The sequence below is a fragment of the Ovis canadensis genome, chromosome 24 (genome assembly GCF_042477335.2).
Source record: "Ovis canadensis isolate MfBH-ARS-UI-01 breed Bighorn chromosome 24, ARS-UI_OviCan_v2, whole genome shotgun sequence".
NCBI classification, from domain to species: Eukaryota; Metazoa; Chordata; class Mammalia; order Artiodactyla; family Bovidae; genus Ovis; species Ovis canadensis.
In genome coordinates, this window is record NC_091268.1 from 57,354,011 (window position 1) to 57,423,908 (window position 69,898).

The following is a 69,898-nucleotide window of genomic DNA, read 5'->3' on the forward strand; positions in this document are numbered from 1 at the left end:
TCAGTGAAAAACGCTTCTGTCACAGAGGCAGAGACCGTGAACGCAGGAACGAAGTTTATCGTCAGAGATGTAGCACAGCAGCAAGTGGGGAGCACACAGAGAGACTCTCTGTTCAGCCAAGACAGAAGCAAGGCAGCGCTGCACACCCGGGAAGGAAGGGTGTGGTGCCCTCCTCGTGAAGAGCTCAGCAAAGCGTTTATGCAGGGCGGTTCTTCCAGGTCTGTGTCTTCCTTCAGGCCAATTGTCTTGTTTCTTTTTCCACATCTGACCTAACCTGGGACCCTCCCCCAGATGTGCACGCACCCCTCGGCCACGATGGGTCTCGAAGTGAAGGCTTCTGGGAGAAGTGGCTCCTTGTGGCCTGGCGTTATTCCTTGACCTTTGACCCACGAGGAGCCTTTCTGCACATGTGCAGTGTCTCCCTTGTCCAGAAGGTGGGGAGGGAGGCCCCCAGCTCTGCACTCACATGGGTTTCGACCCCCTTTCCTTGCCGTGACTGCCGCCTGTACGTGTCTGCAGGCGACAGACGCTGGCTGCTCACCCTGTTTCTGCTGTTACTTCCGTTTCGCAGGGCAAACAGGAGGCTGGTGTTAGTGCCTTAACTGGAGCCCCCATCTCTCGTCTTAGGAAACGTTAACAGTTGTGAGTATTCAGCCTGCAGCCCACTTCTTCCTGCCCCATGGAAGGTAGGCGAGAGGCCAGCTGCAAGTGTCTGACCAGAGCCCATCTGTCTCCCGACTCACCCCGACTGGTGTGAGGGGTGCCACTTTGGGCTTGATCTGCCTTTCTCTTAAAACTGGTGACGCTGAGCATCCTGCAAGGCGATCAGACACATCCATCCTCAAGGAGATCAGTCCTGGGTGCTCACTGGAAGGACTGATGCTGAAGCTGAAACTCCAATACTTTGGCCACCTGATGTGAAGAGCTGACTCATTTGAAAAGACTCTGATACTGGGAGGGATTGAGGGCAGGAGGAGAAGGGGACGGCAGAAGGTGAGATGGCTGGATGGCATCACCGACTCAGTGGACATGAGTTTGAGCAAGCTGTGGGAGTTGGTGATGGACGGGGAAGCCAGGCGTGCTGCAGTCCATGGGGTCGCAAAGAGTCAGACACGACTGAGCGACTGAACTGAGCTCAGCATCTTTTCATGCATTTTATGGCCCTGTGTCTGCCTTATTGAGAGAAATGTCCATTGAGGTCTTTGGTTCAATTTTTAAAATTAAATTATTTATGTGTGTGTCTTTTATATTGAGCTGCATGAGCTATTCCTACATTTTGGAGTGAAATCCCATTTGGAAGCTTGTCTTTTTCTTTCTGTCAGGATTTTCTTTGCTGTGCAAGTGCTGTCAAGGCTAATTAGGTCCCATTTGTTTATTTTTGTTTTATTTTTCATCAGTGTAAGTGGTGGATGAAAAACAACTTGCTGGGATTTATGTCAAAGCATGTTCTGCCTGTATTTCCCTCAAGAGTCATATAGTATCTGGCTTTTTGTTCAGATCTGTTTGGAATTTATTTTTGTGTATGGTGTTAGGGAGTATTTTAATTTCATTGTCCTTTTCATTGTTTAAGGAAGCTGCACACTGTTCTCCAGAGTGGCTGTTCTCAATTTGCGTTGCCAGCATCAGGGTTGGAGGGTTCCCTTTCCTCCGCAGATTCTCCAGCACTTAGCACTTCTAGAGGTTTCCCCAATGGCCACTCTGAGCAGTGTGTGGTGATACATTGGTGTAGTTTAGATAGCAGCTCTCTGTATTTACCGATACAATTTTTTTGTGTCATTTTTTGAATGGATTTGAGTAGAACATGCTTCTTGACCATCTCCCCCGTTTTGAATCCTTTTTTGATGACCACACCTGGGACATTTCTTGAAGGCAAGAGTTTTTTTACTGATAGCCCCACAGGCCTTGTGAATGTTAAATAGTCCATGGAATTCTCCAGGCCAGAATACTGGAGTGGGTAGCTTTTCTCTTCTCCAGGGGATCTTCCCAACCCAGGGATGGAACCCAGGTCTCCTGCATCGCAGGTGGATTCTTTACCAGCTGAGCCACAAGGGAAGCCCTAAGTGCCCATCAGCACAGCTTCTAAGTTGTTACAGAAAGTGGCCACAAGGCTACAGCTTTCTCCGTGCCCTACTTTTTTTGTTTTACTTTTCATTTTTACTATGTATTGTGGTAGCGTGGATTTCCAGTGTTGGCTTTGTTTTAGGCGTCTGGGAGCTACTTCCGATCTGCATGGACGTGCCTCTCTTCTTGCTCTGGGCTCTGTGTCCCATGTAGGTTATTACAGTGAGTTGGATACGATTCCCTGTGCAGCTCAGCATTCCTGTTCTGACTATCTGTTGGATTTATGTTAGTGTATATGTGTTAATGCAGGAGTCTTAACTCATCACTCTCCCTAACCTTCTTGATGAGCATAAGATACTTTGGGTTTGAAGTTTGTGAGTCTGCTTTGTATAGTTTATTTGTATAGATTGATAGAGTCCACTGTAAGTGATATCTTATGCCATATTTTCCTCTCTGATTTACTTCACTGCATATGACAATGTCTTGGTCCATCTGTTCCTCTGCCAATGGCATTATTTTATTTTTGTTTATGACTGAGGAATAGTCCAGCGTCTTGGATCCCACTTAGCTTTCCGTTTTTAGTCTCTGTGCATGCTGGTCGGCTGTCTGTCTCTAGTAAATAGCACTGCTCTGAAAGTAGGGATGCCTAAGTCATTTCAAGTTTTTATTTTCTTCAGTTTTGACCTAGGAGTGGGGCTTGTGGGGTCACGTGGTACCTGCGTGCTGGATTTTTGGGGACCCTCCATGCTGTCTCCCAGTGGCCTCACCCACTCACACCCCCACCAAGGGTGTGGGAGGACCCCCTTGTCTCCGACCTCGGCAGCACTTGGTCTTTGCGGCTCTTTCTGACGGTGGCCATCCTGGCCGTGGCGAGGTGAGCCCTCAGTGCTGCTCTGATTTGTGCTGAGTTGATAATTTTCCATGTGGAGGGTGTTTCCATGTGTTTTTTGATCTTATATAGTGTGAGTACAGTTTCCCTGCTGAAACTGGCTTTTTGAACGTCGGCCCTGTTTTGAATTCTGTTTTTAATGGTTCATCCCATGAGATTACCTGTGGTCAGGTGTTTTTTCCAGCTGCAGGCCTTGTGAATATTCAGAGGCCATCAGCCCAGGTTTCAAAGTTGTTGTTATATGAGAAGTGGCCACAAGGCGGCAGCATTTCTTCCTGCCCAACTCCGGTTACCTGGGCAACCGGAGCCTGTGAGAAAGCCTTTCTCCTGGCCTGTCACTTAGAGCAGAACGTTCCAGAAGAAACACCTAAGCCTTCTTGTGTTTCATGACATCTTCCTCTTTATCTTTTATCCCCTGGACATAGCCCAATTCCTGCAACAACGCTCTGCGGAAGCTGGTGTCAGCCGCGGGCAGGGCGACCCGTAAGGAAGGAGGCTGGAGGTGTGACTTCGCCCCCAGGGACGTGGCGCCCAGGGGACTCGCTCAGACCCGGCACACTGCAGCCCTGGGCCCCAGGCCTGCTCAGGGCAGCCGGGTGTCGCCTCAGCACTGGCAACCACGCGCGGCGGGAATGGAGGCAGCATTTCTTCTCCACTTTTTCAAGATATGATTTAAAATTTTCGTTTTTTATTGAAGGATAATTGCAATATTGAGCTGGTTTCTGCCACACATCAACGTGGATCCGTCAAAGGTACACATTGTCCCCTCCCTCCTGAGCCTCCCTCCCACCTCCCACCCCACCCCACCCCTCCAGGTTGTCACAGAGCCCTGGGTTGAGTTCCCTGAGTCACACAGCAAATTCCCACTGTCTGTCTGTTTTACACACGTTCGGGTATATGCTTCTATGCTACTCTCTCCATCAGTCCCACCCTCTCCTTCCTACCCCCCATGCCCATAAATCTGTCCTCTATGCTTTCATCCCCATTCAGTTCAGTTCAGTCGCTCAGTCGTGTCCGACTCTTTGCGACCCCATGAACCGCAGCACGCCAGGCCGCCCTGTCCATCACCAACTCCCGGAGTTCACTCAGACTCGCGTCCATCGAGTCCGTGATGCCATCCAGCCATCTCATCCTCGGTCGTCTGCCGGGGGCCAGCGTGAGGAACTCCACCCATGGCAAAGGTCATGAGGAAGGAGGCTTGGCGTACGCAAAGGTGTGATCAAGCCTCAGGAAACCCCCTGTTCCCGAGCATCCAACCCCCAAACCAGAGTCTGTTTCATGCTCTCACCTACACCTCTGACTTTACAGGGGGCTCTCCCCCATCACCATTTCTCTTGGAGAAGGAGTTAACTTGCAGCTCCAGTTAATAAAAATTCCTGGGCGTGACAAGAGTGTTTCAACTTAGAAATTCCTCTGGAGGTTCTCTAGCCTCCCTGATCAGGTTCGTTCGGCCACGTGTGATTGTTTACAGCCTCCCAACCTTGAGAGGCACGAGATGTTTTAAAACTTTCTAAATACAGACTCTTTTGAGAAGTTAGAAAATTATTAGTATAGTGTAGTGGGTTGATTAGAAATTATATTGGTGAAGGGTTTTTTCATTTGTCCTGCCAATAATCACTGCTAATTCCCTGCCCTGGGTGCAACAAGGGTGTCTCAGGTCAAACCTCTCTGCTGACAGACTAGCTTGTGTGACAACCTCTCAACCATAAACAGCAGAGAGAGTTTGGAGTATTAGCATAGGGCTTTTCTCATTGTTGAGTCAGTGATTGCCGCCAGGCCTCCATATCCTTAGGCACCTGGGAATATATTAATCAATGTATTTGGAATATAGAAAAGGAAATATGGTAGTTTTTGATGTTAGCAATACTAGACTTTTTGAGTTAATGAATTTTCTCTTTTGTTATAGATCACTGTGCTTTGTTATAAATCACTGTGTCCTTGCCATATAAAAATGTAACTTTATCACTATCTTAAGACTAAATAGATCTTAAGGGGAATACTGGTGAAGGGTTTTCATTTGTTGAGCCAATATTTGCTGCTAAATCTCCATATTCCTTGCCCTTATAATGAATATAACTAGCATATAGGAAAAATAAATATTAACCTTTAAGATTAATCAAGTTAAGCCTTAGGCTAAATAAATTCCTTTCCTAGTTGTAACTCACTACACCCTCACCCTAAAGGAATGCAACTTTATTTGGAGGGTGGCACCTGATTTAAGAAAAAATCACCCCTGGAAAAATAAGTTTTCTGGTTAACTGACCAGTATCAGAAAGGGCCATAAAATGTCAGCAGGCCTTATGGCCAGAAGATGATGTAAAACCCATAAGACCTTGTATAATTTTATATGGAGCACCGGATTGTGACAAGGGTCAGGTCTGCTGACCCCTGCGTGACTCTGTATTCATCCCTATGTATAACGAAAAGGTATATAAACAAACCTGAAAAATAAAGAAATCGGGTCACTTTCTGGAAAGACTGGTTCCCCCGTGTCGTTTCTTTCTTGTTCTCCTTCTTCCTGGCTGAATTCCCATCTGGAGCATGGATGCTATTCCACGTAAACCAAGTTATTCAGCCTCTTTTTCTCCACTAATTTTCCTACTACATTATCCGTTTCTAACCTCTCTCTATATCTGTAATTAAGTTTTTTCCTAGGATGCCGATTCCGTCCCCACCTTCAAATCACCCTGGATCCACCAGGGCTGGACCCCAGCAGTCGTCGCCTTCTCCTCCTGCCCCCAATCCCTCCCAACATCAGAGTCTTTTCCAATGAGTCAACTCTTCGCATGAGGTGGCCAAAGTATTGGAGCTTCAGCTTTAGTATCATTCCTTCCAAAGAAATCCCAGGGTTGATCTCCTGCAGAATGGACTGGTTGGATCTCCTTGCAGTCCAAGGGACTCGCAAGAGTCTTCTCCAATACCACAGTTCAAAAGCATCAATTCTTCAGTGCTCAGCCTTCTTCACAGTCCAACTCTCACATCCATACATGACCACAGGAAAAACCATAGCCTTGACTAGACGGACCTCAGTCGGTAATGTGGCTTGGAGAGTTTTGAGCATTACTTCACTAGCATGTGAGATGAGTGCAATTGTGTGGTAGTTTGAGCATTCTTTGGCATTGCCTTTTTGTGGAATTGGAATGAAAACTGACCTTTTCCTGTCCTGTGGCCACTGCTGAGTTTTCCAAATTTGCTGGCATATTGAGTGCAGCACTTTCACAGCATCATCTTTCAGGATTTGAAATAGCTCAACTGGAATTCCATCACCTCCACTAGCTTTGTTCATAGTGATGCTTTCTAGGGCCCACTTGACTTCACATTCCAGGATGTCTGGCTCTAGATGAGTGATCACACCATCGTGATTATCTGGGTCATGAAGATCCTTTTTTTTACAGTTCTTCTGTGTATTCTTGCCACCTCTTCTTAATATCTTCTGCTTCTGTAGGTCCAGACCATTTCTGTCCTTTATTGAGCCCATCTTTGCATGAAATGTTCCCTTGGTATCTCTAATTTTCTTGACGAGATCTCTAGTCTTTCCCATTCTGTTCTTTCCCTCTATTTCTTTGCATTGATTGCTGAGGAAGGCTTTCTTATCTCTCCTTGCTCTTCTTTGGAACTCTGCATTCAAATGGGTATATCTTTCCTTTTCCCCTTTGCTTTTCGCTTCCCTTCTTTTTGCAGCTATTTGTAAGGCCTCCCCAGACAGCCATTTTGCTTTTTTGCATTTCTTTTCCATGGGGATGGTCTTGATCCCTGTCTCCTGTACAATGTCACGAACCTCATTGCATAGTTCATCAGGCACTCTATCTATCAGATCTAGTCCCTTAAATCAATCTCTCACTTCCACTGTATAATCATAAAGGATTTGATTTAGGTCATACCTGAATGGTCTAGCGGTTTTCCCTACTTTCTTCAATTTAAGTCTGAATTTGGTAATAAGGAGTTCACGATCTGAGCCACAGTCAGCTCCTGGTCTTGTTTTTGTTGACTGTATAGAGCTTCTCCATCTTTGGCTGCTGAGAATATAATCAATCTGATTTCGGTGTTGACCATCTGGTGACGTCCATGTGTCGAGTCTTCTCTTGTGTTGTTGGAAGAGGGTGTTTGCTATGACCAGTGCATTCTCTTGGCAGAACTCTATTAGTCCTTGCCCTGCTTCATTCCACATTCCAAGGCCAAATTTGCCTGTTACTCCAGGCGTTTCTTGACTTCCTACTTTTGCATTCCAGTCTGCAAGTAGGGTGATCGGAACTGTCTTTCTAGATCCCATGTGTATGCATTAATACACGATGTTTACGTTTCTCTTTCTGACGTAACTCACTCTGCCTAACATGTCTATTGCCATCCGCATCGTTCGCGCTGACTCAGATGCGTCCCCGTTGTGGCTGAGTAATACTCCATTGTGTGCGTGTTCCACAACCTCCTTATCCATTCATCTGCCAGTGGACATCCAGGAGCTTCCGCGTCTCAGCTGTTGCAGATAGTGCCGCAGTGAACACTGGGATACACGTGTCTTTTTCAATTGTGGTTTTCTCAGGGTGAATGCCCAGTAGTGGGATTGCTGGGTCATATGGTAGTTTTATTCCTAGCTTTTAAAGGCGTCTCCATACTGTCTCCTATAGTGGCCGTCTCAGTTCACATTCCCACCAACAGTGCAAGAGTGTCCCCTTTTCTCCACACCCTCTCCACCATTTATTGTTTGTAGACGCTTTGTTGATGGCTATTCTGACTGGTGAGAGGTGATCTCTCATTGCAGTTTTGATTTCATTTCTCTAATAATGGGCAGTGTTGAGCATCTTTTCATAGGTTTCCTAGCCATCTGTAGGTCTTCTTTGGAGAAACGTCTCTTTAGGTCTTCTACCCACTTTTTGATTGGGTTATTTTTCTGACCCTGAGTTGCATAAGCTGTTTGTATACTTTGGGAAGTAATCCTTTGTCAGTTATTTCATTTGCTATTATTTTCTCCCATTCTGAGGGCTGTCTTTTCTCCTTGTTTATAGTCTCCTTTGCTCTGCAAAAGTTTTTAAGTTTAATTAGGTCCCACTTGTTTATTTTTTTTATTTTCATTACTCTAGGAGGTGGGTCATAGAGGCTCTTGCTGTGATTTATGTCAGAGTGTTCTGCCTATGTTTTCCTCTAAGAGTTGTATAGTTTCTGGTCTTACAATTAGATCTTTAATCCATTCTGAGCTTATCTTTGTGTATGGTGTTAGGAAGTGTTCTAATTTCATTCTTTTACGTGTAGCTGTCCAGTTTTCCCATCATCACTTATTGAAGAGACTGTCTTTGCCTCGTTGTATATTCTTGCCTCCTTTGTCGAGGATAAGGTGCCATAGGTGTGTGGGCTAATCTCTAGGCTTTTGAGTTCGTTCCATTGGTCTATATTTCTGTTTGTGTGTCAGTCTGGAGGATTGATTCCTCCAGCTCCATTCTTCTTTCTCAAGATTGCTTGGCTATTTGGGGTCTATTGTGTTTTCATATTAATTGTGAAAATGTTTTTTCTAGTTCTGTGAAAAATGCCCTTGGTAATTTGATAGGGATTGCACTGAATCTGTAGATTGCATTTGACAGCATACTAATTTTCACACTATTGATTCTTCCAACCCAGGAACATGGAATATCTCCCCGTCTGTTTATGTTGTCTTTGATTTCTAATATCAGCGTCTAATAGTTTCTGTACACAGCATTGTTAAAAAATATAACTTGAATTGTAGTATATATACAATTTGAGGGCATCCCTGGCGGCTCATTAGTAAAGAGCCCGTCTGCAAAGCCAGGCGATGTGGGTTTGAACCCAGGGTAGGAGGACTCCCTGAAGAAGGGAATGACCACCCACTTCAGTATTCTTTCCTGGGAAATCCCATGGACAGACGAACCTGCTGGCCTGCATTCCATTGCAAGAGTCAGAAACAGCTTGGTGAGTAAACCACCACGACGTGCAGGAGACTTACAATGTTGTGGGGCTTCCCCCCCCAATATATGGCAACTGTGGGGCTTCCCAGGTGGTGCTAATGGTAAAGACCCCACCTGCCAATGTAGGAAATATAAATGCATGTTCGATCCCTGGGTTGGGAAGATACCCTGGAGGAGGGAATGCAGCCCGCTCCAGTGAACGTGTCTGGAGAATCCCGTGGACAGAGAAGCCTGGCACGCTACAGTCCACAGGGTCCAAAACCATCGGACATGCCTGAAGTGGCTCAGCGCGCTCCCGCACCGTCTCCAGGGCGGCTCCTCCCAACTGGCGCCCCAGCTTCAGTGCAGGGGTGTGCTCATTTCTCCCCACCTCTCCAGCCTTGGTTCTTGGTAGAGTGTTTGACAATGGCCATTCTGACCGGTGTGAGGTGATACCTCATTGTAGTATTGATTTGGATTTCTCTAATATTTATAAATGTTGACATCGTTTCCTGTGATTTTTTTTTAAAAAGAGTCTGAGTGAAACATCTTGCAAGTGACTCTTGAACGTCTGCCCTGTGTTTTGATAAACACTCCTAAAACACTCCTTGAAGGCGGGTGTTCTTCACTCAACCCCACGGGCCTTCTGAATATTGTGTCCATCAGCACAGCTCTTGACATTGTTGTTATGGAGAACAGCCACAGGGCGGCAGCATTTTTCATGCCCATTTCTTTTTTTCTTTTTCTTTCTGTGCAATTTCATTTTGATCTTATTGGAATAGAGTTGATTTTCAATGTTGTGTTTGCATAAGGTGAACAGGAACTTGATTCAGTCATGCATAAACACATATCTATTCTTTTTCAGGCTCTTCTTCCCACATAACGAAGATCCTAAAAAGTACTGAGAAGCGAGAGTCGGAGGAGAACAAAAATGCAGCAAGAGGCGGTGCAAACAAATGTAAAATCCAAGAAATGTAATCCCGTAGAAGCAGGGCTTTACAAGTTTAAAGCCCGGAAACTGGATTCCGGAATTCTTTACAGTGTGCACGTTTTCCCTAAGAAACTGCCTGAGAAGCCACCCACCGGGTCTATTTGCTTTGATTCTGAAATGGAGAAAAGGATCAAACAGCGAAAAGCAGAGAGGGTACTGGAGGATAAACACTTTGCATTTATGCGAAGCCTTACCCTTCTGGCATCTTGCTCGGCGCTCCTGAGAAGAAAGAAACTCCACTCACCGACGCCAGGACTCCGGCCTCTGTTGGGAAGAAGAGAACCCAACACCCACCCGAGAAGATGAGGGCAAGCAGCGGCCAGTAGCGACAAAGGGCCCAACAACGGGCCCATGTTGGAGCACCTCTGAAGCCCAAAATCCCGGTGAGGAGAGTGGTGGGAATGCGCCCTTTCTCTTTCGATTCAAAAAAGACCCTTACAGAAGGAGGAGGAAATAAAACAGCCGCAGAAAGGGGAGCTGCCCGGCTTCTAGGCACGCCCTTCACCTCCTTTCACACCATTAACCTGCGGGAGAAGATGAAGGACAGCCTCAGGCTGAGCCTTCTGCGTGTTGCCTGGCAGAACAGGTGCCTGAAGGCACACACCTGGGTTCTCTCCGTGCCCGCAGACACGGGCTCCTCTGGGGTGATGGGCAGAGCAGCTCTGTGTCCCGCCGGCGTCTGCAGCTGGGTCTGGCGGCGGAGTCGACTGGAGAACCCGGGTGGTACCCACCAGTGAAGGGCCCTCACTCAAGGTAGTTTGTGCAGCTTCCCTCCTCCTCCTCTGTTTCATAAGTGTCAGAATATATCATTGATTTACTCTGTAATTTATTCACTTAAAGTGTAATTTTTACTGCTTTTATCCTTCATTTTTTATATTTAACCCCAAAGACACCTGATTTAGTTCACAGTTTATGTCTGATTCTTTTCTCTTCTCTGGCAAGATGAACTTGGAGTTAAGGAGCCCTTTGCTGAGAGGGGAGCCTCGTTACCCTCCTGACGAGGCGGACTTGACCGATGTGTCCCTCGCGGAGGCTGGCTGTCCGCTTCGGGCGGGGCTGCTGTTCAGCACCTCCTTCCCTTGTTGGTGCTGACGATGAAGGGACGCTGAGCAGAACATGTTGTAAGTCCCCCTGTGACCCGGGCTGGGATCAATATGTTTGCTTTCAGTTCAGTTCAGTCGCTCAGTCGTGTCCGACTCTTTGCGACCCCATGAATCGCAGCACGCCAGACCTCCCTGTCCATCACCAACGCCCGGAGTTCACTCAGACTCACGTCCATCGAGTCCGTGATGCCATCCAGCCATCTCATCCTCTGTCGTCCCCTTCTCCTCCTGCCCCCAATCCCTCCCAACATCAGAGTGTTTTCCAATGAGTCAACTCTTCGCATCAGGTGGCCAAAGTACTGGAGCTTCAGCTTTAGCATCATTCCTTCCAAAGAAATCCCAGGGCTGATCTCCTTCAGAAGGGACTGGTTGGATCTCCGTGCAGTCCAAGGGACTCGCAAGAGTCTTCTCCAACACCATAGTTCAAAAGCATCAATTCTTCGGCGCTCAGCCTTCTTCACAGTCCAACTCTCACATCCATACATGACCACAGGAAAAACCATAGCCTTGACTAGATGGACCTTAGTCGGCAAAGTAATGTCTCTGCTTTTCAATATGCTTTCTAGGTTGGTCATAACTCTTCTTCCAAGGAGTAAGCGTCTTTTAATTTCATGGCTGCAATCACCATCTGCAGTGATTTTGGAGCCCCCCAAAATAAAGTCTGACACTGTTTCCACTGTTTCCCCATCTATTTGCCATGAAGTGATGGGACCGGATGCCATGATCTTTGTTTTCTGAATGTTGAGCTTGAAGCCAACTTTTTCACTCTCCTCCTTCACTTTCATCAAGAGGCTTTTTAGCTCCTCTTCACTTTCTGCCATAAGGGTGGTGTCATCTGCATATCTGAGGTGATTGATATTTCTCCCGGCAATCCTGATTCCAGCTTGTGTTTCTTCCAGTCCAGCGTTTCTCATGATGTACTCTGCATATAAGTTAAATAAGCAGGGTGACAATATACAGCCTTGACGCACTCCTTTTCCTATTTGGAACCAGTCTGTTGTTCCATGTCCAGTTCTAACAGTTGCTTCCTAAAAAAAAAAAAAAGACAGTTCCATACTCTGCCCGGCGGTGACTCAGCGCGCGCACCTCCTCGGCGCCGCGGTGCTCTCTTTGCTCCGCCCCTTCGCGGCCGCCTCCCTTCGCAGGCTGCGAGCGCCTTTCAGACAGCGCAGCGTTCCCTCGCTCTGGCTTCCTTTGCGCGTCTCTGCAGGTCCTGGTGTGCAGCACGTTTTCATGGACTTTGATTTTAGCTAGTGCGTGTGGAATTGACTGGGGAAGTTTTCTTCTTCGCAGTCTGCCCAGTTTTTATTCACTTTCAGTTATGAAACATGAACATTTTTAAAGTGCCGGTATCATTTAGAGCCCAGCAGTCCTTGTGAATCTGAAGTGTTCTTAAGTGTGGCAGTGAAATGAGAAAGTTTTCTTCTTCTCCTTTGCCGTTTGAGTCCTTCTCTCCTTTAACTGCTCCTGATCTACAGTCTGCAACAGAAGGCCGACCTGTTACGTAAGCTCTATCCTGCACCTGTGTGTGTGTGTGTGTGTGTGTGTGTGTGTGTGTTAGTAGCTCAGTCACGTCTGACTCTTCGTGATCCCACGGACTGAAGCTCGCCAGGCTCCTCTGTCTATGACCTTCTCCAGGTGAGAATACCGGAGTGGGTTGCCATGCTTTATCTCGGGATATCCCGCGCCTATTGCCGCTTAACTCTGCGTGAGCCATACTTCGCATCTGTTATCTTTTAATTTCGTGCCAGCCACACCCTTCAGTTAGGTGATGCTCTACGGTACTCTCTGCAGACCTTCCCTTGTCATCTGTTTGCTCCTCTTTTTGCGTTACGTAAGGAAAGCCGCAGTGCAGTCTGCAAAAGGCAACGGCTCCTGGGGCTGCCTGCCGGACCCAAGCTCCGGGGCTCCCTGACGCCAGCCTGTTGACTGTTTTGAAGCAAAGTGAAAAGAAAGAATACAAGATCCTTGCGTGTTTGCTCTCCATCCAGCCTCTGACTATGAGCCCCACCTGTGCGATCCCCTTGATGCCCCATCGGGGGAGACACAGCTCTCGAGGCACAAGCCCAGCGTGTTCTCTCCTCTGCCAGCTTGGGGATTAAAGCCATCTTTCTAGTTCCTCCAGAAAACATTTGTTTCCAGAAAGGTATAAGGTTCCCGTATTTTCGTTCCTTTTTGCATCGTTTCAAAACAGTCACTAGGTCCTTCTGGAAAGAAGGAAAGTGAATTAGCAACGCAGACTGTAGACCAGGAGCAGCTAAAGTAGTCAGTTAGTTAAGTCGCTCAGTTGTGTCCAACTCTTTGTGACCCCATGGACTGTAGCCCACCAGGCTCCTCCGTCCATGGGATTTCTCCAGGCAAGACTACTGGATTGGGTGGCCATTTCCTTCTCCAGGGGATCTTCCTCACCCAGGGATTGAACCCCAGTCTCCCACATCACAGGCAGACTCGCTAACCTCTGAGCCGCCAGGGAAGCTAAAGTAGAGAAGAACTCGAAAGACCAAGGAGAAAAACTGTTTCTTATTTAACTGCGACATAAGCAACAGCTTTAAAGGTTCTGTTGCGGGAAATGGCCACAAGGAGACAGGATTTCTTCGGGCCCTACTCCAGTTACCGCAGTAACCAGAGCCTTGGGGCAGTGCCTGGTCCTGGTTTCTTCTGCACGCGCCGGAGCCTGTGGCTCATTAATCCCTGTTTTTTGTCTCTTTAAACTTCATTTTTACTTCTTTTGGAGGATAGCTGACTTACAATGCTGTGTTTGTAGGTGGAGAGGTTCTTCATCAGTTATTGCCATACATATACTGATTCATCTTTGTATTTTTCACATACACGTTATTATAGAGTGTGTAGTACACCACTCCTCACTGCTTCCCTGGTGGCTCAGAGGTTAAAACGTTTACCTGGAATGCGGGAGACATTCGATCCCTGGGTTCGGAAGATCCCCCTGGAGAAGGAAAATGGCCACCCACTCCAGTCCTCTCGCCTGGAGAATCCCATGGAGGGAGGAGCCTGGTAGGCTACAGTCCATGGGGTCGCTTCACTTCACTTCACTCAGTACACCACCCTTTCTAAAGCAGGTCTGTGTCGATTCTATATTCTATATGTATTTGTGAGGATAAATGAATCCCAACCTCCTAATTTATCCCTTCCACCCGCAACTCCCCTTCAGTAACCATGCTTGTTTCTTAAGACTGTGTGCGTATTTTGCTTTTATAAAGTAGCTCATCGGTGTCCGTTTCTCCTTCTGAAGTACTTCGCTTACCATGATTGCTCCAGGTTATCCCTGAAAATGGCGTTATTTCTTTTCATGGCTGACTCACGTTCCATGCTATGCATGAGTGGCGTCCTAATTCATTCGCCTGTCCATGTACGTGTCGGTTGCTTCCAGGTCTCAGCTGTTTAAATGCCGCCACAGTGCAGGCCTGTGTGCATTGTTGCTGTTGTCCAATCGCTACCTGGGCAAAGGATTGCAGGGCAAATGGATCCAGGGTTGCCCACCTCCCAGACCCTGTACCTGGGGTCACACATCCACAGTCTCCAGGGTGACACAGGGTGATCCATTGCAGGGCAATGGATCAGGCAAAAAGCCAGCGAGCATCAGGTGAGGCTGCTGCTGTGATCTCCTTTCAGCAGACTGTCCAACTCAGCAGAGACCAGAGCTGCCCCTCGTCTTCCAGCCCAGAGCCCAGTGTGTTTCTGCAGCACCTCTGAGGGACAACAAAAGCCCGAGGCTGCCATCACCAAGGTGGTGTGTTCAACACCATCATAACAGCTGTGGAAACAGCATCACACAGAACCGAAGGGAACAGAGGAGGACTTCTCTGGGATTCGTGCGGGGGAAGGAGACTGACCTGACATATCTCTTTACCCAGACGGGAGGTTACAGGAACTCCTCGCCTCCACCGCAGGGGCCCAGCCAGCAGAGACCTGGTGCCCTAACCAACAGTCTCGCCACCCCAGTTGCAGGGTCTGGGAGTGCATTCACCCTGGAGACTATGGATGTGTGACCCCAGGTGCAGGGTCTGAGAGGTGTGTCGCCCTGGAGACTGTGGACGTGTGACCCCAGGTGCAGGGTCTGGGAGTGCATTCACCCTGGAGACTATGGATGTGTGACCCCAGGTGCAGGGTCTGAGAGGTGTGTCGCCCTGGAGACTGTGGACGTGTGACCCCAGGTGCAGGGTCTGGGAGGTGTGTCACCCTGGAGACTGTGGACTGGGAGGTGTGTTGCCCTGGAGACTGTGGACATGTGACCCCAGGTGCAGGGTCTGGGCGGTGTGTCACCCTGGAGACTGGATGTGTGACCCCAGGTACAGGGTCTGGGAGGTGTGTCACCCTGGAGACTGGATGTGTGACCCCAGGTACAGGGTCTGAGAGGTGAGTAACCCTGGAGACTGTGGCCATGTGACCCCAGGTGCAGGGTCTGGGAGGTGTATCACCCTGGAGACTGGATGTGTGACCCCAGGTACAGGGTCTGAGAGGTGAGTAACCCTGGAGACTGTGGCCATGTGACCCCAGGTGCAGGGTCTGGGAGGTGTGTCACCCTGGAGACTGGATGTGTGACCCCAGGTACAGGGTCTGGGAGGTGGGTAACCCTGGAGACTGTGGACGTGTGACCCCAGGTGCAGGGTCTGGGAGGTGTGTCACCCTGGAGACTGGATGTGTGACCCCAGGTACAGGGTCTGGGAGGTGGGTAACCCTGGAGACTGTGGACGTGTGACCCCAGGTGCAGGGTCTGAGAGGTGTGTCATCCTGGAGACTGTGGACTGGGAGGTGTGTCGCCCTGGAGACTGTGGACGTGTGACCCCAGGTGCAGGGTCTGGGAGGTGTGTCATCCTGGAGACTGTGGACTGGGAGGTGTGTCGCCCTGGAGACTGTGGCCATGTGACCCCAGCTGCAGGGTCTGGGGATTGTGTGGGTCTCACCACACGCACATGGGTCGGGATCCTGTACGCAGAGACCTCATATGTGCTCTTTACCTCAGTGTGTCTGGTCTGCTCTGAGATTTCCAGCCTCGGAACTGCGGGTGTTGCCTGGCTCACCTGCGGCCCTTTCTCTTCTCTTCATATTGCTGCGTTCACGTGAGGCCCGGCACCTTTGAGTGAGTTGCTGCTCTCTGTTCCGCTGGGTGAAAGAAAGCCTTTGGTGGCGCCGCATTAATATCATAGCATGTCGTGTGTCTAATTCATAGGAGTGCTGTCTGGTTTCCTCTAGACTGAGTTCACCTAACTAATTTGCAATTTAGTGCTATTTTATATTAGGGGTAGAGTTGATTTCTGATGTTTTGTTTGTTTTAGGTGTACTGAAACACCTAAAGCAATGAGTCAGCTGAACTTGATTCAGTTCTACCTGGATGTATATCTATTCTTTTTCTGCTTGTTTCCTTGTATAGGTTGTTACAGTTTGTTCAGTAGAGTCCCAGGTCCTTTTTTGTTATCAACTGGGTGCATGTTAGTGTGCATATTTTCATCCCAAGCTACTTTATCTTCCCTCCCAACTTCCTCTCGGCCGTGATTTGACTTTCTCAGTCTGTGGCTCTGTCTCCATTTCGTGCGTTAGTTCATCGGTATGAACGCATGGCCCCTCCGTGCATGGTGTCTCGGGGTGTCTGTCCTGCCCGCTCTGAGCAGCGTCTGCAGTGTGATCATTTCTTGGTGCATCCAAGCAGCTGCCAGTGTCGCTCTTTCTTTCCGCTTTGTGGCATTTCGGTGGAGAGATGTACACGTAGTCTTCAGTTTTCTGTCAAGGGCATTTTGGCGGATTCTGTGTCTTGCCGATTGTAAGTGGTGCTGCCCTGCAAATCAAGGAGCACGTGTCAGTTTGAGTGGCGATTTTCTCTGCACCTAAGCTGAGCAGTGGGGCTGCAGGACCACACAACAGCTCTACGCTTAGTGTTTCAAGGACCCTCCGTGCTGTTTTCCATCGTGGCTTCACCACTGACATCCCGCCAAGACTGTGGGAGGGTTTTATTCTCTGTCCCTTCTCTGAAGTAATTACTCTCTGTAGGTCTTCTTGATGGCGGCCACTGTGGTCAGTGTGAGGTGAAACCTCATCGTTTTTTTGGCGTTGATCTAATAATTACTGATGTGGACTGTTGTTCCGTGTGCTTTTATTTTTATTTTACATCTTGTGAGAACAATTTACCTCTTCAATCTGGCTTCTTCAGAGTTGGCCCTGTTTGGAATTTTTTTTTTTTTGACGATTTACCCCTGGACATTCTTGAGGGCGGGTGTCACTGACAGCCCTCTTGGACTTGTGGGGTTATGAGCCCTTTCTATACACCTGTTTTAAGGTGTATATATTGATCTGAACCAGCTAATCCCTGTCCCTCCGCCTTTCTTTTTTGGTAACCATGAGTTTCTTTTCTAAGTCTGTGAGGCTGTTTCTCTTTTGTAAAGAAGCTTATTTGTGTCCATGTTTAGATTCCACAGGAAGTGACACCCTAGATTTGTCTTTTCCTCTCACTTGCTGCACTCAGTACGATTATCCCTAGTTTCTTCCCGGCAGCCGGAACTGGCATCAGTTCACTCTCCGTTGGGTCTGCACTGGGGGCATGGGCCCCACTCTCCGTCCTCATCCACCTGGCCTTGGGCACGTAAGTCGCTTGGCTGTTGCACCTGGTGCCGCCATGACCACTGGGTGTGGGTGTCTCTTTAAATGTTTGTTTTCTCTGGGTCTGTGCCTAGGGTTAGGATTGCTGGGCCACTGGGCACTTCTGTGTTTAGTTTTTTAAGAACCGCCCGTAATATTCTCCCTAGAAGGGGTACTGACTTACATTCCCACCAACAGTGTAGGAGGGCTGCCTTTTCCGCACACCCTCTGGAGACTTGACTGTTGTAGGGTTTTCAGCGTGGCCGTTCTGGTCAAAGTGAGGTGCTGCCTCGCTGCACACTTCATCTGCCTGTCTCTAAGAACTAGTGATGCTGAGCATCGTTCCAAGCGCTTCATGGCATCTCTGTGGCTTCTCTAGAGACACGTGCATTTCATCTTCGGCCAACTTGTTACTGGGCTGTTTGCTTTTCTGACATTGAGCTGTGCTAGTGGTTTGTGTGCGTTGAGCAGAAGCTCCCTGTGCGTATCTTTGTTTGCAAGATTTTTTCCCATTCTGAGCCTTGTCTTTTTCTTTCACTGATGGCTTCCTTTCAGTGTTTATTAGGTCCCATTTGTTTATTTTTGTTTTATTTTTATGATTCTCCAAGGTGGATCAAAGAAGAGCTTGCTACCTTTTATGTCAAGAGTTTCGTAGTGCCTGCCCTTTTATTCAGCCCTTTGATCTGCTTGGCTTTATTTCTGTGCATGGTGTTAGGCAGCATTCTAGTTTCATTGCTAGGGAGCCTGCCGCGTGTCCACCACACGGCTGCCCCCACTTTCTGTTCGCGCGGCAGCGTAGGAGGCGCCTTCCCCCTGCACCCTCTCCAGCAGTTCCTGTTTGTAGAGTTTCCGTGGATGGATGGTCAGAATCCATCCTTTCTGACTGGTGTGAGGTGATACTTCCTTGAAGTTTTGCTTTGCATTTCTCTCACCTTTAGCGATGTTGACATCTTTACATGTGATTTTTTAAACAGTGTGAGTTAAACTGGCTTCTTGAACGCCTGCTGTTTTTAATATCTTTCTGTTGCCCTCCTCTCGGGCATTTCCTGAGGGCAGGTGTTTTTCACTCACAGCCCGCAGGCCTAGTGAGCACAGGGTTCCAAGTTGTTGCTGTGGGGATCGGCCACAAGGCGGCAGCCTGGGTTCACGCCCCTGTCCTGGTTGCTGGGGCGGGCGAGTCCTGTTCCTGGACTGCGGGTTTCGGCGGAACACGCCCGAAGAAACGCCGAAGGCTTGCGGCCCACGGCGTCTTCGTTCCTCGCCGCGACGGCCTGGACACGCGCCCGCTGCTGCAGGCCGCTCTGGGGGGCGCTGTCGCCGCAGGTGGGGCGGGCCTAAGGGGGGCGCCGCGGGCGGGCGCCCCAGCACCCGGAGGCGCGGCGCCCGGGGCCTCCCGCAGCTCTCCCGGCCGGGCCTCCACATCCTTCGGGCGCAGCAGGTGTAGCTTCAGCGCAGGAGGACCCGCCTGGGTCTGGAGGTTGTGGGCCGGGGCAGAGGGGAGCAGGCGCCCAGGCCCGCGGGGCCGGCCTCATCGGCTGGCACCAGCTCCCCGCCGCCCGCAGCCCCGACGGCCCGCCGGCGGGACCCAGGCCGCTCAGGCTTCCGGCGCGTGGCGGCGGCCAGGTCGCCGAGGCCTGAAGGAGCAGGATTCGTCTCTGCCCTTAGCGTTTCGCGTTGGTGTGGATGCGACTCCCAGCGCTGTAGAGCGTGTTTGCTTCTTTGTGTCGCGTGTACAGCAGCATGACTCACGCGTGCACAGCCGTGTACACGGTCTTTTCTGGGTTCTCTTCGCGTCCAGCTTATGATGCAGTGTTGGGCACGGGTCCTTGTCCTGCAGTGGGTTCTTGTTGATTATTTCATAAAGACACGCGTGTGTGTTCATCTCTACCCTCTCATTTCCTTTGCCCACCACCGCTCCCTTTTGGTAACCATAAGGCGCTTTGCTATGTTGTGAGGCTGTTTTTTGGTAAAGGTATGCACTGTTAGATCCATCTCCAAGAGATGTCATGTGCTCGTCTTCCTCTGCCTCACTAGGGCTCTCTGTACGCTCGACTCTCCTTTCTCCCTTGTTGCTGGGCGTGGCGTGATGCCACCCTCTTTCTGGCTGAGTGATGCTGCTCTGCAGGTGTGCCCACCTGTTCACCCTTCACCTGTCCTCACCCGCTGAGGCTTCTCCCATGTCTTGGCGCTTGTACATGGTGCTGCCATGAACATTGGCGTGCACCTGTCTTTTAAAACTATGGTTTTCTCTGGATCTGAGCCCAGCAATGGGATTGCTGGGCCCTAAGGTACTTCTCTGTTTAGTTTTTCACGACCTTTTGTCCTGTTCTCCTTCGTGGATTGAATGACTTTCACTCCCACCAACAGGGAGGAGGGTTCTTTCCCTCCATCCCCTCTCCAGCACTTATTGTCGTGGAGTTTCTGTGCTGACTGTTCTGGCGTGTGTGTGGTGGGGCCGCTTCTGACTCACAGTTCTCTAACACTTACAGATGCTGAGCACCTTCTCACGTGCTCTGTGTCCATCTTTAGGTCTTATTTGGAGAAAGGTCCACTTAAATCTTGGGCCCCTGTTTGACTCGGTTGTTTCTTTGGTATTGAGGAGCCTAAGCTGTTTGCGTGTTCTGGAGAGAAACCCCTCATGGGCATCTCTGCTTGTGCAGATCGGCCTCGTTGTGGGGTTTGGCTTTTTGTTATGTTTATTGTTGCCTCCGCTGTGCCAGCGCTTTTAAGGTGAGTTGCTGCTGCTGCCGAGTCGCTTCAGTTGTGTCTGACTCTGTGCAACCCCATAGACGGCAGCCCATCAGGCTCCTCCGTCCCTGGGATTCTCCAGGCAAGAAAACTGGAGTGGGTTGCCATTTCCTGCTCCAATGCATGAAAGTGAAAAGTGAAAGTGAAGTCGCTCAGTTGTGTCCGACTCTTAGCGACCCCATGGACTGCAGCCCACCAGGCTCCTCCGTCCATGGGATTTTCCAGGCAAGAATACTGGAGTGGGGTGCCATTGCCTTCTCCATTAAAGGGAGTTAGGTCCCATTTATTTTTATTTTTTTTCCATTTATTTATTTTTGTTTTATTTTCATGATTCTAAGAGGTAGGTCAAATAAAGCCTTGCTGCATTTTGTGTCGAAGTGTGTTCTGCTTTTCCCCTTAAGAGGTCCATATTATCTGTCCTTTTATTTAGGTCTTTAATCTTTTGGAGTTTATTTTTGTGTGCTCTGTTAGGCAGTATTCTGATTTCATTCTCTTGACCATTTCTTAACCTGCACACTTTTCACTAACAGTGTGGGAGGGCTCCCTTCTCCCAACACTTCCTCCAGAGTTTATTGTCTGCCAGCGTTTGGACAATGGTTTTTGTGAGCCACGTGAGGAACACCTCATTGTAGTTTTGATTTGCATGTGTCTAACAGTTAATGATTCAGATGCTTATACCTTTCCTTTTCTCCTTTGCTTTTTGCCTCTCTTCTTCTCACAGCTATTTGTAAGGCCTCCCCAGACAGCCATTTTGCTTTTTTGCATTTCTTTTCCATGGGGATGGTCTTGATCCCTGTCTCCTGTACAATGTCACGAACCTCATCGCATAGTTCATCAGGCACTCTATCTATCAGATCTAGACCCTTAAATCTATTTCTCACTTCCACTGTATAATCATAAGGGATTTGATTTAGGTCATACCTGAATGGTCTAGCGGTTTTCCCTACTTTCTTCAATTTAAGTCTGAATTTGGTAATAAGGAGTTCACGATCTGAGCCACAGTCAGCTCCTGGTCTTGATTTTGCTGACTGTATAGAGCTTCTCCATCTTTGGCTGCAAAGAATATAATCAGTCTGATTTTGGTGTTGACCATCTGGTGATATCCATGCGTAGAGTCTTCTCTTGTGTTGTTAGAAGAGGGTGTTTGCTATTACCAGTGCATTTTTGTGTCAAAACTCTGTTAGTCTTTGCCCTGCTTCATTCCGCATTCCAAGGCCAAATTTGCCTGTTACTCCAGGTGTTTCTTGACTGCCTACTTTTGCATTCCATTCCCTTATAATGAAAAGGACATCTTTTTTGGGTGTTAGTTCTAAAAGGTCTTGTAGGTCTTCATAAAACCGTTCAACTTCAGTTTCTTCAGAGTTCCAAAGAATAGCAAGAAGAGATAAGAAAGCCTTCTTCAGCGACCAATGCAAAGAAATAGAGGAAAAGAACAGAATGGGAAAGACTAGAGATCTCGTCAAGAAAATTAGAGATACCAAGGGAACATTTCATGCAAAGATGGGCTCAATAAAGGACAGAAATGGTCTGGACCTAACAGAAGCAGAAGATATTAAAAAGAGGTGGCAAGAATACATGGAAGAACTGTACTAAAAAGATCTTCATGACCCAGATAATCATGATGGTGTGATCACTCATCTAGAGCCAGACATCCTGGAATGTGAAGTCTAGTGGGCCTTAGAAAGCATCACTACGAACAAAGCTAGTGGAGGTGATGGCATTCCAGTTGAGCTATTTCAAATCCTGAAAGATGATGCTGTGAAAGTGCTGCACTCAATATGCCAGCAAATTTGGGAAACTCAGCAGTGGCCACAGGACTGGAAAAGGTCAGTTTTCATTCCAATCCCAAAGAAAGGCAATGCCAAAGAATGCTCAAACTACCACACAACTGCACTCGTCTCACATGCTAGTAAAGTGATGCTCAAAATTCTCCAAGCCAGGCTTCAGTAATACATGAACCGTGAACTCCCTGATGTTCAAGCTGGTTTTAGAAAAGGCAGAGGAACCAGAGATCAAATTGCCAAAATCCTCTGGATCATGGAAAAAGCGAGAGAGTTCCAGAAAAACATCTATTTCTGCCTTATTGACTATGCCAAAGCCTTTGACTGTGTGAATCACAATAAACTGTGGAAAATTCTGAGAGAGATGGGAATACCAGACCACCTGACCTGCCTCTTGAGATATCTGTATGCAGGTCAGGAAGCAACAGTTAGAACTGGACATGGAACAACAGACTGGTTCCAAATAGGAAAAGGAGTGCATCAAGGCTGTATATTGTCACCCTGCTTATTTAACTTATATGCAGAGTACATCATGAGAAACGCTGGGTTGGAAGAAACACAAGCTGGAATCAGGATTGCCGGGAGAAATATTAATAACCTCAGATATGCAGATGATACCACCCTTATGGCAGAAAGTGAAGAGGAGCTAAAAAGCCTCTTGATGAAAGTGAAAGAGGAGAGTGAAAAAGTTGGCTTCAAGCTCAACATTCAGAAAACGAAGATCATGGCATCTGGTCCCATCACCTCATGGGAAATAGATGGGGAAACAGTGGAAACAGTGTCAGACTTTATTTTTTTGGGCTCCAAAATCACTGCAGATGGTGAATGCAGCCATGAAATTCAAAGACGCTTACTCCTTGGAAGAAAAGTTATGACCAACTTAGATAGTATATTCAAAAGCAGAGATGTTACTTTGCCGACTAAGGTCTGTCTAGTCAAGGCTATGGTTTTTCCAGTGGTCATGTATGGATGTGAGAGTTGGACTGTGAAGAAGGCTGAGCACCGAAGAATTGATGCTTTTGAACTATGGTGTTGGAGAAGACTCTTGAGAGTCCCTTGGACTGCAAGGAGATCTAACCAGTCCATTCTGAAGGAGATCAGCCCTGGGATTTCTTTGGAAGGAATGATGCTAAAGCTGAAGCTCCAGTACTTTGGCCACCTCATGCGAAGAGTTGACTCATTGGAAAAGACTCTGATGGTGGGAGGGATTGGGGGCAGGAGGAGAAGGGGACGACCGAGGATGAGATGGCTGGATGGCATCACGGACTCGATGGACGTGAGTCTGAGTGAACTCCGGGCATTGGTGATGGACAGGGAGGCCTGGCATGCTGCGATTCATGGGGTCGCAGAGAGTCGGCCACGACTGAGTGACTGAACTGAGCTGAATAGTTAGTGATGTGGACATCTTCTCATGTGACTCTTTTAAAGGGTGTGAGTTAAACTCACCTCTTGAAATTGACAACTTGAATGCCTGTGATTCATGGGGTCACAAAGAGTCAGACACGATTGAGCGACTGAACTGAACTGAAGTGAATGAATTTCTTTACTGAGAACATAAGAACTGCATTTGTGAAATTTGTTTTTAGAACGGGACTTAGTATGTCAAAGGATATCCTCCTTAAAATTCTTAGAAGTATTGAAAATTAAGATCAATAGCGGCTGCATCACTTTCCAGCCCGACAATAGTGCATGGTGCTCTGTTTTGCCACAGCCTGTCTCAGAAGGCCACTAAAGCACTTCACGCCATCGGCATCTTATTCTGACTTAATTCTTTAAACTCGTCGCTTAGACTAACCATATGTCTCTTCGGGATGTAGAAACTACAGCCCTGCACCTTTCATCGGCTCCTTGTTTGGACAGTTACAGTTTTCTTCTCGACGTTTCCTGTGTGTTGAGGGCTCCCTTGTCCAACCTCTTTTCCCTAGTTGCTATGGCTTAAGTTTGTGACTGAATCAACTAATGCTTCCCCCCCCCCCCCAATGGATTCAGGACTTTGTGTCATGGCAGACAGATCTTTTTCTTTCTGAGATTATAATTATTTACCTTTTTGCAGTTAAATATTGATCCATCTGGAAACTTATTTTAAAGTAATGTAAAGAGGTTAAGAATTAATAATATTGAATGCTTGCTTCAAACAAAAATTGTGCCCCCTTTCCATAATATGGAATTTAATAGAAATATGGCTGCCCAATCAAGGACTGCATTTTCTAATTCCTTTGACTTACACGTGTGGCCATATGTCCAGCAGTCACTACAAAATGTACATGGGGGTGGCGTGTGTCACCTGTAGGCCAAGACGTTAAGAAGGTTTCTGTCCCATCACCATCTGGACACCGGCAACAGAAGACGCCGTTTGGATGTGACGCCAGAAGCTGGCAGGACCCTGAGTCCCTGACTTACAGGGGTCAAGACAGCCACTCACTGACCAGGAGGGAACATCAACAGTGACTGGTACACGAGTGAGAATCAGACTCTCGTTGTGATGAGCCATAAAGGTTGGGGATTATTTATTAAAGTGGCCAGTGTGGCTTCAGTAACACGGAATCCAGACAGGAGCTGACGGCCCCTCAGCACTTGTGTCTGAGCACACTTCATTGTACTCAGTGAGCCCTCTGCCCGCGGTCACTGAGCAGGACATGGTAGCTCCATACTGTGTGTAAAGGGCCGGGAAGGGGGGTGTCTGAGCACACTTGGCTGTACTCAGTGAGCACTCTGCCCGTGGTCACTGAGCAGGACATGGTAGCTCCATACTGTGTGTAAAGGGCCGGGAAGGGGGGTGGTAACTGCACCTTAGAGTGGAGATTCTATTTCGTGCACACGTGTCAGCTGCATCACCTGACTGGACCGAGGAAAACTCTGAACGTAAACAGCAGTGGTGTATGAAACCAGTCCTGGCTCATTTTAACTCATCTCTTAATAAGACGACTTCATTTAAAGTAAGGCGCCCAGTGCAAACTTAAGGCAGGTGGTATGCCGGGATGACGGCAGGAGCCAGTTCTGGCTGCTGGAGACAGAACTCACGGTTGTGCAGGGAGGTTATCAGTGACCTCTATTAAGGGAGATGGGCTTCATCTGTGAATGTGAACGGATAACCCAAGATCACATCTGGAGGAATACACGAAGAAGGAGGAGACGAGCTAATAAAACACCCAAAGTGACTGAACAACAAATATTTGGCAATTAGGTTGAGACCGAATTAAAAATATTCAGGCATGATAGTACACAGTTGTTTCTCTTAGCTGCCCAGTATCAGGCAGAGTTTGCAAATGCTTGATTCTTCGTGGAACTGCTTTGAAAATCAAGCTGTTGCCCTGCAAAGTTATTGAGCTAGTTTGTAAAACTGACTAGTTCCTGAATAGAGTCCTCTACTCTTTTTTGTTGCAATTTGTTCAAAATCAGTATGAATAATCAAAATGTTTGGTGAAGGGAACACCATAGAATCATAAAGTTTTGAAGACTTTAGCAAAATGGAATTCCTGGAAACATGGAATATAAACAGGAAGTAATTGAACTCGTCACTGCAGAAGTGAGGGACGAAAATGGCAAAGTCAAATAAGAGGAGTGCAGTGAACCGACTGAGCTTCCATGACTGTGGTTTGAAATTTCATAACTTGTGAGAACAATTTTTGAAAGAGCTTCCATTTGGGGTTAAGTTTACATTCCGTAATGAACAGAATGAAATTGAAAAGCCCTATTATTCTGTGACACCTCTGTTTTGTTTGGCAAAGTGTTCAAGACAATCAGAAATGGAGACCACACTGTTGAGGAGCTCTGTGTTATAAAATATTCATCTAAGGATGAGTCTTAATGGAATAAAATGATATGATGAAAATATCTGGACTGAAATATTTAAACATTTCCATACACAAAAGCATAATTATGTACCTCCACTGAGAATTTTCCTGAGCTTACCAGGAATCTCAGCATATGTAGAAAGAGTTAATTTTTTCAACAAAATATGGGCTACAGAGAAGAGTTTTTTGAAAGTGTCAATAAATTTCAATTTATTAATGATAAAATGCAATCTTGGGGACTATTATCATTTTATGACAACTGAAAATAATGGGAACATATTTATAATTAAAGTCACCGAAGGAAAGGGGAGAGACAATGTGGCAGAAAAACATTTGAAGAAATAAAGGCTAAAGTGTTTCCAAACATGATGGAAAATATCAAGCCACAGGCCCTGAGTGCTTAAAGATATCTAAGAAGATTGAATAGAAAAAATACACACACACATATAATCTCATCATACTCAAATTGCTGAAAAGCAGTAATAAAAAATATTAAATGAATATAGAGGGGAAAAGGCATATTCCACAGAGAGGCTCAATGAGAAAGTGAAGACTGAGCCCAGCAGCACCGCGTCAGGCAGACAATGCAACGGCGCCCTTAAAGTGTTGGAAGAAAAGCGTCTTCTCGACTTGGAAATCTGTATCCGTTTAAACTATTCTTCAAAAATGGAGAGAAAATAAAGGTACTGTTCAATTCATGGTCAAAGAAGAAATCACAAGGGAAATAGGAGCTTATTTTGGAGTGAACGATAATGAACATCTCTCATAAAAAATTTTTTGTGGATACAGTTAAAATAGTAGCTTAGAAGGAAAATTTTAACCAATTGGAAAAATGGCAAATTCCTTACAAAACAAACATACCAAAATTGACCCAGGAAGAAAAAAAAAATTGATGGCCTTCAATTTGTTAAAGAAAGTGAATCTGAAATAAAAGCCCTTCTCAGAAAAACTCCACACCCAAAGACTTCACTAGTGAATTCTACCGAACATTTGATAAGAAATGAAAACATGATGTCAACCATTCATCATACATTTCAGAAGACGGAAGAGGAAGAGTATTTATCAGCTTGTTTCCTGAGGGTCGTATGACCCTGACACCACGGCCTGAGAGGCATTACAGGAAAGGGATTGTAGACCAACACGCCTCCTGAGCACAGGGACAGACACCACCGACAAAACACCACCGAAAGCAGCAGCCTACGAAGACAGTGACCTGCCGTGACCAAGCGCGAGGCGGTCCAGGGGTGCAGGTCGGTATGAAATGATTCCATGCAAGTCGATTTGAAAAAGTCACTCAGTGTGAGTTGTCACATTCCACAGACTCTATGAAGACTGTAACCTGCCGTGACCAGACGCGGGTCAGTCCAGGGGTGCAGGGTTAGCATGAAATGGCTCCATGTTATTCTAGGGGTGCAGGGTCAGTATGAAATGGCTCCATGTAAGTTGGTTTGAAAAAGTCACTCAGTGTGAGTTGTCACATTCCACAGACTAAAATAGAAAAATAGACACGATAATCTCAGTTGACAGACAGAAATTTGACAAAATTTAGTACCCATTCCTGTTAAAACATGCCGGAAAACTAGAAGTAGAAAGGGGCGTCCATAATCTGACAGAAGATGGTGATGAAAGGCTTCCAGGCCGTCATTATACCTGATGAAATACTGATTGCATTCCTTAGGAAGCTGACAGCAAGGCAATGAGGCCACTGTGCTTTCCTAGATTTTCCTGGGTGTTTTAAGCCTGTGCAATATGGTAAGTAAGAGATAAAGTTTATGTAGGGAGAAATAAAATGGTCTTTATGTGATCCTGACATAACTGCACAGATTAAAAACTACTGAAAAACTACAAAAATCTACATGAATAAGTGAACCTAAAAAGATCACACATAATTAGGTAGGTATACCGAAACCAATTGTATTTTTATGTACTAGTGAAAAAAAATGAAAAAGCGGTTCAAAGTATTTACAGTGCTAAAAAATTAATATGTTTAGAAAGTGAATCCATGTGTATCTATAAGATACTTCTGGAACACATGAAATAAGATAATAGGTAAGAGACAAACCGTGTTCACAGATTGGAGGATTTCGTATTGCTAATATATCTGTTTTCCCCCAAAGACTCACCATGACCCAATTATGATCCCAGAAACCTTTTTATGTTTTTTGATACAAGGACAAGTGATTCTGAAATTAGTATCTAAATGCAAAGAGCCTATAACAGCCGAAATAATTCAGGAAAGAGGGAAAGCGCTGGTAACTTAGCCAATTTCCATGATTAATGTGAAGCTTCAATATGATTGATACAGTGTGGTACCCATTTCATTACAGAAAAACAGATAATAGAGCCACACATCAACTGTCACTTGGTTCTCTGACAGAGGTGCCAAGTTAGTCCCTCTGGTGAAAGGACAGTCTTCTCACTGAAGATGCTGGGAAACTGGATAGCTGTAATGGGAAGAAAAGGAGCCTCTGCCCATGCTCCCCACAAACAGAGGTCTGTGATTCATATGTGATATAATATAGAATGTAAATATTAAACTAGTCGCTTTGAGAAGAAAATATAGATGATTTTTTGTAATCTTGGATTAGGCAAAGATTTCTCAGAAAATACTAACCATAAAAAAAGAGATAAATTTGATTCCAAGACTTTAAAAACTTCTGTTCATCAAAATACACCATTAAGAGAATGCATAGAAAAACCCCAGACTAGGAGAATAAATAATAGTTACACTTTACACAATAATGCATATGAGAAGTACAATGAGAATATTTCATTTTAGAGTATGATACATTAAATATCTGAATTCCAGGCATAAACTACTAATGATGAAATGAAAGGACAAATAATTGGAAAGTTATGCTTGATTGTGTAGACTATAATAAAGATGAAAACACTTCTTAATTTAGGAAAAATATTTTAATGTGAGACATTAATTTTTCTCAGGATATTTTAAATAACATTTTAAAACAGTATTTACAAGCCAAGGAAACATGCCTTTGTTTTTAGTTTATTGACTATTCTTAATAGTGCATTTTTATCAGATTGGATTGGGCCAATCAGGAATTCTATAATTGGTATTTGATTTGTTAGTGGCTATTCAAAGGCTATGGTTTTTCCAGTGGTCATGTATGGATGTGAGAGTTGGACTCTGAAGAAGGCTGAGCACTGAAGAATTGATGCTTTTGAACTGTGGTGTTGGAGAAGACTCTTGAGAGTCCCTTGGACTGCAAGGAGATCCAACCAGTCCATTCTGAAGGAGATCAACCCTGGCATTTCTTTGGAAGGAATGATGCTAAAGCTGAAGCTCCAGTACTTTGGCCACCTCATGCGAAGAGTTGACTCACTGGAAAAGAGTCTGATGCTGGGAGGGATTGGGGGCAGGAGGAGAAGGGGACGACCGAGGATGAGATGGCTGGATGGCATCACGGACTCGACGGACGTGAGTCTGAGTGAACTCCGGGCGTTGGTGATGGACAGGGAGGCCTGGCGTGCTGCGATTCATGGGGTCGCAAAGAGTCAGACACGACTGAGTGACTGAACCGACTGACTGACCAATTCAAAGTAACTTTCAAAAAAAGGTTAAGAATACTGGGATAAAAATTAGACCATGAGCAGCTCCAAATACCATCACAAGAAACATAATCTTGAAAAACGTCCTGAAGATGTACGCTTTAGCTGCAGACAGGACACACACCCCTATTATTGTTGAAACCGCACTTTGTAACACAGGGTACCCTAACAGGTACAGCGCCTCAATGGCTTTGTGGTTTGCTGAGGGCTCTGAACTGGAGACAAATGCATAGGAAATGTGAGCAGCAAAGTCAAAAGAAAACCCTATACAGATGACAAGGTTAATCATGGATATGGAGTCAAGGTTGACCTTCCAGAAGGCCATAAACCCCGTGACACCCACAATCACAGAAGCAATAGCAAAAGTTACCCACAAAGAGCACAGGGGATGAGGAATTAGCAATAAGGAAACGATGAACATAGCTGCTGACGCAACTACCACATTCCGAACAGTGTTTTCTACTATTGCAGAAAACTGGTCAAAATATATGAATGCCGGGTTGTACACCATTAGGGGCACGGCACACTTCTCAGCCATGTCTCGGAACTGGAGCAGCATTAGCTTCTTGTTGGTTGAAGAAGAAATGCCCATGCTTTGAATGAAGGCCCGGGAACAAATGATCTCCTGTGATGATGTTATATTAATATCATATGCAAAAAGTGGGAATTCCATTAAGAAAGTGGGAATAGTGCTTAGAAACACGGTCTTATCATTTATATCCTGACGGAGGTTTTCCATGTAATTTACATATTCTCGTAACCAAAACTCTGTCAGGTTCTCATCTACATACTCACTGTTTTCAAAGTCCGCCAGACATTTCTCCAGTCTTTGCCTCGCATCTTTATCCCAGTAGTCAAGAACCTCAGTAACGATTACCATAACCCTGGGGCCATAAGTAGAAAAATGTTCCTCTTCTACATTAAAATACGGTGTGATGTAGGAGTCGTCACTTGCCAAGTTTCGGAGGTCTAACCCCTCCTCCACTCGGAAACACCCATATATACTAGTTACGATGTACGAAACATAGAGGAGCACTACAAAAACCTTGGACTTGGTGCTTGTGAGCAAAGGACCAAAATAGTCTCTAAAGAACAGATTCATTGGGTGGATGTCGGCTTTCCATCCATCCTGGAGGGAACTACCTGGGAGGCAGCAGGACTTTTTAAACGAGGAACATTTTTGGCCAGGCGTTCCTGGCTTCTCCAGCCAGCGCAGACAGACCCCTTCTCTCTTCCCGTCCAGGGCCATGCATGCCCCGAAGCAGGTGATGCTGTAGAAGTAGCAGAAGAGCAGGGTCGTCCCTGTGTAGATGCAGAAGTACTGCACGGACCGGAAGGAGGACATGACTCCTGTGTAGAAGGCCAGGGCGTTGGTGAGGGTGGTGATCGTAATGGACACTGCCACTTGGGAGTAGGCATCAGACATCCGCTCGCTTACGCTGTCCGTGAGGCTGGTCTTCTGCCAGGCAGAAATCATGATGAACATGTCATCGACCCCAACACCTGTTAGAGAAAGAAACAGAGTCTTCGTACTTTTTAACATCCACTAAATATTAACCAGACCAGCTCAAACCGCTTTCTCTGCCCGTCTCTCAAGGTCTCCTTGATCCTGCGGAGTCTGTGTTTGGATCCTGCTTTCTCTGACGCCTTCTCTGGTTGCCTCTGAGTCCACAGCACGACTCTTCACCCCTTGCTCTGCAATAACTGCGCTCTGCACACACAGCACAGTGCACTCCACTCCTAGCCACCATTCAGGTGCTTCGTGAAGAGTCAGGAAACCCGGCTGCCTGCGTGTTAGGCGAAGCAGTGTTAGCCACGCATCCCTGGTTCCATCAGAACATTCGAGGGACCATTTTCTCTCATAAACCATTTTACTCTAAGGCACTAATACTGAGTTAGCATCCCGTTGTTTAAAACATGAGCTGGATTTATCTGTTCTCCACTTAGCATCTAGCTGTCAATGTGGTCTGATTTTAAAGGCACCCCATAGTTAGTACACACACACACACACACACACACACACACACAGATACATACACATGTAGTTTCCGTTAGTCTGGTTCTGACACCCAGACGCTGTCATTCAAACTTCACTCGCCCAGGTTAAGGCGTTATGTCAGTAAAATGCAGGCACTCTTGAGATCAGAACTATGCAGCAGAGCAAACCGTAAGGATCCTTGACATGGTAAGTGAATGCTAAAGTAACCAGCCTCTCTCACAGTGACGTTTCCGGACTGATCTGGAATAAAGAGGCCAGGAGCGCATTTGAGGACTCTGAAGAGGTCGCAGAAGTTTAGGAGAGGAGGACTGCAGAGGAGAAGGGGGATTACCAGGCCGCCTAAGCACGTCGCAGATGACCTTCACTGCCCTCAAGCTTCCTACCGCTTTCACTCCTATACACCTGTTTCTGTGTGTATTGACACAAATCAATACTTGGCACTGAATGCTGATTGAGTTTAATACCAACCCTGGAAGATCTTCACAGACTACACGGGAAGGCCCTGGGAACTGCACTTTGCCTCTAACTCGGATGCTGCGTGTTTGGTCTGGCAGGAGGCCTGCAGCGACGCAGGCTTGTGCAGTCCGTCACAAACTGCATCCCGACACGCCCCCACAGCCAGCTTTCTGGAGTTCGCTTGCATTCAGCTGGATGAAGGGCAAGAATCCGAAGTACTAAGCCCACAAATAAACTCACTGATATGGAACAGGTATTTAAAAACCGGCTGTATTATTTATGGAACTTGGTTCAGAAACTGTCCTCACACATTTCTTGAGCTACTGAAATCACAGGCCCCCCTCCCCACCACATGCAGCCCTACACTCACCTGTCTATGTATATACAGATAATATGAAGGCGTTGATATGAAATCAGTTGTCTACACATCAGCTGCTTATGGCTGTGGGGACACTGAGTGTGTAAGCGTGAGTGTGTGCTAGGAAGGCACACATCCAGTGCACAGTTCCTCCCCTGTCTCCCCTAGGAAACCAATTATTAATTCTTCCAAGTTGCTTACCACCCAAAATAGAAAGATATCTGCCTTCTTATACTTATTGTAAAATAAATCCTGAAAGTACAGGCAAATACAAAGAAAACCTTTAAACAACTGTAATTCTACCTGTCAAGGATTGACAGGTAACATTTGCTAACATTTTAAGTATTATCTATCCGAATTTGCTCTATACAAATATATATGCACATTTGTATATCTCTCTGTTTTAAACATCTTGTCTCATAACCAGCATTTTCCATTTAACACTTTATATCTGCCTCTTTTGAAAGACTGAATGGGATTCCAGAACTTTAGTGTGGTCTGAGCAGACCGATCCCATGTTGATAAAGGGTCAGTTTGTTTCTCTTTTTCCCTGTTCTAAATCACACTAAAACGAACATGCTCTTTCATTTTGTGAAAACCCATCCAATGACTAGGACAAACTCCCAGAAGTGGAGTTGGCAGGTCAAAGGGATTCCATCAGAAATTTTAAGTCTTTCGATTTGTTGCAAAGTTACATCTTAAAAGTGCACCAATTTACAAATCTCCCTCAGCAGAATATGAGAGAGTTCACTTGCATACAACCTCCCCCAAACCTTCAATCTTGCTATAATGTTCATTAATCTAATAAGAAGACAAAGTATCTCACTTTTGGTTTAACTTGCATCCCTTGATGTGATTACACAAGGTCAAATATTTCTTTCTTACATTTTCAATGATCAGCATTTTGGATTCTTTGTGTGTGTGTGTGTGTGTGTGTGTGTGTGTGTGTGTGTGTGTGTGTGTGTGTGTGTGTGAAATGCCTGTTCGTGTCCCTGGTCGGTGTGTCTCCATTTTGGGTACCAGATTTTTCCAACTCTAAAGGCATATAATTCCATTGCGTTTTCTTTCTCTCCTGATCCCTCATTTTGGGTCTGTAGAGTCACCTGCATATAACTATTCTGCCTGATCTAACACAGCGCCCTTCCTTTCCCACCCCGCACCCCCACATGCGCAATGTGCAGCCTCGCGCTTCGTTTTACTCACCGAGGATAAGAAACGGTGAATTCGCGACTATGAGCACAAAGGGCACCCCGACGTACAACATCAGGCCGAAGCTGCTCACCACGGCCAGGCCGGTGGAGACGACTCCGAACACCGCGACCCACATTTTGTTCCGTACACAGTCACACCTGTAAGTTTGGAGGGAAAAGTCATGGAACTTGAGTGCTAGCTTCCATACTGAAATTCCAGCAATTTGTAACATTCTTGACTCAGACACCTCTTCAGAGCCCTCTTGGACAATAATCCCCATAGCTGTCTGCTAGAGAACTTTAATTTCCAGACACTAGCCCCGACCAACTGAACAAAAACAAAGGGCCGTGAGGGGTGGGGGGTGGGGGGTGGGGACAGAAAAGTTGGGAATCTCTACTTTTACCAAACTATACTGGTTGATTCTTATGCAGCGAGCCAAGCATGAATCCACCAACTGGCCTTTCAGAACTGCAAAAAGATACTAAAACATTGCAAATAGATAATTCCATTCTGATCTCCACAGGAGTGTGAGTAGAAGCAAGCAGTATGAAAGTGCCCACGCCGAGGTATCTTCTCACCCACTTACGACTCCCATTAGCCATAAACACAACCCCAAATACCTCCTGTACGTCAGAGCTGGTTCAATGTATATTGTGGCTAACAGAAAGAATGAAAGCCTCCTTCTGAAAGTCTTTCATGTTCTTCTCTGCTAAAGAAGTGTGCTCTGGGAAAGCCTCCTTCCTAAAGTTTTCACATTCTCCTCTGCTAAAGAAGTGTGCTCTGGGAAAGAGGCTGTGTGTGTGTGTGTGTGTGTGTGTGTGTGTGCTCAGTCAATTCAGTTGTGTCTGACTGCTTGTGGCCCTGTGGACTGTATCCCACAAGGCTCCTCTGTCCACGGGAGTCTCCAGGCAGGAACAGTGGAGTAGGTCGCCATGCCTTCCCTCTAGGGGATCTTCCCCACCCAGGGATCAAACCTATGTTTCCTGAGTCTCTTGCATTGCAGGCAGATTCTTTACCACTGAGCCACCAGGGAAGCCCCAGAAAAGTGGCCGCTGCTGCTGCTAAGCCGTGTCAGTCGTGTCCGACTCTGTGCGACCCCATAGACGGCAGCCCACGAGGCTCCTCCGTCCATGGGATTCTCCAGGCAAGAGTATTGGAGTGGGTTGCTATTGCCTTCTCCAAGAAAAGTGGTTACTAATTGCAAAAAAAAAAAAAAAGGAATATATACTCCATTTTGAATAACACAACTTATGTCTATTGGTTGGACCAACAAAAATGGGGATATAGATGCAGCATTTTAAAAAGACTGGATTTAACACTTTAACTCCCCAACAACCACAACTTAACCTTTTAAAGTACTGACGACAATCTCTTGGTTTCTGTTCTACTTCATTGCCAACTGCGTCAAAACAAATGACTGATAGCTGCCTCTAGAAATGTTTAGTAGGAGAGAGAAACAGTTTGGTTTGAAGGCTAGGAAAGTCAACTATGGAAATGGAGCTGCTGATTCCCAAAAAGCAAGACTATAACTGAAGACCTTATTCATGCAAGGCCACATTAAAATAACCAAACTTTCTTATTAAAACAACTATGTGTGCCTGTATTTCACTTTTTCTCAAACTGCTGGTGCTATCTGTTAAACTCAGGGCCCCAAATCAACATAGATACAGGCACCAAAACAAAAGCATTTTGTTTTGATTACAAAACAAGATTTGATTACAACCAATACTTTCTTGTGGACTTCTCTAGAGCTCAGATGGCAAAGAATTTGCCTGCAATGCAGGAGATCTGGGTTCAATCCCGGGGTCAGGAAGATCTCCTGGAGAAGGAAATGTCAAGCCACTCCAGTATTCTTGCCTGGAGAATCCCATGGACAGGGAGGCCTGGTGGGTACAGACCCTGGGGTCACAAAGAGTCAGACACGATTAAGTGACTAACACATCACACAATACTTTCTTCAAGCAACAATACTGGTTTACAAGAGTTTAAGATAAAAATAACACAAATGAACCTTGAAATCAGAAAGGCCAACAGGATAAAATCTACATATGACACGCTCAGCCCTGTCTCCTCTTTCTGGTTTCCGGACTGTTGGCATGCACCTTTCAGAGGGTGGAGGGAGTGGAGCACATTATTGGCTAGAGTGGCTTGACCTCGGCTAGTCGCTGTGTCGGCTGTCTAAACGATCCTTATTTCAGTGTCCAACAGGCAACAGAAGCTGTGAGTGCAGAGCACCGGTGAGCACACTCGCAGGCTTTCTGGTCTCCAGGAAGGGCTTTGGTTGAGCAGCGTATCAGAGTGACTTAGGAGAGTCTCAGAACTTTAGACTCCTGCAGTCCGGACACACAGCTCTGCAGCCTCTGATCTACAGTTTGTAGGGAAGTTGCAGAATCCACGTGTCTAAACATTTCTTCATGTGATTCCAGTGCTCAGGCTGACTTGGGAATCGCTGGCAGCAAAGTGACCAATCGAAACAGCTCACTAGCCACACATTAAAGACGGCGTGAGGCAGGAGGTCCCTGGTGGTGCAACGGCTAGGACACCTCAGCGCTGCCACTGCCAGGGTCTGGGTTTGGCCAAAAAAGACAAAAGGTATAAATGGATGAAAGGAAGGATAACAGCTCTAACATCCACAGAACATTAAATACCCAGACAACAGAAGTGAGTCCTTCCTTGTCAGCAATTATTTTAAATCTAAACAGATTAAACTTTCCAATCAAAAAGCAGATATTGTCAGAATGGATAAAACAGCATGATTCAACTATATGCTATTTATAAGGGATTCACTTTAGATCCAAAGACATAAATAGATTGGTAAGAGGCCTGAACTAGATTCTCCATGTGAATAGCAACCAAAGGGGACGGGGGCGCCCGCACTGATAACAGACACAGTAGACTGCTCCAAAAGCTGTTAGAAGTTTTGAGACGGAGGACTCACATATTCATAAACGGGCCAGTTAGTCAAGAAGATGTAACAACTGTGAACACGAATGGCCCTCATAACAGCGACCCAAGACGTATGAAGCGAACACTAAGAGTGTTGTGGAGAGAAGCACGGAGCTCCACAGCAATAGCTGGAAAGCTCAGTACCTCCCTCTCAATACTGGGGAGACGTCCAGGCAGGCAGTCCGTAAGGAAAATGGAAGCATGCAGAATACCGTGAAACTTACGAGGTGTAAGTGCCCAGAGGCAAGCTTATGCTGCATTAAAAACAGAGACAAGACCTCAAACCACTTTGTGGATTCAGACCCTTGTGGAGCCAGAAAAAGAGGAGAAGACCCAACATGGAGCTGACAGGAGGGGTAAAGTAAGAACATGGTAAATACATTGGAGAAGGAAATGGCACCCACTCCAGTGTTCTTGCCTGGAGAATCCCAGGGACGGGGGAGCCTGGTGGGCTGCCGTCTATGGGGTCGCACAGAGTCGGACACACAGCAGCAGCAGCAGAGAAAACTAGCAAAGCCAAAAGTTGGTTATCAAAAAAAAAAATCAACAAAATGGAAAGACATTTATTTAGAGTGATAAAGGGGAAAAATACAAATAACTAAATGAGACATGAAAATGGGGAGTTCACTACTGAATTTACAGAAACAGAAAGGATTTAAGACATTACTATAAGCAACCTATGCCAAGAAACTGGATAACCTAGATAAAATACACAAATTCCCAGAAATACACAAAGACCTCAGCTGACTCAAGATGAAACTCTCCACAGAACACATAAAAGGACTGATGCATAGTCAAGAACCGCACCTCACCTGCAAAATAAAGTCCAGGCTTGATGGCTTCACTAGTGCATTTAATCAAATATGTAAAGAAGAATTAACACCAATCCTTTTCAAACCCTTCCAAAAACCTGAAAGGAAGAAAACACTTCCTAACTCTTTTGATGAGGCCATGATTACACTGATCTCAGTGTCACACTAAGGTACCACAGTTCAGTTCAGTTCAGTTGCTCAGTCATGTCCGACTCTTTGTGACCCCATGAATCACAGCACTCCAGGCCTCCCTGTTCATCACCATCTCCCAGAGTTCACTCAGACTCACGTCCATGGAGTCCGTGATGCCATCCAGCCATCTCATCCTCTGTCGTCCCCTTCTCCTCCTGCCCCTAATCCCTCCCAGCATCAAACTCTTTTCCAATGAGTCAACTCTTCCCATGAGGTGGCCAAAGTACTGGAGTTTCAGCTTTAGCATCATTCCTTCCAAAGAAATCCCAGGGCTGATCTCCTTGAGAATGGACTGGTTGGATCTCCTTGCAGTCCAAGGGACTCTCAAGAGTCTTCTCCAATGCCACAGTTCAAAAGCATCAATTCTTCGGTGCTCAGCCTTCTTCACAGTCCAACTCTCACATCCATACATGACCACTGGAAAAACCATAGCCTTGACTAGATGGACCTTAGTTGGCAAAGTAATGTCTCTGGTTTTGAATATGCTATCTAGGTTGGTCATAACTCTTCTTCCAAGGAGTAAGGGTCTTTTAATTTCATGGCTGCAATCACCATCTGCAGTGATTTTGGAGCCCCCCTCCAAAATAAAGTCTGACACGGTTTCCACTGTTTCCCCATCTATTTCCCATGAAGTGATGGGACCAGATGCCATGATCTTTGTTTTCTGAATGTTGAGCTTTAGGCCAACTTTTTCAGTCTCTCCTCTTTCACTTTCATCAAGAGGCTTTTTAGCTCCTCTTCACTTTCTGTCATAACGGTGGTGTCATCTGCATATCCGAGGTTATTGATATTTCTCCTGGCAATCTTGATTCCAGCTTGTGTTTCTTCCAACCCAGCGTTTCTCATGATGTACTCTGCATATAAGTTAAATAAGCAGGGTGACAATATACAGCCTTGACGTACTCCTTTTCCTATTTGGAACCATTCTGTTGTTCCATGTCCAGTTCTAACTGTTGCCTCCTGACCTGCACACAGGTTTCTCAAGAGGCAGGTCAGGTGGTCTGGTATTCCCATCTCTCTCAGAATTCTCCACAGTTTATTGTGATCCACACAGTCAAAGGCTTTGGCATAGTCAATAAAGCAGAAATAGATGTTTTTCTGGAACTCTCTCGCTTTTTCCATGATCCAGTGGATGTTGGCAATTTGATCTCTGGTTCCTCTGCCTTTTCTAAAACCAGCTTGAACATCAGGGAGTTCACGGTTCACGTATTGCTGAAGCCTGGCTTGGAGAATTTTGAGCATTATGTTACTAGCATGTGAGATGAGTGCAATTGTGTGGTAGTTTGAGCATTCTTTGGCATTGCCTTTCTTTGGAATTGGAATGAAAACTGACCTTTTCCAGTCCTGTGGCTACTTCTGAGTTTTCCAAATTTGCTGGCATATTGAGTGCAGCACTTTCACAGCATCATCTTTCAGGATTTGAAATAGCTCCACTGAAATTCCATCACCTCCACTAGCTTTGTTCATAGTGATGCTTTCTAAGGCCCACTTGACTTCACTTTCCAAGATGTCTGGCTCTAGATTAGTGATCACATCATCATGATTATCTTGGTCGTGAAGATCTTTTTTGTACAGTTCTTCCGTGTATTCTTGCCACCTCTTCTTAATATCTTCTGCTTCTGTTAGGTCCATACCATTTCTGTCCTTTATCGAGCCCATCTTTGCATGAAATGTTCCCTTGGTATCTCTAATTTAAGGAAGCTACAAATAATACCTCTTATTAATATAGATAAAAAAAATCCTCAACAAAATTCTAGCAAACACAATCCAATAAGCATATTAAAAGAAGTATACATCATGACCATATGGGATTTACCCCAGGAATGGAAGCGTGGTTCAACACAAGAGCATCAATGTAATACAGCACAGTAACAGAACAAAGGGTAAAAAGCCATCTGAATCTCTCAAAAGGCACAGAAAAGGCACTTGACAAAACCCAATGTCTTTTCATGATAAAAACTCTCGAAAACAAGGAATGGAAGGAAAGTGCCTCAAAATTATAAAGGCAATTATGAAAACTGCAAGCTAACGTTATACTCAACAGTGAAAAAAAGAAAGCTTTCCCTCCAAGATCAGGAACAAGATAAGGAGCCACTTTCATCAGCGATATTCAAAGATGCACTAGAGGTGCCGGAGCGATTAGACAGGACTTTGAAATTAAAGGAATTCAAACTGGAAAGGAAGAACTGTAACTCTCTTTTCACAGATTATATGATCCTACATATGAAAACGCCAATGAATCCAAAGGAAGCTACTAAAGTCAGTAAAGAAATTCAGGAAAGCTGCAAGATGCGACACCAACACACAGGACTCAGTTGTCCCTGTCCCTGTGCAGCGACCAATCCCCAAAAGAGATTGAGAGAGTGACCTCATTTAGCGTTTAGAACAATGAAACACTTAGGGATGCATTTAACCAAAGAGGTGAAAGTCTGGTACACGGAAAACTACAAAACATTGGTGAAAGAAACTAAAAAAGACCTGAATTAATGGAAAGACTTTCACAGTCCATGGCGGGGAAGACTTAATATTGTCAAAATGACAGTCTCGCCTAAGGTGATCTACACATTAAACACAATCTCTATCAAAATCCCAACAGCTTTTATTCAGAAATGTATAGGTCAATACTCAAATTCATACGGAATTACAAGGAGTCCTGGATATTCCAGAATAACCTTAAAAAGAAAAAATAAATGGACAACTGAGACTTCCATATTTCAAAACTTATATAGCTACAGTATTTAAATCAAAGTGGTACTAGTATATGGACAGACATATAGACCAATGGAGTAGAACTGAGCATCTAAAAATAAATCCATTTATCTATAGCCCATTGATTTTTGACAAGGATGCCAAATCCAATCAACTGGGAAAGAGCAGTCTTTTCAACAATGGCACCTGGATGACTGGATTTCCATAGTGACAAGAATGAAGTTGGACCCCTACTTCACATCACATACGACTATGATCACAAACATCGCAGCCAGAACCATGAAACTCTGGCAGGAGACAGAGAGCAGCCGCACACGCCCTCGCTTGTCAGTGGGAGCTTAGATGCGACACCGAGAGCACGAGCAGAAGCGATGAGAACAAACAAGCTGGGTTTCATCTGCACTGAAGCCTTTGTACGTTGAAGGACATTATCAAGAAAGCGGAGGGAAAATCCACAGAGTGAGAGAAGATATTTGCAAATTATAGAACTTGATAAGGATTTAATATCCAAAACATATTCTCAACAACAACAAAATTCAACAACAAAAGGACAAACAGCTTCACTAAAAATGAACAAAGGTGGGAACTCCCTGGCAGTCCAGTGGTCAGAACTCCAAACTTTCACTGCCAAGGACCTGGGCCCAAGTTCAGCCTCCAGTCAGGGAAATAAGATTCTTCCAAGCCTTGGGGCACAGCCAAAAAAAGGGCAAAGGGCTTGAATAGACATTTCTCCATAGAGGATATGCCTGTGTGCTCAGTAGCTCAGCTGTCTGACTCCTTGTGACCCCTAGCCACCAAGCTCTTCTGTTCATGAAATCTTCCAGGCAAGAATACCAGAGTGGGTTACCATTTCCTTCTCCAGGGCATCTTCCCAACACAGGGGTCGAAACCAAGTCTCTTGCATTTCCTGCACCGGCAGGCAGGTTCTTTACCACGGCGCCACCTGGGGAGCTCCAAAGAAGACATACCAACAACCAATAACCACATTAAGAAGACAGTCATGGTTAGGATGTAGAGAGACTGGGAAACCGACACACTGTTGGTGGGATAGGAAATGGTGCAGTCTCTGTGAAAAATCGTTCGGTGGTCCTTCAAGAAGCTAACCAGTGAATTATCAAACAACCCACTAATGCCACTCCTAGGGATGTACTGAAAAGAACTGGAAACAGGAGCTTAGACAGAGATTCGGGCCCCATGGTCCACTGCAGCACCATTCACTGGCGTCTGAAGGTAAGAATATTCCAGCACCCTCACCAGGTAGGCAGATGAACAACCGTGGTCTATACGTAGACTGGAGTTTCATTCAGCCACGGAGAGGAGCTCGTGCTACAGCACGGACAAGTGCTGGAAACACGGTGAGGGAGATGAGTCAGCCACGAAAGGGCGGACACCGTGCGATTCCACTTATACGACACCTCTGGGACAGGCAGGTTCATGGAAACAGAAAGTGGATTAAAAATCCGCCAAGACGTGGGGAAGACAGCAGGGAGTTATTACTTAATGGTTGCAGTGTTTGTTTGGGGCGACGGAAAATACTCATAAAGGGATAGCTGTGACGGCTGCACAACACTGATAGTGTGATTAATCCCACTGATCTGCACACTCAGAAATGGTTTTCGAAATGACACATTTTATGTTATAGATGTTATGCTGCTGCTAAGTCACTTCAGTCGTGTCCGACTCTGTGTGACCCCATAGACGGCAGCCCACCAGGCTCCCCCGTCCCTGGGATTCTCCAGGCAAGAACACTGGAGTGGGGTGCCATTTCCTTCTCCAATGCATGAAAGTGAAAAGTGTAAGTGAAGTCGCTCAGTCGTGTCCGACTCTTAGCGACCCCATGGACTGCAGCCCACCAGGCTCCTCTGTCCATGGGATTCTCCAGGCAAGAACACTGGAGTGGGGTGCCATCACCTTCTCCACATTATGTACATTATTACAATAAAACAGTTTTTAGAGTTTAAAAAACTAATAAAATTGTTTTACCTGTAGCATGATACAACTGCAAATAATATGATTAGGAGGTAGGCCAGGTGAAACAAGGGGACCACCGTCCTGGAAGTTGCCTCAAACTCCAGTTTTCTGGAAAGTGATGAGAAGTAGACAACCTACCACAGAAACACATTCAGGTAAATGGCGCTCAGCCCTGACACTGCATGTGAGTCACACATGACATCAGAACACGACAGCGTATTAATTCAAGCATTAAAACCCAGCGAAAAATAAAAATATATGGATTATGATTTTAGAATAAAGGAAGTAATAAAGATTTGCTTCTTGCCACAAAGATTTGCTTCTGGCACGCTTTTCAAAGTGTCTCTCAAAAAATCTAAAGTTTAAAACTTCTTAATACACAAAATCTGAATCTTATATAAAACTGTGAAAACATTAATAACTACAGACATTATAACTTTTTCTAAACTTCTATTCAGTCATTATCTTTTACTATTTTAATTGTACAAACAACATTTCAGACGGGCCTGGGTATTAAAAGGCTTTTCCCAGAAGATGTCTTCTCATTTTCACCAGTTTTATTCACAGTATAAGGTTTGCCAGCCCCAAATTACTGAACAGCTAATATGTGCCTGGCACTATGCTATAATTTACTTTTAAAATGCTCATCTTTCTCATAAACACCATGGAACTTTTGTTTAAAGTTTTGCTTTTTGATTCCAATGAACTCCAACGTTTAGGGGGCTCCCAGAAACAGCAAAGGCTCAAACTGAAAGTAAGAATTACAGAGAAATTTGAGCAGATAAACCAAACCAACCCTGAAGACCAACATCTGCACTGAGCAGGCCTGCCCTGAGAACGCACCGTCTGCGCTTTCAACCAGAATGTTACCAGGGACTTAAGATCTGTGACATTCTTCTTTTTTTAAAGTCCTCTTTTTACTTTATTAAAAAAATTACTGTAGTATAGTTGAGTTACAATGTTGTGTTAGCTTCATGTATACAGCAAAGGGAACCAGTGAGACACACATCCACTCTTTTCCACAATCTGCTGTGGCTTTCTTCAGTGTGCTGTTTTAAGAAAGCTGGGTTATGGATCAAATAAAGCAGAGCACACCTAGCTTCCAGTCAAGGGCTCTATCTGGCAATCTGGGAGTGCTGCTGCTGCGGCCTTTGGGACAGCTCCTCTTATCCCTCCCACCTTCTCCTGGCCTCCCATAAACCCCAGCCACTAGGCACCTGGATCTTCTTCAAGGCCAGACTCTTTTCAAAGCTGCCAAACTTCGTTAGGAAATGGATCATCCACGCCTTGCTACGTTCATTTTCCTCTCCTTCACCTGTCTCCAGGTAGTACTGCAGCCGCATGGCTTTGGCCTGGAGGAGTGACTGGCTGGGCCCCAAGACAGTTCCTCCCAGGATGTTGGCCAGGGAGACGATCTGACCCGCTGGGCTGTAGATGGGGAAGGTGATGGCTGTCAGGTTGAGGCCCTTGTTCCTCTTCCAGGCGAACAAGAGTGGGTTGGGGGGGACACAGATGCCCTGGTTCTTGGCGCACACCTCGCTGTAGGGGATCTGGGTTCCGTTGTCCTGGGTCACAGTCAGAGCCTGCACGGCGTCGTCCACCTTGCTGATTTCCTCTAGGATGTCCGGCTCCAGCAGGGTCTCTGTGTCAGAGACCACGAGGAGGGAGGCATAAGGGACATCGGTGCTCTTCCTGGAGACGGAGAAGACGAGGGAGTCGTTGGCGGTGAAATGGCCCTGCACGAAGCGCCGCTCGGCCTTGGCAGGGCTCCCGATCGGCGTGTACTGCTCCTCCAGGTCTTCATCCCCGTCGCGGGGCAGGTACATCAGGCCGGTGCCCAGGACGGCCGTCAGCGCCACCGGCAGCAGCAGGAAGACCCAGGGGTGCGCGCCCACCTTCCGGCCCAGCCGCTGGAAGGCCCGCGACAGCGGCGCCTCCAGGCAGTCGGTGCGGCAGCGGGGCCGCGGGGCCCGAAGGGCCTCAGGCCGCGAGGCCGGCGGGGGCGGGGGCTCTGCGCTCGGCCCCGCCGCCCGGCCGCGCTCGGGCTCCCGGTCCTGGCCCGCCGCCGAGGGCGGCTCCGGCTCCGGGCCAGGCCCTGCGGGCGGCCCGCTCTCCCCCTCCGGCCCCGGCCCCTGGGCCTCGGGCCCAGGCCCTGGTCCTGCCTCCCGCTCCGGCTCTGGCTCCGGCTCCGGCTCGGGCTCCGGCTCGGGCGCAACCTTCGAGGGATTCAGGCTCATTTCCAGGAAGGAAAGCCCACGTTCTCAGCAAGGCCGATCAGAAAGGAGCTGCGTACCGAGCCCGCTCTCCACCCGCCAACGGTTTCCTGAAGTTCCAGCGCGTCTGTTTGACCCCAGGCTGCTCGCGCCCCGGTGCTGAGCGGCGTCGGCGGTCACGTGGTTCCGCTGAGGTCAGTTCAGTCGCTCAGTCGCGTCCGACTGTGTGCGCCCCCATGAACCACAGCACACCAGGCCTCCCTGTCCATCACCCACTCCCGGAGCTTACTCAAACTCATGTCCATTGAATCGGTGATGCCATCCAACCATCTCATCCTGTGTCGTCCCCTTCTCCTCCTGCCTGCAATGTTTCCTAGCGTCAAATGAGTCAGCTCGTCACATCAGGTGGCCAAAGTATTGGAGTTCAGCTTCAGCATCAGTCCTTCCAATGAATATTCAGGACTGATCTCCTTTAGGATGGACTGGTTGGATCTCCTTGCAGTCCAGGGGAGTCTCAAGAGTCTTCTCCAGCACCACAGTTCAGAAGCCTCAATTCTTTGGTGCTCAGCTTTCTTTACAGTCCAACTCTCACACCCATACATGACCACTGGAGAAACCATAGCTTTGACTAGAGGGACCTTTGTTGGCAAAGTAATGTCTCTGCTTTTTAATATGCTGTCTGGGTTGGTCATAAAGTTTCTTCCAAGGAGTAAGTGTCTTTTAACTTCATGGCTGCAGTCACCATCTGCAGTGATTTTGGAGCCCCCCAAAATAAAGTCTCTCACTGTTTCCATTGTTTCCCCATCTATTTGCCATGTAGTGATGGGACCACATGCCGTGCTCTAACTAGCCCCAGATGTGTCCCTGGTGCCCATTCTCTCAGGATTTAGTTAATATAAGAAACATTTCTTAAAGGCAAATGAAATGAGTGGTTACATGACTCAGAACTGACTGGGAGAATTTGACTTGTTCAGGGACACACACACACACAGACACACACACACACACACTTGCACACTCACTCACACACACCCCCACGCATCAGAGGTGCAGATTTTCCGTGCTCTAAGTGGCCGATCTCACCTCTGAGGGGACCATCCAGAAGCATGGTCCTCAGGTAAGGCTTTGGCCAACCTGGTGCAGCTCATTTAGTTATTTCTATTCTTTACAGACATAACGGTCTCTGGTAAAAAGTTAGAAGTAGATGAATAAAATGAAAAGTGGGACTAGAAGAACCCAAAGTGAAAGTGAAAGTGAAGCCGCTCAGTCGTGTCTGACTCTTTGCAACCCCGTGGACTGTAGCCCACCAGGCTCCTCTGTCCATGGGATTTTCCAGGCAATAGCACTGGAGTGGAGTGCCATTTCCTTCTCCAGGGGATCTTCCTGACCCAGGGATCGAACCCGGGTCTCTCTCATTGTCGGCAGATGCTCTTGCCATCTGAGCCACTAGGGAGGTCCACTTTCATAAATTTGGTTGCACCATCTGTGTATGCAAGACCTGGGTTCTGTCCCTGGGTTGGGAAGACCCCCTGAAGAAGGGAAAGGCTACCCACTCCAGTATTCTGGCCTGGAGAATTCTATGGACTGTATAGTCCACGGGGTGGCAAAGAATCAGACAGGACTGAGCAAAAAAGGAAAGAAAGAAAAATAGAGTGTGTGTGCAGATTACATTTTTCACCAAATACGTCAAAGGACCTTAACACGCGACTGTACGTAGATTTAGCTTGTTCTTTGGAATTGCTTTACAGTTTTCCGTTGTGTGGCTGGAACACAAATTAGCCATAGCGCTGCTGATCGATCTGTAGGCTGTGTAGAATGTCTTGCTGAGATGAACAGTGCTAAGTGAACAGACGTCTTTTTCTTAGAGCATAAGAACTGCACTTGTGAGATGAGTTTGTAGAAGGGGATTTATTGGAGCTAAAGGATATCCCATTTTAAATTTCTGAGTTATTTGTAAAATCCATAGAAGCTGAATTTTCCCAGTGGGTAAAGAATCTGCTTGCAGGGCAAGAGACACAGGAGATGCAGATTTGACCCCTGAGTGGGGAAGATCCCCTGGAGAAAGAAATGGCAGCCACTCCAGTGTCCTTGCCTGGAAATCCTGTGGATGGATGAGCCCGGCAGGCTACAGTCCATAGGGTCGCAAAGAGGCGGACACCACTGAGTGACTTCACTCACTTGGTCATAGAAGTTGTATTAATTTACACCCTCATAACCAGTGTATGAAGTTGTTTTTTTTGGTCACAGCCCACCTCAGAATGTCATTAAAGTGTTTGATTTGTGCCATTGGTATCTTATTTTGATTTTACTTTTTAAATTTGTTGTTTAGACTCACCATATTTCCTCTTTGGGTGAATTGTCATACGTTTTCCTGGCTTCCCTTTTGGACTATTCAAATTTTCTTCTTCACTCTAGAAATTATTCACGTACTAAGGAAATAATGACTTGTTCCTGTATTTTGAGTGATGAATATCCCCTTACCCTCTTCTCCACCATCATTTGCTGGTTACCATGCCTTTTGTTTGTAGTTGAATTAACTTAGTTTTTAAAATGAATTCTGAATTTTGTTGCTGTAAGGTGATTACAGAGAAAAACAGAGCAAACCAGGCAGTCAGGCAAGAAAAGAGAAATTTATTATGTTGTAGCCACGCGTTCTGGGAAACAAACTCCCTCAGAAGGACAGTGCAGATAGTGGAGTGCAGTTTATCACACCAGCGGGCCCAAGGCGGAGTCTCCTCTCAGCCAAGGACCCCGACCAGCATTTGTGAAAATCTTTTATACCCCATGTGTATGTGTCTGAACCCACCACTCCAAATTCCTTGAGACTTACATAAACCAAGGAAAATACAATCCCAGTAACCCCATCATTCACGTGCTGTGTGCTCAAACAGTCAAACAATTAGCCAATAATCAATAAACCCAAGGTTACACTCCGATTGATACAGAAAAATTTATGGCCTGTCTGGAGGAAGGGGTGATACTGTATGCTTTCTCTTAGGCGATGAGTAACCTAGATACAACCTTCAAGGCTCCCCTGTCTGGAGGGGGTCTTATCCTTCTGTTGCTGTTTTCATAGGCACTAAACCCAGAGCTCAGAGTCCATCGGAAAGGTGGCCGAGCACGATCAGCATGAACAGGCCTCAGATGGAGTCCCGGCCCTGTGAATTCCTTCTTCAGTCCCTGCTCCTGATGCTCTCAGGTCTCAAATGGACCGTGTTATAGCTCTTAGACAAATCAGTGTTACAGCTCTATTTTATTTAGAAGATAGCAGGGAAATCCATCTTCGAGGCATGAGGGCACGTCGATCCAAAGACACGAGGAGAAGAGCATCCAAACACGGGTGGGAGCGAGAGCGAGAGCAAGCGGGCTGGCTCTGGCCCTTCTTTTTATATGTTCGTCGCCCCCTGGGCCTGTCCTGTGTGAGCTGGGCCAGCCAGGAGTGCTGTTCGTTTTACCTGAGGTCCTCACTCTGGTCCTCTGAACTTCTTTGTTCTGTTTTCACGGGCTTTTCCCTTCCTTGCCTTTTAGCCACTGCCATTTTGGACTCCTTTTCCCTGTTCTGCCCACCTGACAGTTGCTTCTCTTTAGAATCTGTGCAGTTTACATCCACTTAGAATACCTTGTTGCTGCTTTAATAATGGTGTTGAGGTTAGGTGAGGTATGTATTAAAATAAAGTCTAATATAAATAATTTAACATGGCAGTACTGATGTCGTCACATAAATGTGACGAAATCTGATTTAACAATGACATCTTTACTGAGGTGACTTGGGTAAAATAAGCTAAGCTGTTTCTGAGTAACGCATGCGATTGGTTTTTGCAGCATTTTCCAAATGGCAGACTACCCAGCACAGTCGGGACGCCCTGACTTCGCCCAATGAGAGCGGCTCACAGTGTCACCCACGTGGTAGATGCCAAACATTTGATCTGAACAAAAAAAAAATGCATGCCAGCTGATGGTTTAAGTGGGTCTTAGACTGCATCACTTCACCACCACCCCAACATAGAACAATACTCCTGACATCTGACAGCAGCCACGTTTATAACTTGGTTTTAAACTACTGCTTCCTGTCAAACCGCTGTAATTTCTTTAAATCCCTAAAATATAAAAGGATCTTAAGCTTTGCTGAGGGAATATAGGGGTATGTCTGCATTTTTGTTTTGATACAGAAAAAGAGAGTATGGCTTTCCAAAAGCTAACCCTGATTTCCAGATCTGCGTGTCGAAAAGTGACATCTTCTCAAACATGAGAACCATGGGATTAGAGAGAGTGACGGACAGGGAGCCCAGTGGGGCCAGAAGCAGAGAGGAATGATTTTTAGTGGACAGGGTGCAGCTGAGGAGCAGCTACTGCAGGAGTGGCATGGGGACGCAAGAAATCCACCACCTCCCTTTTCTGTCTCCACAATGTATAAAACAGGAACAGTTTTGAAAGCAGTGGCGAAATCTTAGTATCAGTTGACTAGAAACTATCCCGGCCAAAACTATCAAGTGTCACAGATGCAACTAGTAGCAGTTTGTTGAAAACGTGCCTTATAACCTTCTAAACCGTTCATCTCGCTTGTAGATCATATGAAAAGCAGAGCACACGTGCAGTCATTTTGCTCACATAAAAATTAACCGATCAAAGATAATAAACACAACGTGTCTGCCTGTGGCATGGTTCCAAGACAGTCAGTGTTACAAGATACATCTTAGTGTTTATTAGAGACAGGAAATAACGTTTTCCAAAGGCTTTCCTCAAGGCATTTTTTTACCTCTTGGTTCCTCAGGCTGCAGATCATGGGATTCAACATAGGAATGACTATTGTGTAGGAGACAGAGGCCACTTTGTCTGTGTCAAGGGAATGGTTTGATCTGGGCTCCAGATACATGAAGATCAGAGTCCCGTCGAGCACGGTGGCAGCAGTCGGACGGGAACCGCAGGATGAGAATGCTTGGCGCCTCCCTTCTGCAGACTGGATTCTCAGGATGGCAGCCACAACGTATAGGTAAGAAACAAGGACCGTGGTCAAAGAGCTGATCATGTGGAATCCAGCAAAGATAAAAATTAAGATCTCTTTGAGGCTGGTGTCTGAGCAGGCAAAGGCCATCAAAGGGACCTCATCGCAATAGAAGTGGTTAATAACATGGGGCCACAGTAGATCAATCTAAAAGTAACAACTGTGTGGAGGAAAGCGACAGAAAAGCTGTGTGAGTGAGGGCCCGCTACCAGTTGCGTGCACACCTTTTGGGACATGATCACCGTGTGGAGAAGAGGATTGCAGATGCCCACATAGCGGCCATGAGCCATTACTGCAAGAAGGAATGTCTCCAAAGCCAAGAAGTTCAGGAAAAAGCCCAGCTGTGCGCACATGCACAGAGAGATATGGACCTGTGCTTGGTTAGGAGGGTCTCCAGGGGCTCTGGGGCTACTGATGAGGAGTAGCAGAAGTCTACAAAGGCCAGACTACTGAGAAAAAGGTACATGGGTGTGTGACGGTGAGGATCCAACCGGGTTAGGAAATCAGGCCGGTGTTTCCCACCAGAGTTAGAGAGAAAAGTACATGGGTGTGTGAAGGTGAGGATCCAACCGGGTTAGGAAATCATGCCAATGTTTCCCACCAGAGTTAGAGAATATACCACTAAAATGAGAAGAAAGAGAAGGGCTTCCATCTCTCTCTGGACTGAAAAACCCAGAAGAATGAAATCCATCACCCTGGTAATATTCTCTCCAATCATGTGTTCTAGTCTCTGGACTGCTGAAAGGAGACAAGTTAAAGACAGATAAGTTATCAGGAGTAAGGGAGTGTCATCAGATGCCGAAGCATGTGTGTTTTAACTTGAGAAATTATTGCCCATTGAAGCAGAGTAAGTGAACTCGCTCAGTCGTGTCTGACCCTTTGCAACCCCATGGACTGTAGCCTACCAGGCTCCTCCATCCATGGACTTTTTTGGGCAAGAGTACTGGAGTGGGTTGCCATTTCCTTCTCCAGGGGATCTTCCTGACCCAGGGACTGAACCCAGGTCTCCCGCATTGCAGGCAGACGCTTTACCATCTGAGCCACCAGGGAAGTTCCCCAGAAGTTCTGAAACAGAATATCAGAACAAATAAATATATCCTCTCTCAAACTCTCCTGTCGGACTATTAATAATTTTCTGAAGCCAAAAATTGAGGTTTAATAAAATTAATGTTTATAAATATATGTAATATTTTAGGTTTAGATTATTTTTAGTTATATTAAATAATAGAATAAAGACATTTAAAAATGTCCTGCTCCCATATTTACTTCTCAGTGGAGTAAAACTTTAATATGTAACGTTTTGTTTTAATAGACATTTATTTAAACAGATGCTCATTATGCTAAATATAATACAAAGCTAAGCAGGATATCCCATGGGTAGTAAAGTGGAGGGAAGTAAACATTCCTGTTTGTGAATTAGGCAAGTTTTGGATTCATGTGTAATTTATTCATTTTCGAATGCTGCTTTCTAAACGTGAAAAAGTGCACTTGTAGTTAGGGTTAGAATACACATATGTTAAAAAGAGGAGTTCTTTAGAATCATTGCCTCAATGGAGATGCGTTTGAGCGATCTCCGGGGGACGGTGAAGGGCAGGGAAGGCTGGCGTGCCACAGCACGGGGGGGCACAAAGAGCCAGACTCGTCTGAGTGAGTGAACAGCAACAGATAGTTTTACATTAATTATTTTCAACACGTAACCAGGAATACTTTCTAAATTATTGGTGTAACATTATTGGTGTTACCAATTCTTAGTGATTTTTTGCCCGGGGAGCCCTAACGCGGGGCGGCCCAGCAGCTGCTCGTGAAGGCCTCCCGTGGCTGTTTGCTTGCTTGCTTCCACCAGAGCTAGCTGTGCTCTCCGCCTCGGTTTTTCACAAGCCAGGGCTCGGCCTGCCACTCTTTGCTGGGGGCCCGTGGGAGGTGCCAGGTGCCCTCAGCTAGGTGACCCCAGCATGGCACCTTGCTGTGGTGTTGATACACTCCCGAAGCCTCCTTCCCCATGCGCAGTACTGCGCTGACCTAGAAATGAGTTTGCAAGGCTCGGAAAGTGTGGGGTGACACACGGCTCTGACTTGGGAACTGAGGCCCTTGGAGCAGGCTTGGTGGTCTGACCTCTGAGGAGCTGCGAGGAGAGCCCTGAAAACACATCCTCTCGCCTGCCTTTCCTTCCTCCAAGATAGATCGCTTTCCCAGTCTCTCGTGTGCTGAGAGTCACCCAGGGCTGGCATGCACTTGCTTTAATGTCGTTATTCAGTAGCAATTGCCCCTGAGGCCCTGCACCTAGGTTGGGCTCCCACACTCACAGGCAAATCAAAGTGACCTCCAAATGAGTAAGCTCTTTGCATCAAGTGGCCAAAGTATTGGAGTTTCAGGTTCATATTTGTCCTTCCAATGTATATGCAGGCCTGATTTCCTTTAGGATGGAGTGGTTGGGTCTCCACAGTTCAAAAGCATCAAATCTTCGGTGGTCAACTTTCTTTATAGTCCAGCTTTCACATCCATACATGACACATGGATAAACCATAGCCTTGGCTAGGCAGATCTTTGTTGGCAAAGTAACGTCTCTGCTTTTTGGCATGCTGTCTAGTTTGGTCATCACTTTCTTTCCAAGTTGTAAGCGTCTTTTTGGAGAAGCAATGCCAACCCACTCCAGTATCCTTGCTGGAAAATCCCATGGACCGACGAGCCTGGTGGGCTGCAGTCCATGGGGTCGCGAAGAGTCAGACACGACTGATCAACTTCACTTTCGCTTTTCACCTTCATGCATTGGAGAAGGAAATGGCAACCCACTCCTGTGTTCTTGCCTGGAGAATCCAAGGGACAGGGGAGCCTGGTGGGCTGCCGTCTATGAGGTCACACAGAGTCAAACACGACTGAAGTGACTTAGCATCAGCACTAGCAAGCCTCTTTTAATTTCATGGCTGCAGTCACCATCTGCAGTGATTTCCAAGCCCCCCAAAATAAAGTCTGCTGCTGTTTCCACTGTTTTCCCATGTATTTGCCATGAAGTGATGAGGCCAGATGCCATGACCTTAGTTTTCTGAATGTTGGGCTAAGGTAGCTCTTAGGCTCTCCTTTTTCACTTTCATCAAGAGGCTCTTTAGTTGCTTCTTCACTTTCTGCCATAAGGGTGGTGTCATCTGCATATCTGAGGTTGTTGATGTTTCTCCCGGCAATCTTGATTCCAGCTTGTGCTTCATCCAACCCAGTGTTTCTCATGATGTCCTCTGCATATAAGTTAAATAAGCAGGTTGACAATATACAGCCTTGATGTACTCCTCTTCCTATTTGGAACCAGTCTGTTGCTCCATGTCCAGTTCTAACTGTTGCTTCCTGATCTGCATACAGATTTCTCAAGAGGCAGGTCAGGTTGTGTGATAGTCCCATCTCTTTAAGAATTTTCCCCACTTTATTGTGATCCATACAGTCAAAGGCTTTGGCATAGTCAATAAAGCAGAAATAGATGTTGCTCTGGAACTCTCTTGCTTTTTTCTTGATCCAGTGGATGTTGGCAATTTGATCTCTGGATCCTCTGCCTTTTCTAAATCCAGCTTGAACATCTGGAAGTTCACGGTTCAAGTAATGTTGAAGCCTGGCTTGGAGAATTTTGAGCATTACTTAACTAGTGGGTGAGATGAGTGCAACTGTGAGGCAGTTTGAACATCACCAGCTTTGAAGTTTTCAAGAAAAAAAAGTTTCGTTTTAACCAGTTTTCTCTGAAATCCAAGGAGTATCATGGCCATCCTGCATCAAAAGTTCACCTTTCCTTTATGTAGCTGCAGGTTCACGCCTGAATTATGGACCCAATGATGCTCCAATTGACTCTGATACCAGGGGCAGATCAGCCGAAAAAAAGCTCGGATTGTCCCTCTGGAGGGAAGTGAGACCTTGGTCCCATCAGAAGAATCTGAGGGGTTAAGGGAATTTGCAGGAGTAGGGGAAGCCTGGTCCATCCTCAGTTCAGTTCAGTCGCTCAGTCGTGTCCGACTCTTTGCGACCCCATGAACTGCAGCACACCAGGCCTCCCTGTCCATCACCAACTCCTGAAGTTCACTCAGACTCACGTCCATCGAGTCTGTGATGCCATCCAGCCATCTCATCCTCAGTCGTCCCCTTCTCCTCCTGCCCCCAATCCCTCCCAGCATCAGAGTCTTTCCCAATGAGTCAACTCTTCGCATGAGGTGGCCAAAGGACTGGAGCTTCTGCTTTAGCATCATTCCTTCCAAAGAACACCCAGGGCTGATCTCCTTCAGAATACATGTACCATAATCTTAAATAATGCTTATTTACTTTACTAAAGTAAAAAAAAATTATAAAAACAAATATAAATCAGTGAAAGGTAAAGAAATTCATGATCTGTGATCGAAAGCTTCATTTGAAGAAAACTGTGTTCTCTGAACCTAGAGAGTAGACTAAATTCCAGTCTGGAACCAGCTTACCAGATAACAAAAAATTGTTTATGGGTAAGCTTAGAAAAGTCTTTTCCATATATCTTGAAGGAGCAGTATTTTTGCAAAGGCATCAGTGTGAAACCATAGAAGGCATGTTTAAAACCTGATTAAATTGAAACTGACAAAGTAATCTGGTCATTGCTCTGACTTGAAACACTTGAATATGGTAACTAGAATTGTAACTGACAGCATTTTTTACCAGAACATATCAGGTTTTCATGGATGTCACATAATTTCTAGGATATCTATATTAGTATCATCAACCATACAATATAACTTGAGAAGATTCATCACTCTTTCTGGCAACACTTCCCATGTAGTTTAACATGCCAAATGAACTCAAGTTGTTTAACATCTCTCTTTGGGAGGTCTCAGGGGCCCTCTGAAGCATCCCAAAGTTAGCTAGAAGTCAGTTATTTAGGAAGGTTTTTTCATAAGTATCAAAAGGGTTTATAACAGTCAGGTAGGATCACATAAGTTACTGTGAAACAATGCTTCTCCACTTAGCCAAAGGTAACAAAAAATTTCAAAGGTAAACTTAGAGCAGATCACTTAAGAGGTAAAGAAACTTAAAATCCATTAGCAAAGGCAGTTCAACATCTCAAGAAAGCTTGTACCAGGCACAAAACTCTTTTCTGGGGGTTCATTTTCCATAAAAGCTCCTCATCCCTTTCTATACCCATTCCTTTGCTTCTCTCATCCTGAAACTGCCCCCTGTAAGTCAGAACTGCTTCTTTTTCTTAATAAAATGTGATTTCAATCCTCATACCTTCTTTAATAACAAGACATACATTTTCCTTAAGCAACCACGAACTGACTTTTATGTTGGCATTCTATAAGTTGGTGAACATACACGTCAGTGATAATATCGAAAAAAAATTGCTTTCTTATAGTGAACATCTTAGGATGGCACCAGACACTGTTCAGGATAGTCAAAAATCTCTTTAGTTTCTGTGTAAGAGGAAGGTCCTGTCAAGTAGTGAATGTTTCAGAACCTTAATTTATTTGGAAATGACCTAGCTGTTCAATACACTGTTGTCACTTAATTTAACATAACTGTAGAAATTCAGGTAAACAAAATCTGGAGAAACTACTGTAAGTTCAGTTCAGTTCAGTTGCTCAGTCATGTCCGACTCTTTGCGACCCCATGGACTGCAGGACGCCAGGCTTCCCTGTCCATCACCAACTCTAGGGTTTGCTTAAACTCATGTCCATTGAGTCAGTGATGCCATCCAGCCATCTTACCCTCTGTTGTCCCCTTCTCCTCTGCCTTCAATCGAGACTTTTAGAGACAGATATTTTAAAGTATAATTATTTTTAATAGTTTATCTAAAAGCTCATATCTCATTTACATTTTTTAGGAGTTTTTTTGTTTGTTTTTAGAGGGTTAGGGTTAGGGTTAGGGTTAGGGTTAGGGTTAGGGTTAGGGTTAGGGTTAGGGTTAGGGGTTAGGGTTAGGGTTAGGGTTAGGGTTAGGGGTTAGGGTTAGGGTTAGGGGTTAGGGTTAGGGTTAGGGTTAGGGTTAGGGTTAGGGGTTAGGGTTAGGGTTAGGGTTAGGGTTAGGGTTAGGGTTAGGGTTAGGGTTAGGGTTAGGGTTAGGGTTAGGGTTAGGGTTAGGGTTAGGGTTAGGGTTAGGGTTAGGGTTAGGGTTAGGGTTAGGGTTAGGGTTAGGGTTAGGGTTAGGGTTAGGGTTAGGGTTAGGGTTAGGGTTAGGGTTAGGGTTAGGGTTAGGGTTAGGGTTAGGGTTAGGGTTAGGGTTAGGGTTAGGGTTAGGGTTAGGGTTAGGGTTAGGGTTAGGGTTAGGGTTAGGGTTAGGGTTAGGGTTAGGGTTAGGGTTAGGGTTAGGGTTAGGGTTAGGGTTAGGGTTAGGGTTAGGGTTAGGGTTAGGGTTAGGGTTAGGGTTAGGGTTAGGGTTAGGGTTAGGGTTAGGGTTAGGGTTAGGGTTAGGGTTAGGGTTAGGGTTAGGGTTAGGGTTAGGGTTAGGGTTAGGGTTAGGGTTAGGGTTAGGGTTAGGGTTAGGGTTAGGGTTAGGGTTAGGGTTAGGGTTAGGGTTAGGGTTAGGGTTAGGGTTAGGGTTAGGGTTAGGGTTAGGGTTAGGGTTAGGGTTAGGGTTAGGGTTAGGGTTAGGGTTAGGGTTAGGGTTAGGGTTAGGGTTAGGGTTAGGGTTAGGGTTAGGGTTAGGGTTAGGGTTAGGGTTAGGGTTAGGGTTAGGGTTAGGGTTAGGGTTAGGGTTAGGGTTAGGGTTAGGGTTAGGGTTAGGGTTAGGGTTAGGGTTAGGGTTAGGGTTAGGGTTAGGGTTAGGGTTAGGGTTAGGGTTAGGGTTAGGGTTAGGGTTAGGGTTAGGGTTAGGGTTAGGGTTAGGGTTAGGGTTAGGGTTAGGGTTAGGGTTAGGGTTAGGGTTAGGGTTAGGGTTAGGGTTAGGGTTAGGGTTAGGGTTAGGGTTAGGGTTAGGGTTAGGGTTAGGGTTAGGGTTAGGGTTAGGGTTAGGGTTAGGGTTAGGGTTAGGGTTAGGGTTAGGGTTAGGGTTAGGGTTAGGGTTAGGGTTAGGGTTAGGGTTAGGGTTAGGGTTAGGGTTAGGGTTAGGGTTAGGGTTAGGGTTAGGGTTAGGGTTAGGGTTAGGGTTAGGGTTAGGGTTAGGGTTAGGGTTAGGGTTAGGGTTAGGGTTAGGGTTAGGGTTAGGGTTAGGGTTAGGGTTAGGGTTAGGGTTAGGGTTAGGGTTAGGGTTAGGGTTAGGGTTAGGGTTAGGGTTAGGGTTAGGGTTAGGGTTAGGGTTAGGGTTAGGGTTAGGGTTAGGGTTAGGGTTAGGGTTAGGGTTAGGGTTAGGGTTAGGGTTAGGGTTAGGGTTAGGGTTAGGGTTAGGGTTAGGGTTAGGGTTAGGGTTAGGGTTAGGGTTAGGGTTAGGGTTAGGGTTAGGGTTAGGGTTAGGGTTAGGGTTAGGGTTAGGGTTAGGGTTAGGGTTAGGGTTAGGGTTAGGGTTAGGGTTAGGGTTAGGGTTAGGGTTAGGGTTAGGGTTAGGGTTAGGGTTAGGGTTAGGGTTAGGGTTAGGGTTAGGGTTAGGGTTAGGGTTAGGGTTAGGGTTAGGGTTAGGGTTAGGGTTAGGGTTAGGGTTAGGGTTAGGGTTAGGGTTAGGGTTAGGGTTAGGGTTAGGGTTAGGGTTAGGGTTAGGGTTAGGGTTAGGGTTAGGGTTAGGGTTAGGGTTAGGGTTAGGGTTAGGGTTAGGGTTAGGGTTAGGGTTAGGGTTAGGGTTAGGGTTAGGGTTAGGGTTAGGGTTAGGGTTAGGGTTAGGGTTAGGGTTAGGGTTAGGGTTAGGGTTAGGGTTAGGGTTAGGGTTAGGGTTAGGGTTAGGGTTAGGGTTAGGGTTAGGGTTAGGGTTAGGGTTAGGGTTAGGGTTAGGGTTAGGGTTAGGGTTAGGGTTAGGGTTAGGGTTAGGGTTAGGGTTAGGGTTAGGGTTAGGGTTAGGGTTAGGGTTAGGGTTAGGGTTAGGGTTAGGGTTAGGGTTAGGGTTAGGGTTAGGGTTAGGGTTAGGGTTAGGGTTAGGGTTAGGGTTAGGGTTAGGGTTAGGGTTAGGGTTAGGGTTAGGGTTAGGGTTAGGGTTAGGGTTAGGGTTAGGGTTAGGGTTAGGGTTAGGGTTAGGGTTAGGGTTAGGGTTAGGGTTAGGGTTAGGGTTAGGGTTAGGGTTAGGGTTAGGGTTAGGGTTAGGGTTAGGGTTAGGGTTAGGGTTAGGGTTAGGGTTAGGGTTAGGGTTAGGGTTAGGGTTAGGGTTAGGGTTAGGGTTAGGGTTAGGGTTAGGGTTAGGGTTAGGGTTAGGGTTAGGGTTAGGGTTAGGGTTAGGGTTAGGGTTAGGGTTAGGGTTAGGGTTAGGGTTAGGGTTAGGGTTAGGGTTAGGGTTAGGGTTAGGGTTAGGGTTAGGGTTAGGGTTAGGGTTAGGGTTAGGGTTAGGGTTAGGGTTAGGGTTAGGGTTAGGGTTAGGGTTAGGGTTAGGGTTAGGGTTAGGGTTAGGGTTAGGGTTAGGGTTAGGGTTAGGGTTAGGGTTAGGGTTAGGGTTAGGGTTAGGGTTAGGGTTAGGGTTAGGGTTAGGGTTAGGGTTAGGGTTAGGGTTAGGGTTAGGGTTAGGGTTAGGGTTAGGGTTAGGGTTAGGGTTAGGGTTAGGGTTAGGGTTAGGGTTAGGGTTAGGGTTAGGGTTAGGGTTAGGGTTAGGGTTAGGGTTAGGGTTAGGGTTAGGGTTAGGGTTAGGGTTAGGGTTAGGGTTAGGGTTAGGGTTAGGGTTAGGGTTAGGGTTAGGGTTAGGGTTAGGGTTAGGGTTAGGGTTAGGGTTAGGGTTAGGGTTAGGGTTAGGGTTAGGGTTAGGGTTAGGGTTAGGGTTAGGGTTAGGGTTAGGGTTAGGGTTAGGGTTAGGGTTAGGGTTAGGGTTAGGGTTAGGGTTAGGGTTAGGGTTAGGGTTAGGGTTAGGGTTAGGGTTAGGGTTAGGGTTAGGGTTAGGGTTAGGGTTAGGGTTAGGGTTAGGGTTAGGGTTAGGGTTAGGGTTAGGGTTAGGGTTAGGGTTAGGGTTAGGGTTAGGGTTAGGGTTAGGGTTAGGGTTAGGGTTAGGGTTAGGGTTAGGGTTAGGGTTAGGGTTAGGGTTAGGGTTAGGGTTAGGGTTAGGGTTAGGGTTAGGGTTAGGGTTAGGGTTAGGGTTAGGGTTAGGGTTAGGGTTAGGGTTAGGGTTAGGGTTAGGGTTAGGGTTAGGGTTAGGGTTAGGGTTAGGGTTAGGGTTAGGGTTAGGGTTAGGGTTAGGGTTAGGGTTAGGGTTAGGGTTAGGGTTAGGGTTAGGGTTAGGGTTAGGGTTAGGGTTAGGGTTAGGGTTAGGGTTAGGGTTAGGGTTAGGGTTAGGGTTAGGGTTAGGGTTAGGGTTAGGGTTAGGGTTAGGGTTAGGGTTAGGGTTAGGGTTAGGGTTAGGGTTAGGGTTAGGGTTAGGGTTAGGGTTAGGGTTAGGGTTAGGGTTAGGGTTAGGGTTAGGGTTAGGGTTAGGGTTAGGGTTAGGGTTAGGGTTAGGGTTAGGGTTAGGGTTAGGGTTAGGGTTAGGGTTAGGGTTAGGGTTAGGGTTAGGGTTAGGGTTAGGGTTAGGGTTAGGGTTAGGGTTAGGGTTAGGGTTAGGGTTAGGGTTAGGGTTAGGGTTAGGGTTAGGGTTAGGGTTAGGGTTAGGGTTAGGGTTAGGGTTAGGGTTAGGGTTAGGGTTAGGGTTAGGGTTAGGGTTAGGGTTAGGGTTAGGGTTAGGGTTAGGGTTAGGGTTAGGGTTAGGGTTAGGGTTAGGGTTAGGGTTAGGGTTAGGGTTAGGGTTAGGGTTAGGGTTAGGGTTAGGGTTAGGGTTAGGGTTAGGGTTAGGGTTAGGGTTAGGGTTAGGGTTAGGGTTAGGGTTAGGGTTAGGGTTAGGGTTAGGGTTAGGGTTAGGGTTAGGGTTAGGGTTAGGGTTAGGGTTAGGGTTAGGGTTAGGGTTAGGGTTAGGGTTAGGGTTAGGGTTAGGGTTAGGGTTAGGGTTAGGGTTAGGGTTAGGGTTAGGGTTAGGGTTAGGGTTAGGGTTAGGGTTAGGGTTAGGGTTAGGGTTAGGGTTAGGGTTAGGGTTAGGGTTAGGGTTAGGGTTAGGGTTAGGGTTAGGGTTAGGGTTAGGGTTAGGGTTAGGGTTAGGGTTAGGGTTAGGGTTAGGGTTAGGGTTAGGGTTAGGGTTAGGGTTAGGGTTAGGGTTAGGGTTAGGGTTAGGGTTAGGGTTAGGGTTAGGGTTAGGGTTAGGGTTAGGGTTAGGGTTAGGGTTAGGGTTAGGGTTAGGGTTAGGGTTAGGGTTAGGGTTAGGGTTAGGGTTAGGGTTAGGGTTAGGGTTAGGGTTAGGGTTAGGGTTAGGGTTAGGGTTAGGGTTAGGGTTAGGGTTAGGGTTAGGGTTAGGGTTAGGGTTAGGGTTAGGGTTAGGGTTAGGGTTAGGGTTAGGGTTAGGGTTAGGGTTAGGGTTAGGGTTAGGGTTAGGGTTAGGGTTAGGGTTAGGGTTAGGGTTAGGGTTAGGGTTAGGGTTAGGGTTAGGGTTAGGGTTAGGGTTAGGGTTAGGGTTAGGGTTAGGGTTAGGGTTAGGGTTAGGGTTAGGGTTAGGGTTAGGGTTAGGGTTAGGGTTAGGGTTAGGGTTAGGGTTAGGGTTAGGGTTAGGGTTAGGGTTAGGGTTAGGGTTAGGGTTAGGGTTAGGGTTAGGGTTAGGGTTAGGGTTAGGGTTAGGGTTAGGGTTAGGGTTAGGGTTAGGGTTAGGGTTAGGGTTAGGGTTAGGGTTAGGGTTAGGGTTAGGGTTAGGGTTAGGGTTAGGGTTAGGGTTAGGGTTAGGGTTAGGGTTAGGGTTAGGGTTAGGGTTAGGGTTAGGGTTAGGGTTAGGGTTAGGGTTAGGGTTAGGGTTAGGGTTAGGGTTAGGGTTAGGGTTAGGGTTAGGGTTAGGGTTAGGGTTAGGGTTAGGGTTAGGGTTAGGGTTAGGGTTAGGGTTAGGGTTAGGGTTAGGGTTAGGGTTAGGGTTAGGGTTAGGGTTAGGGTTAGGGTTAGGGTTAGGGTTAGGGTTAGGGTTAGGGTTAGGGTTAGGGTTAGGGTTAGGGTTAGGGTTAGGGTTAGGGTTAGGGTTAGGGTTAGGGTTAGGGTTAGGGTTAGGGTTAGGGTTAGGGTTAGGGTTAGGGTTAGGGTTAGGGTTAGGGTTAGGGTTAGGGTTAGGGTTAGGGTTAGGGTTAGGGTTAGGGTTAGGGTTAGGGTTAGGGTTAGGGTTAGGGTTAGGGTTAGGGTTAGGGTTAGGGTTAGGGTTAGGGTTAGGGTTAGGGTTAGGGTTAGGGTTAGGGTTAGGGTTAGGGTTAGGGTTAGGGTTAGGGTTAGGGTTAGGGTTAGGGTTAGGGTTAGGGTTAGGGTTAGGGTTAGGGTTAGGGTTAGGGTTAGGGTTAGGGTTAGGGTTAGGGTTAGGGTTAGGGTTAGGGTTAGGGTTAGGGTTAGGGTTAGGGTTAGGGTTAGGGTTAGGGTTAGGGTTAGGGTTAGGGTTAGGGTTAGGGTTAGGGTTAGGGTTAGGGTTAGGGTTAGGGTTAGGGTTAGGGTTAGGGTTAGGGTTAGGGTTAGGGTTAGGGTTAGGGTTAGGGTTAGGGTTAGGGTTAGGGTTAGGGTTAGGGTTAGGGTTAGGGTTAGGGTTAGGGTTAGGGTTAGGGTTAGGGTTAGGGTTAGGGTTAGGGTTAGGGTTAGGGTTAGGGTTAGGGTTAGGGTTAGGGTTAGGGTTAGGGTTAGGGTTAGGGTTAGGGTTAGGGTTAGGGTTAGGGTTAGGGTTAGGGTTAGGGTTAGGGTTAGGGTTAGGGTTAGGGTTAGGGTTAGGGTTAGGGTTAGGGTTAGGGTTAGGGTTAGGGTTAGGGTTAGGGTTAGGGTTAGGGTTAGGGTTAGGGTTAGGGTTAGGGTTAGGGTTAGGGTTAGGGTTAGGGTTAGGGTTAGGGTTAGGGTTAGGGGTTAGGGTTAGGGTTAGGGTTAGGGTTAGGGTTAGGGTTAGGGTTAGGGTTAGGGTTAGGGTTAGGGTTAGGGTTAGGGTTAGGGTTAGGGTTAGGGTTAGGGTTAGGGTTAGGGTTAGGGTTAGGGTTAGGGTTAGGGTTAGGGTTAGGGTTAGGGTTAGGGTTAGGGTTAGGGTTAGGGTTAGGGTTAGGGTTAGGGTTAGGGTTAGGGTTAGGGTTAGGGTTAGGGTTAGGGTTAGGGTTAGGGTTAGGGTTAGGGTTAGGGTTAGGGTTAGGGTTAGGGTTAGGGTTAGGGTTAGGGTTAGGGTTAGGGTTAGGGTTAGGGTTAGGGTTAGGGTTAGGGTTAGGGTTAGGGTTAGGGTTAGGGTTAGGGTTAGGGTTAGGGTTAGGGTTAGGGTTAGGTTAGGGTTAGGGTTAGGGTTAGGGTTAGGGTTAGGGTTAGGGTTAGGGTTAGGGTTAGGGTTAGGGTTAGGGTTAGGGTTAGGGTTAGGGTTAGGGTTAGGGTTAGGGTTAGGGTTAGGGTTAGGGTTAGGGTTAGGGTTAGGGTTAGGGTTAGGGTTAGGGTTAGGGTTAGGGTTAGGTTAGGGTTAGGGTTAGGGTTAGGGTTAGGGTTAGGGTTAGGGTTAGGGTTAGGGTTAGGGTTAGGGTTAGGGTTAGGGTTAGGGTTAGGGTTAGGGTTAGGGTTAGGGTTAGGGTTAGGGTTAGGGTTAGGGTTAGGGTTAGGGTTAGGGTTAGGGTTAGGGTTAGGGTTAGGGTTAGGGTTAGGGTTAGGGTTAGGGTTAGGGTTAGGGTTAGGGTTAGGGTTAGGGTTAGGGTTAGGGTTAGGGTTAGGGTTAGGGTTAGGGTTAGGGTTAGGGTTAGGGTTAGGGTTAGGGTTAGGGTTAGGGTTAGGGTTAGGGTTAGGGTTAGGGTTAGGGTTAGGGTTAGGGTTAGGGTTAGGGTTAGGGTTAGGGTTAGGGTTAGGGTTAGGGTTAGGGTTAGGGTTAGGGTTAGGGTTAGGGTTAGGGTTAGGGTTAGGGTTAGGGTTAGGGTTAGGGTTAGGGTTAGGGTTAGGGTTAGGGTTAGGGTTAGGGTTAGGGTTAGGGTTAGGGTTAGGGTTAGGGTTAGGGTTAGGGTTAGGGTTAGGGTTAGGGTTAGGGTTAGGGTTAGGGTTAGGGTTAGGGTTAGGGTTAGGGTTAGGGTTAGGGTTAGGGTTAGGGTTAGGGTTAGGGTTAGGGTTAGGGTTAGGGTTAGGGTTAGGGTTAGGGTTAGGGTTAGGGTTAGGGTTAGGGTTAGGGTTAGGGTTAGGGTTAGGGTTAGGGTTAGGGTTAGGGTTAGGGTTAGGTTAGGGTTAGGGTTAGGGTTAGGGTTAGGGTTAGGGTTAGGGTTAGGGTTAGGGTTAGGGTTAGGGTTAGGGTTAGGGTTAGGGTTAGGGTTAGGGTTAGGGTTAGGGTTAGGGTTAGGGTTAGGGTTAGGGTTAGGGTTAGGGTTAGGGTTAGGGTTAGGGTTAGGGTTAGGGTTAGGGTTAGGGTTAGGGTTAGGGTTAGGGTTAGGGTTAGGGTTAGGTTAGGGTTAGGGTTAGGGTTAGGGTTAGGGTTAGGGTTAGGGTTAGGGTTAGGGTTAGGGTTAGGGTTAGGGTTAGGGTTAGGGTTAGGGTTAGGGTTAGGGTTAGGGTTAGGGTTAGGGTTAGGGTTAGGGTTAGGGTTAGGGTTAGGGTTAGGGTTAGGGTTAGGGTTAGGGTTAGGGTTAGGGTTAGGGTTAGGGTTAGGGTTAGGGTTAGGGTTAGGGTTAGGGTTAGGGTTAGGGTTAGGGTTAGGGTTAGGGTTAGGGTTAGGGTTAGGGTTAGGGTTAGGGTTAGGGTTAGGGTTAGGGTTAGGGTTAGGGTTAGGGTTAGGGTTAGGGTTAGGGTTAGGGTTAGGGTTAGGGTTAGGGTTAGGGTTAGGGTTAGGGTTAGGGTTAGGGTTAGGGTTAGGGTTAGGGTTAGGGTTAGGGTTAGGGTTAGGGTTAGGGTTAGGGTTAGGGTTAGGGTTAGGGTTAGGGTTAGGGTTAGGGTTAGGGTTAGGGTTAGGGTTAGGGTTAGGGTTAGGGTTAGGTTAGGTTAGGGTTAGGGTTAGGGTTAGGGTTAGGGTTAGGGTTAGGGTTAGGGTTAGGGTTAGGGTTAGGGTTAGGGTTAGGGTTAGGGTTAGGGTTAGGGTTAGGGTTAGGGTTAGGGTTAGGGTTAGGGTTAGGGTTAGGGTTAGGGTTAGGGTTAGGGTTAGGGTTAGGGTTAGGGTTAGGGTTAGGGTTAGGGTTAGGGTTAGGGTTAGGGTTAGGGTTAGGGTTAGGGTTAGGGTTAGGGTTAGGGTTAGGGTTAGGGTTAGGGTTAGGGTTAGGGTTAGGGTTAGGGTTAGGGTTAGGGTTAGGGTTAGGGTTAGGGTTAGGGTTAGGGTTAGGGTTAGGGTTAGGGTTAGGGTTAGGGTTAGGGTTAGGGTTAGGGTTAGGGTTAGGGTTAGGGTTAGGGTTAGGGTTAGGGTTAGGGTTAGGGTTAGGGTTAGGGTTAGGGTTAGGGTTAGGGTTAGGGTTAGGGTTAGGGTTAGGGTTAGGGTTAGGGTTAGGGTTAGGGTTAGGGTTAGGGTTAGGGTTAGGGTTAGGGTTAGGTTAGGGTTAGGGTTAGGGTTAGGGTTAGGGTTAGGGTTAGGGTTAGGGTTAGGGTTAGGGTTAGGGTTAGGGTTAGGGTTAGGGTTAGGGTTAGGGTTAGGGTTAGGGTTAGGGTTAGGGTTAGGGTTAGGGTTAGGGTTAGGGTTAGGGTTAGGGTTAGGGTTAGGGTTAGGGTTAGGGTTAGGGTTAGGGTTAGGGTTAGGGTTAGGGTTAGGGTTAGGGTTAGGGTTAGGGTTAGGGTTAGGGTTAGGGTTAGGGTTAGGGTTAGGGTTAGGGTTAGGGTTAGGGTTAGGGTTAGGGTTAGGGTTAGGGTTAGGGTTAGGGTTAGGGTTAGGGTTAGGGTTAGGGTTAGGGTTAGGGTTAGGGTTAGGGTTAGGGTTAGGGTTAGGGTTAGGGTTAGGGTTAGGGTTAGGGTTAGGGTTAGGGTTAGGGTTAGGGTTAGGGTTAGGGTTAGGGTTAGGGTTAGGGTTAGGGTTAGGGTTAGGGTTAGGGTTAGGGTTAGGGTTAGGGTTAGGGTTAGGGTTAGGGTTAGGGTTAGGGTTAGGGTTAGGGTTAGGGTTAGGGTTAGGGTTAGGGTTAGGGTTAGGGTTAGGGTTAGGGTTAGGGTTAGGGTTAGGGTTAGGGTTAGGGTTAGGGTTAGGGTTAGGGTTAGGGTTAGGGTTAGGGTTAGGGTTAGGGTTAGGGTTAGGGTTAGGGTTAGGGTTAGGGTTAGGGTTAGGGTTAGGGTTAGGGTTAGGGTTAGGGTTAGGGTTAGGGTTAGGGTTAGGGTTAGGGTTAGGGTTAGGGTTAGGGTTAGGGTTAGGGTTAGGGTTAGGGTTAGGGTTAGGGTTAGGGTTAGGGTTAGGGTTAGGGTTAGGGTTAGGGTTAGGGTTAGGGTTAGGGTTAGGGTTAGGGTTAGGGTTAGGGTAGGGTTAGGGTTAGGGTTAGGGTTAGGGTTAGGGTTAGGGTTAGGGTTAGGGTTAGGGTTAGGGTTAGGGTTAGGGTTAGGGTTAGGGTTAGGGTTAGGGTTAGGGTTAGGGTTAGGGTTAGGGTTAGGGTTAGGGTTAGGGTTAGGGTTAGGGTTAGGGTTAGGGTTAGGGTTAGGGTTAGGGTTAGGGTTAGGTTAGGGTTAGGGTTAGGGTTAGGGTTAGGGTTAGGGTTAGGGTTAGGGTTAGGGTTAGGGTTAGGGTTAGGGTTAGGGTTAGGGTTAGGGTTAGGGTTAGGGTTAGGGTTAGGGTTAGGGTTAGGGTTAGGGTTAGGGTTAGGGTTAGGGTTAGGGTTAGGGTTAGGGTTAGGGTTAGGGTTAGGGTTAGGGTTAGGGTTAGGGTTAGGGTTAGGGTTAGGGTTAGGGTTAGGGTTAGGGTTAGGGTTAGGGTTAGGGTTAGGGTTAGGGTTAGGGTTAGGGTTAGGGTTAGGGTTAGGGTTAGGGTTAGGGTTAGGGTTAGGGTTAGGGTTAGGGTTAGGGTTAGGGTTAGGGTTAGGGTTAGGGTTAGGGTTAGGGTTAGGGTTAGGGTTAGGGTTAGGGTTAGGGTTAGGGTTAGGGTTAGGGTTAGGGTTAGGGTTAGGGTTAGGGTTAGGGTTAGGGTTAGGGTTAGGGTTAGGGTTAGGGTTAGGGTTAGGGTTAGGGTTAGGGTTAGGGTTAGGGTTAGGGTTAGGGTTAGGGTTAGGGTTAGGGTTAGGGTTAGGGTTAGGGTTAGGGTTAGGTTAGGGTTAGGGTTAGGGTTAGGGTTAGGGTTAGGGTTAGGGTTAGGGTTAGGGTTAGGGTTAGGGTTAGGGTTAGGGTTAGGGTTAGGGTTAGGGTTAGGGTTAGGGTTAGGGTTAGGGTTAGGGTTAGGGTTAGGGTTAGGGTTAGGGTTAGGGTTAGGGTTAGGGTTAGGGTTAGGGTTAGGGTTAGGGTTAGGGTTAGGGTTAGGGTTAGGGTTAGGGTTAGGGTTAGGGTTAGGGTTAGGGTTAGGGTTAGGGTTAGGGTTAGGGTTAGGGTTAGGGTTAGGGTTAGGGTTAGGGTTAGGGTTAGGGTTAGGGTTAGGGTTAGGGTTAGGGTTAGGGTTAGGGTTAGGGGTTAGGGTTAGGGTTAGGGTTAGGGTTAGGGTTAGGGTTAGGGTTAGGGTTAGGGTTAGGGTTAGGGTTAGGGTTAGGGTTAGGGTTAGGGTTAGGGTTAGGTTAGGGTTAGGGTTAGGGTTAGGGTTAGGGTTAGGGTTAGGGTTAGGGTTAGGGTTAGGGTTAGGGTTAGGGTTAGGGTTAGGGTTAGGGTTAGGGTTAGGGTTTAGGGTTAGGGTTAGGGTTAGGGTTAGGGTTAGGGTTAGGGTTAGGGTTAGGGTTAGGGTTAGGGTTAGGGTTAGGGTTAGGGTTAGGGTTAGGGTTAGGGTTAGGGTTAGGGTTAGGGTTAGGGTTAGGGTTAGGGTTAGGGTTAGGGTTAGGGTTAGGGTTAGGGTTAGGGTTAGGGTTAGGGTTAGGGTTAGGGTTAGGGTTAGGGTTAGGGTTAGGGTTAGGGTTAGGGTTAGGGTTAGGGTTAGGGTTAGGGTTAGGGTTAGGGTTAGGGTTAGGGTTAGGGTTAGGGTTAGGGTTAGGGTTAGGGTTAGGGTTAGGGTTAGGGTTAGGGTTAGGGTTAGGGTTAGGGTTAGGGTTAGGGTTAGGGTTAGGGTTAGGGTTAGGGTTAGGGTTAGGGTTAGGGTTAGGGTTAGGGTTAGGGTTAGGGTTAGGGTTAGGGTTAGGGTTAGGGTTAGGGTTAGGGTTAGGGTTAGGGTTAGGGTTAGGGTTAGGGTTAGGGTTAGGGTTAGGGTTAGGGTTAGGGTTAGGGTTAGGGTTAGGGTTAGGGTTAGGGTTAGGGTTAGGGTTAGGGTTAGGGTTAGGGTTAGGGTTAGGGTTAGGGTTAGGGTTAGGGTTAGGGTTAGGGTTAGGGTTAGGGTTAGGGTTAGGGTTAGGGTTAGGGTTAGGGTTAGGGTTAGGGTTAGGGTTAGGGTTAGGGTTAGGGTTAGGGTTAGGGTTAGGGTTAGGGTTAGGGTTAGGGTTAGGGTTAGGGTTAGGGTTAGGGTTAGGGTTAGGGTTAGGGTTAGGGTTAGGGTTAGGGTTAGGGTTAGGGTTAGGGTTAGGGTTAGGGTTAGGGTTAGGGTTAGGGTTAGGGTTAGGGTTAGGGTTAGGGTTAGGGTTAGGGTTAGGGTTAGGGTTAGGGTTAGGGTTAGGGTTAGGGTTAGGGTTAGGGTTAGGGTTAGGGTTAGGGTTAGGGTTAGGGTTAGGGTTAGGGTTAGGGTTAGGGTTAGGGTTAGGGTTAGGGTTAGGGTTAGGGTTAGGGTTAGGGTTAGGGTTAGGGTTAGGGTTAGGGTTAGGGTTAGGGTTAGGGTTAGGGTTAGGGTTAGGGTTAGGGTTAGGGTTAGGGTTAGGGTTAGGGTTAGGGTTAGGTTAGGGTTAGGGTTAGGGTTAGGGTTAGGGTTAGGGTTAGGGTTAGGGTTAGGGTTAGGGTTAGGGTTAGGGTTAGGGTTAGGGTTAGGGTTAGGGTTAGGGTTAGGGTTAGGGTTAGGGTTAGGGTTAGGGTTAGGGTTAGGGTTAGGGTTAGGGTTAGGGTTAGGGTTAGGGTTAGGGTTAGGGTTAGGGTTAGGGTTAGGGTTAGGGTTAGGGTTAGGGTTAGGGTTAGGGTTAGGGTTAGGGTTAGGGTTAGGGTTAGGGTTAGGGTTAGGGTTAGGGTTAGGGTTAGGGTTAGGGTTAGGGTTAGGGTTAGGGTTAGGGTTAGGGTTAGGGTTAGGGTTAGGGTTAGGGTTAGGGTTAGGGTTAGGGTTAGGGTTAGGGTTAGGGTTAGGGTTAGGGTTAGGGTTAGGGTTAGGGTTAGGGTTAGGGTTAGGGTTAGGGTTAGGGTTAGGGTTAGGGTTAGGGTTAGGGTTAGGGTTAGGGTTAGGGTTAGGGTTAGGGTTAGGGTTAGGGTTAGGGTTAGGGTTAGGGTTAGGGTTAGGGTTAGGGTTAGGGTTAGGGTTAGGGTTAGGGTTAGGGTTAGGGTTAGGGTTAGGGTTAGGGTTAGGGTTAGGGTTAGGTTAGGGTTAGGGTTAGGGTTAGGGTTAGGGTTAGGGTTAGGGTTAGGGTTAGGGTTAGGGTTAGGGTTAGGGTTAGGGTTAGGGTTAGGGTTAGGGTTAGGGTTAGGGTTAGGGTTAGGGTTAGGGTTAGGGTTAGGGTTAGGGTTAGGGTTAGGGTTAGGGTTAGGGTTAGGGTTAGGGTTAGGGTTAGGGTTAGGGTTAGGGTTAGGGTTAGGGTTAGGGTTAGGGTTAGGGTTAGGGTTAGGGTTAGGGTTAGGGTTAGGGTTAGGGTTAGGGTTAGGGTTAGGGTTAGGGTTAGGGTTAGGGTTAGGGTTAGGGTTAGGGTTAGGGTTAGGGTTAGGGTTAGGGTTAGGGTTAGGGTTAGGGTTAGGGTTAGGGTTAGGGTTAGGGTTAGGGTTAGGGTTAGGGTTAGGGTTAGGGTTAGGGTTAGGGTTAGGGTTAGGGTTAGGGTTAGGGTTAGGGTTAGGGTTAGGGTTAGGGTTAGGGTTAGGGTTAGGGTTAGGGTTAGGGTTAGGGTTAGGGTTAGGGTTAGGGTTAGGGTTAGGGTTAGGGTTAGGGTTAGGGTTAGGGTTAGGGTTAGGGTTAGGGTTAGGGTTAGGGTTAGGGTTAGGGTTAGGGTTAGGGTTAGGGTTAGGGTTAGGGTTAGGGTTAGGGTTAGGGTTAGGGTTAGGGTTAGGGTTAGGGTTAGGGTTAGGGTTAGGGTTAGGGTTAGGGTTAGGGTTAGGGTTAGGGTTAGGGTTAGGGTTAGGGTTAGGGTTAGGGTTAGGGTTAGGGTTAGGGTTAGGGTTAGGGTTAGGGTTAGGGTTAGGGTTAGGGTTAGGGTTAGGGTTAGGGTTAGGGTTAGGGTTAGGGTTAGGGTTAGGGTTAGGGTTAGGGTTAGGGTTAGGGTTAGGGTTAGGGTTAGGGTTAGGGTTAGGGTTAGGGTTAGGGTTAGGGTTAGGGTTAGGGTTAGGGTTAGGGTTAGGGTTAGGGTTAGGGTTAGGGTTAGGGTTAGGGTTAGGGTTAGGGTTAGGGTTAGGGTTAGGGTTAGGGTTAGGGTTAGGGTTAGGGTTAGGGTTAGGGTTAGGGTTAGGGTTAGGGTTAGGGTTAGGGTTAGGGTTAGGGTTAGGGTTAGGGTTAGGGTTAGGGTTAGGGTTAGGGTTAGGGTTAGGGTTAGGGTTAGGGTTAGGGTTAGGGTTAGGTTAGGGTTAGGGTTAGGGTTAGGGTTAGGGTTAGGGTTAGGGTTAGGGTTAGGGTTAGGGTTAGGGTTAGGGTTAGGGTTAGGGTTAGGGTTAGGGTTAGGGTTAGGGTTAGGGTTAGGGTTAGGGTTAGGGTTAGGGTTAGGGTTAGGGTTAGGGTTAGGGTTAGGGTTAGGGTTAGGGTTAGGGTTAGGGTTAGGGTTAGGGTTAGGGTTAGGGTTAGGGTTAGGGTTAGGGTTAGGGTTAGGGTTAGGGTTAGGGTTAGGGTTAGGGTTAGGGTTAGGGTTAGGGTTAGGGTTAGGGTTAGGGTTAGGGTTAGGTTAGGGTTAGGGTTAGGGTTAGGGTTAGGGTTAGGGTTAGGGTTAGGGTTAGGGTTAGGGTTAGGGTTAGGGTTAGGGTTAGGGTTAGGGTTAGGGTTAGGGTTAGGGTTAGGGTTAGGGTTAGGGTTAGGGTTAGGGTTAGGGTTAGGGTTAGGGTTAGGGTTAGGGTTAGGGTTAGGGTTAGGGTTAGGGTTAGGGTTAGGGTTAGGGTTAGGGTTAGGGTTAGGGTTAGGGTTAGGGTTAGGGTTAGGGTTAGGGTTAGGGTTAGGGTTAGGGTTAGGGTTAGGGTTAGGGTTAGGGTTAGGGTTAGGGTTAGGGTTAGGGTTAGGGTTAGGGTTAGGGTTAGGGTTAGGGTTAGGGTTAGGGTTAGGGTTAGGGTTAGGGTTAGGGTTAGGGTTAGGGTTAGGGTTAGGGTTAGGGTTAGGTTAGGGTTAGGGTTAGGGTTAGGGTTAGGGTTAGGGTTAGGGTTAGGGTTAGGGTTAGGGTTAGGGTTAGGGTTAGGGTTAGGGTTAGGGTTAGGGTTAGGGTTAGGGTTAGGGTTAGGGTTAGGGTTAGGGTTAGGGTTAGGGTTAGGGTTAGGGTTAGGGTTAGGGTTAGGGTT

At 46.9% G+C, this 69,898-nt stretch overlaps 1 protein-coding gene across 1 annotated transcript; it reads right to left on the bottom strand.

Annotated features, from left to right (window-relative positions):
• Positions 1-29,414: 29,414 nt before the first annotated feature.
• On the bottom strand, positions 29,415-44,287 carry LOC138428898 (patched domain-containing protein 3-like). The gene is made up of 4 exons (XM_069569822.1): positions 43,268-44,287; positions 42,063-42,184; positions 33,433-33,578; positions 29,415-30,919 (listed from the first exon to the last, which is right to left on the bottom strand). Exons 1-4 carry the CDS (start codon positions 44,285-44,287, stop codon positions 29,415-29,417), a joined length of 2,793 nt encoding a protein of 930 aa, XP_069425923.1.
• Between the last annotated feature and the right edge of the window lie 25,611 nt (positions 44,288-69,898).

What these genes read in the sequence shown, in the direction of transcription:
- LOC138428898 (XM_069569822.1), bottom strand. Translation starts at nt 44,287, where the DNA reads ATGAGCCTGAATCCCTCGAAGGTTGCGCCCGAGCCGGAGCCCGAGCCG. An exon ending in GCAGTTGTATCATGCTACAG is followed by an intron (nt 33,579 to 42,062) that starts GTAAAACAATTT and finishes CCAAACTTACAG; the next exon opens with GTGTGACTGTGTACGGAACA. An exon ending in TTCACCGTTTCTTATCCTCG is followed by an intron (nt 30,920 to 33,432) that starts GTGAGTAAAACG and finishes TTTCTCTAACAG; the next exon opens with GTGTTGGGGTCGATGACATG.